Raw genomic sequence first — 58,005 nt, 5'->3', positions numbered from 1 at the left:
ACGAGAAATATGTATATTTTGAATATATTGTTACGTCCGCGGCGGCGACTTCGAGATATCGAAGCGCGTTCAACACAGTGGGGCACTCGCGGACCGCGTAAAATAACACTTTTAACGGAAATTATGAACTTTAATTAGAAACACAGAATACACAAACAACAAATAATAACAGGGGAAATCTCGCGATAATGCCGTAATGTAAAACGCGTCCGGATAGCTTGACAGCTATTCTTCGACTCAGCTGACCATCGTTATTATACAACAATATATACTATTGATAAATAATTCATATATTGTTGCGTTCGCGGAACGATATATATCGAACGCGCGCGACACAATCGATCGGCACACGCTAACGTTCGCGCAGTAAATAATAACGCGGTTTAAGGTATAAGAACTTTAATAAACCTCGAGTAACATACAGGAATTTAGAATAATCGTAAAACGGATCACAGATAGACGCGCGTCCGCACAGCTTCACAGTTGGGCTCAGACTCTTTGACAGTCGTTGTTTATAACAACATCTTGACAACGCGCGCGAAAATGATCTTCTTCCGTCGACGTACTTCCCGCCGAAAGAATTCAACAAGTGGCGAATACATCTAGGGGGATGGGACGCGGGGACGTAACAATATAATAAATAATGAATGTGGTAAATAATTAAAATTTTAATGACTTACATCATATCTTATCTGATCCATCCACTTCCAAAACCTCCTTTTTTCTTTTGCTTCCTTCGCTCTTTTCTTGTGGCACTTTAATCCTCGTTGCACTTACACTTATTCACAAAAAGTTCCTCGTTCTACTTGCAATTGTGTTTAGAGAAAAAATTTGATAATATATGGAACGTCTCACATCACTACTTCACTGCTCAAGAGCCACTGAGCGAATGATCGTAAGTCAGAAACATTACCGTAGTACTGTTTATATCGCCAAGGTTGACTATGTAAAGAAAGAATTTAATAATATATGAAACGTCACTACTTTACTGCTTAAGGTTACTGTGCGAATGATCGTAAATCAAAACCTTTACCGCGATACTGTTTATATCGCCAAGGTTGACTATGTAAAGAAAGAATTTGATAATATATGAAACGTCACTACTTTACTGCTCAAGATTACTGTGCGAATGATCGTAAATCAAAAACATTACCGCGATACTGTTTATATCGCCAAGATCGACTTATACTATGTTATTGTTATAATTCGTCGTTGAAATATTCTACGAGTGATTGCCGATTAAGAAAATTTAAAGCATTGGTCGAAATTTATTTAATTCTAATAAGTATCGTTAGGGAAATTATTATAATAAGCATCAATAATCGAAAGCTCATAATAAAATTAATTTCTTTATCCCCTTTTATGTATCCCTTTTTCAATTTTTATTCGCAGTAATTAATGATTGCGATTCGATAAAGATTTATCGTTGCGATACATTTTCATGACGTTTACCATAAATTAATTTATTTTTAATTATTAGTAATTATATCAAATTGTTTCGATATTAATCGTAATCGTGTTTAGAAAAAAAATTCGACATTATGCGAAGCGTTTCGCACCACTACTTTATCGCTCGCGTGTCACTGTGTGAATGATAATAAAGCCGCGAAACATATTAACAATAGCACAATATTGTTTATACTGACAAAGTCGAACACTGTATTATTGATAATTCGTCGCTGAAATATTTTATGTAATATAAAATATACACGCGCGCGGAATATTAAATTATAAAAGTATTTTAATTTCTTGATTAAGATTAATTGATTATTTAATAAACAATTCATCACGGAGCCTTTCGTTATGCTAATTATTTGCATCTATAATTCGATTGTTTTACTGCGTGTTCTCTCATAATCCAAATTATATTTAGAAAATAATAATATTTAAAATAATAATTATTGTTTGTAAAGATACAAAATACGCACTTTATTATAAGAGAGCATGATTGTGAGGGTGAACATGACTTTTACAAGAGACCAAAATCATACGCTACTTGCTACAACAATGTATTATTACTACTGATATACGTATATTATATATAGCTCTATAATATACGAATCATAAGATCAAAAGATTAAAGTAATGAATGAAATTGTGATATAGCAATCGCGTTTAATTAATAATTAATTCATGTTTATTTTAAAATTTATTTACTTTAAAATTGTAGGAAGTACGCGGGTCGATATTAAAGACAGAAACTTTTATTACAAAATGTTTAATTATACAATAGGTACGGTTCCTCGAAGATCTCGGCCACAACTGACTCTTTTCGGCTCGCTAATGCTGCCCCACCTTTGTAATCTCTATACGTGGCCCATTCGGCTCACGACACGCTCAGCTATTATCAAAAGAGAACGATTCGAATATTTCAGATCAAAACAATCGCGAACATTTCAGATCAAAACAAGTATAAAAACTAAGTATAATAATAATAAAGTCAGAGGAACGCAAACATGATTCGAAATAAAATTCCCTATTAAACGAAGAATTTTTTGTTATGCTAATTATTTGAACGTTTCGATATTTTAATGATCGAAAAGCATTCCATATTTTAATTATTAATTTGATAATGTACGAAATATTTCGCACCACTATTTCATTGCTCGAGTGTCACTGTGCGAATGAAACCAAGGCCGTAGCATGTAAACATTAGCGGGCTATTGTTTACACCATCAAGGCCGACGTTGTTATTATTCGTCATATCGAAATATTTTACGTACTTTAACATAGATATACGCGGAATATTTTAAGATATAGAAGTATTTTAGATTATGTAGATTTTATTAAATGATTATATTTATTAAAAGATTAAGGTATCAGCTTTTCCTTAATGTTAATTATTTATAATTTAGATCTACGATTCGATTATTTTACTACGCGTTATCAATCCGTATTATATTTAAATGATCGAGAAATCGAATGGTAAAACGTCGCAGACGAATTATATTTGACTCTAAATATCATTAAAGAAATAATTTCTTTTCATAAAAATAAATTTCATAACGCAACAATAATTTATTATATTAGATTTCTGTTACTACGATTCTTATTTGATTAAATGAATAAATTACGCAAATTATATGTGGTTCGAGAACATCGTGGTTTGTCGCGATATATTTGCATTATAGTTATGCATTATATTTATAAAAGTTAATCAATTATATTATTATAGAAAATAATTTTCCGATATTTTGATTGCGGTGACAATCAAATAACACACAAATTTATTACTTAAAGAATATTTGTCATTATATTGTAATAAGGTGGCGATAGAGCAATGACAGTGGCGGTAACAATGGTGATGACGATGGACGATATGTGATTAATATGTAATCAGGTAATTAGTTAGGTAATATTAATAATAGAAAAAGAAAGAGAAACTTATTTATATTACATATTTTTTAATAAATTTTACATAAGCATCTCTTGCATTACAGCATTCATGTTACCGACATTTCGTGCACGTAGCATTAATTTACAGACATCTTGTTGTGATATCAGAGTACCCATTCAATTTGTCTCGAATTTTAATTACTCACACATTTTACATTATATTCATACATTCATAATATAATTAAGAATAACAGAAAAAAAGCTTTTTTCAAATATATCACAATTTGCGCATGTATTTTATTACATATACATATACTTGTTTAATATACTACGTCTAATATAAATTAATCGTAATATTCTGAGATAATGGAATGTTATATGTTTAATTATTATAGCGATTTTTTAATATTTCGATCACGTTTTAGAAAGAAAATTCGATATACAATATACAAAATATTTTGCATCACTATCTCACTCTTCGAATATCGCCGAGCGAATGATATCAAGACATATACACAGCGTTATTCATAAATACAAGTCGTATACTGACAAGGCTGAACGTTTTATTATCCATTCATTGCCGAAATATTTTACGTACGTTAACATATACGTGGAATATTAAAGTCTATAGGAATATTTTAGATTATATAGATTAATTAAATGATATTTATTAAAGGATTGATGTGTCATAGAGTCTTTCATTATGTTAATTACTTTGATCTACAATTCGATTGTTCTGTTGTGCGTTCTGAATTCAAATTATATTTAAATAATTGAAAAATAGAACGATAGATAAAACACGAACGAATTATATTTACCTAATATTTTGGGGCGCAGAGTTATATTCCAAATAAAAATTGAATCGTGGAAACAATTAACATTAATGAAAAGCTCCATTAATCTTTTAATAAATAATCATATAATTAAAAAATCTAATATAATCTAAAATACTTCTATATACTTTAATATAATCACGTATGTATTAAAGTACGTAAAATATATTTCGATAACGAACAGACAATAACATCGACCTTGATGGCGTAAACAATAGGGCTAATGTTCATTTGCCATGGTCTTGAAAAATGTTTTGATAAAAAAAAATAATAATAACACAGTTTTCAGTCTTGGCGGAGTATGATGTCAGATTAATTTTTTCGACTCTATTATTATTCGTGCGACGACACTCAAAGAGTAAATAATGGCGCCAGACGCTCCGTTAAAAATTCCTTTTCTAGACACGATCGCGATCAATATCAAAACATTGTTTGTTGTATTAAAATACGTAAAATATATTTCCAGGAACGAACAATAACACGGTGTTCGGCCTTGACAACGTAAACAATAACGCGCTAGTGTTTATGTCACACGGTCTTGGTATCATTCATGCGGCGACACTCGAGCGATAAAGATGGTAGTGCGCGCGCGAAATAGGTCGTAAAATTACGTTGTTAAATTAATTATTAATTAAACGACTATTGTATCATGACTTTCAATTACTATATTAAACTTTCGAATCTATAATTCGTATTAATATACATGTATATGCATATATATATATATATATATATATATATATATATATATAAATAATGAAAACAACATTTGTAACGAATTAGTATTTAATTTGATCTCATATAAAAAGAGCGAATCGTACTTCTCTCAGTGCGTTTCTCATAATTATTCCGCGATCGGAAGTGCCGTGCAAAGTATCTCGCGATCGTTTCTATATATAACTAAATATTACTATATTACAGGGCGCAGAGTTAAATTCCAAATAAAACAATTGAATCGTGGAAACAATTAACATTAATGAAAGATTCCATTAATCTTTTAATAATCATATAATTAAAAAATCTAACATAATCTAAAATACTTCTATATACTTTAATATATTCACGTATATATGTATTAAAGTACGTAACATATTTCGATAATGAACAGACAATAACATCGACCTTGGGGGCGTAAACAATAGCGGTTTTCGGTCTTGGTGACGTATGTCAGATTAATTTTTTCGGCTCTATTATCATTCGCGCGACGACACTCAAGGAGTAAATAATGGTGCGAGACGCTCCGTTAAAAATTCCTTTTCTAGACACGATCGCGATCAATATCAAAACATTGTTCGTTGTATTAAAATACGTAGAATATATTTCGAGGAACGAATAATAACACGGTGTTCGGCCTTGACAACGTAAACAGTAACGCGCTAGTGTTTATGTCACACGGTCTTGGTATCATTCATGCGGCGACACTCGAGCAATAAGGATGGTAGTGCGAAAAATGTGTACGTCGTAAAATTACGTTGTTAAATTAATTATTAATTAAACGACTATTGTATCATGACTTTCAATTACTATATTAAATTTTCGAACCTATAATTCGGATTAATATACATGTATATGCATATATATATATATATATATATATATATATATATATATATATATATATCAATAATGAAAACAACATTTGTAACGAGTTAGTATTTAATTTGAGCTCATATAAAAAGAGCGAATCGTACTTTTCTATCCCTTATACGATATATTAAAGTGCGTTTCTCGTAATTATTCCGCGATCGGGAGTGCTGTGCAAAGTGTCTCGCAATCTTTTCTATATATGGTTAAATATAATTAATTGTTTGTTCGCGAGTGAATATCAGTGCTACGAGGAAACAGCAAAAGATGAAAAAGAAAGGAGAAGGACATCTGGAAAAGTATTGGCCAGCTAGAGAGCAGTGATAGAGCCTGAAGCAGCCAGAGAGATATGCGGTGAGTAATTTATAAAAATTATTTATTATTTATATATATTATTTTCAAAATAGATATATTGCTTATTATTTTTTATTGCTTATTATCTCGATAATATATATAATTCGCTCTAAAAATCACAAAATATAATGTATGTATAAAATATTCCAGGTTTTATTTTAACACATTTGAAGTATCTATAATAAAGTATCCATAATAGTTTTGTTATTAATTAATACTTTTATATAGAAATATGTTAATGTTTTATAAAATATTTTTAAAATAATATAATTATTTAAATATTTCATATTTACATAAAAATTAACATGCTCTCCTTATTAAAATTATATTTTTCAAAAATTTATAATAAAAAAAATATTTTTTTGCTAGTTTTATATTTAAAATATTAATATCAGAGATAAATCTCTCTTAAAAGATAAAAAAATGCGTGTAATAATTAGTTTTACAAAATGAATTATTTATAAAGAATAGATCTATAAGAGAAGTTTTACAGAGAATAGATCTATAAGAGAAGTTTTACAAAATGAATTATTTATAAAGAATAGATCTATAAGAGTATTAATTGATTATATTTGTATTTAATTTTTGACGTATTGATTTAAAAATAAAAGTGTGTAACAAGAATTAAAATTATATAAATTATTTTATTCTGATCTTTATAAGAATAATTATTTCTTTAACGATACTTAAAGATTAAGTGTGTTTTATTCGATGTTTTATTTCTCATTCAACTTTTAAACAATCTCAATCTCAATATAATTTAAATTGAGATTAATTAACTTCACGGTTAAAGATTTATAAATGTGTCAAAGTGGTCAAAGTTATTTACTGAACTAAATATTTCGCACAATTTATTCATTCTCAAAATAGAAATCAAAGGGACGAAAATAGATAATTATTAACTAATATCTCATTATAATATATTTTCAAGCAATAATTATTTTCATTATGATTCTCACATGTACATTTCTTATATTCAAATATAATCTCGCATCACGAATAATAATAGATCAAATGACTAATAATTAATTTCCGATACAATATTTTAAATAAATTTGAATTGTGTGATATGTATACTATATAATTTTATAATATATATTTTATAATTATTATATATATTTTATATATATTTTATAATTTATTTTTTAATTAAAAGGCGAATTAATCAGGATTTGAAGCTTGTTTTTTAGAAACATATCTGCATCTTTCTCTTTTTTAATCGAGAAAAAAGAGAGGTGCTATATAGATAATTTTTCAATTATAAAATAAATTTCACACAAATTATACGTTATATTATAAATGTATATAATCCACCCCTCTATGGGTACACCTTGACGCGGTGGGGTGGCTCAGTACTTGGATGGTGCCTTGAGGTTTATTTTAAGTTTTTTAATTTAGGATAAATCTCAAGGAGCCTGAAGGGGAAGCTAAGTACCCAGCACAGCATTGCCACGAGTCGCACAATGGCTCATATGTGGCACGCGTCGTCGACTTTCCGTCGTCGGTGCCGTCAACGTGTCGCGGACGGCGGCGTTTCGTTACCGCGTTTTCGCGTTTAGCTTTCTCGCGTCATCGCGTTTTCGCGCTTCCGCGTTGGACTTTTCGTATAAAAATCCCAATTTCATTATTGTCACGAGTCTCTACTTCTGATGCCAACTAACTAGGATTTCGAGTTTGCACACGTTGCTCTACAACGTACACTCGTGCTTCGTGCTTCGTCAAGTGATTCGGCTCGAATTAGTTAGAACTCGATCGATTGCTCGGAATGGTCGTCAATGGGTTCCTTCTCTTTGCTCGTCTACAGCCACACGCACTGCGTGTGTTAACCCTGTCGAGGAGTCGAGTGGATTCCCCTAGGCACGATTTTCGCTCGGTAAAAGGGGTTGCCTCCCCATTTTCTAAATTGCTGAATGTTAGCATTTAAAAAATGTGGGTATCCTCTTCTTTTGCCGTCTACCAGCCTGGTGTAGCCATATCCTGCATTGCGGGAAACTTCGTGTTCCGGGCGAAGCACCTGAAATCGTGCTTAGCGGGTCCAGGTTCGGTACGAGATAGGATAATTATGCGCGAAAAAGAGTTGGTGAACTTCATTTTCCTCTATTTCCGTCAATCGTTTTGTCTTCTTTCCGGTTTGGGCTTAGTCCTTGCTCATTGTATCGTTGCATTCCCGACCTGTTGGCTCGAAGCTGATTCTCATAAGTGAAATGGGATTTTCGCTCGTACCGAAACCGGGAGTGCCGTTCAAAGTATACACATATTAAGTATATACATCGCGCGACTAAATAGAAAATTTTTTATCGTACCGAAATAGTGCGGAAACCGTTTAGTATCGCGCGTAAAAGTGCGAAAATAGCGATATAAAAATATCGCTCGTGAGTGCGGGAGTGCCGTAAAGTATCGCGCGTCCAAGACTGAGAGGAGGAGGAGGCCTAGGAGAGGCATCGGGCTCCGACAGTGCAACCTTCTGGTAAGTAATTTATTGTAAATATATATATTATAATTTCAATTAAACAATTAATCGCTTAATTTGATTTTTTATTTATATGATTTAAATAAGAGAGAATTGAAGAAAAGGTTTTTAAATAAAAGCTTTAATCTTGTAAAGGTATAAGCTTTTATAAAATTATTAAAGAATTATTAATAATGGGGTCTTTTTCTAAAATTTATATAATTATTTTATTAATCTGCTTATTATTATATGGATCGAATATAAAATTCAATATATACAAATAATAATTTTTTGAAATATTAATTTTTTGAACGTTATTATAATTTCGATTTTCTATTTGTATGTTATAGATGCAACAACCCAGATGATCTGAGAGGAGGAGCAGGCCTAGGAAAGGCATCCTGCACCGGCGGAACAACCTGATGGTGAGTATTATTATTTATATTAATTTTATATAAATAAATAAATTAATTTGATTTATATGAATGATTTAAACATGAAAAAATTGGGAAAATTTTTATAATAATTTTTTCTATATAAAAGTTTCTACTTAAAAAAATTAATTACTTATAAAATTATTTCATATTTATATATCTATTTATAATTGCGTGCATCGGATATAAAATTCAATGAGTGCAATAATAATTTCGTAAAATATTAATTATTTTGAACATTTATATAATTTGCATTTTATATTTGTATGTTACAGACAACGTAGCTTCAATATCAATTCCGCTGTTGCGCATCAGTGCCGGTAAGTAACAACCTTTTATTTTGAAGCAAAGGATTTGTAAATGCATGAAAAAATCCGTTGCTTCTAACTCTCGGTTGGCGGGATAATACGCGTGTAAAAATTAAAGTAAAAGAAAAAATATTTTTAAAATAACAATAGATATAGAGGTACATGAAATATTTATTTCCATTATATATCTCGGCCTTTTTAAAAATAGATTTTTAATTTCTAAATATTTAATCTAAAAGATAAAGATATTTATAAGCAACCCGACGACCGAGAGTTAAAATGCATGCTAATTATATTTTATATATGCATAATAATTTATATTTTGCGATTTCTGACGACTTAATGGCATACGTTAAAATACGATCGTAATATCGTACGATCGTAATATCGTACGATCGTAAACAAATTATTAGTCGTCAAAATGAATATGGCCAGAAGAAGAGATAACTGGCTTGAAAAATACATATCAATATTGGCAATATTGGCCAAAAGATGTGTTGCGCGGCTAAGGTTTCCTAAATTTTATCGCGAATTTCCGGTTAGGGCTCCTTAAATTTCTCATTATCGCGGATTTCTAATTAGGGTTCCCCAAATTTCACCTTATCGTTAATTTCTGCTGGTGTAAGCCAGCAAGTAGGGCGGTTAGGGCTGTTAGGTCTTTATTAGGTCTGTTAAGGCTATTAAGTCTGTTAGGGCTGTTAGGACTGTTAGGTTTGTTAGGGCTATTAGGGGATATAAAAATTAAATTTATTTTCAAGAAAAAAAAACATAAAAATATGTTATTTTTAGGGGTCTGTATTAGGCTTGTTAGGGCTATTAAGTCTGTTAGGACTGTTAGGTTTGTTAGGGCTATTAGGGCATATAAAAATTAAATTTATTTTCAGGAAAAAAAACCATAAAAATATGTTATTTTTAGGAGTATTTTCATATATATAATTTATTTTATGTAAAATTAAATAAATTATATATAAAGAATTGAAATTAATTATAAAAAAAACTATAAATAAAAAAAAAAGTTAATGTATGGAAAATGTAAAAAATGTAACTTAAATACATAATGTACATTTAAATTGCATTTTATTATACGTATAACATGTATTAAATTTAATATTTTATTTTTTGTAAATTGTATTAATATTTTATTTTATCACTTAAAAATTGTATTTTCTTGAAAATTATACAATTTTAAATTCAAATGTGAATGTCATTAGTATCTAATATGATAATATTGATTCGATAAAATATTGAGAGAAAAAAGTAATTCAACCTAAATAATTTTTTTTTCTAACTTATTTGAATCCATATACATTGATTATCATTGATTAATCATTTCAAATAATAAAAATTTTGCAATTTTCTTATGTTGAGAATATTGATACTAATAGCATCAATTATTAAATTGTATCTAACATTGTAATTATATCTATAAATTGTAATTATATTATTTTTTATTTTTTATTTTCTTTGCAATTGTATATAAATTATAATCTAGTTGTAATAATGTAAAAGAAATCTATTGTACATTACACGAAATTAGATGAATACGTACAATAACAAAATTTGTTTAATTAACACATTTGATATATTTTATTTGAATATTTTTATTGCAAAATTATTCAAATATTTGGATAGCTTATTTTTTTATACTAAAAGATTATTAATAAATTCGAGAAACTTCGCGCAAATACCGTAAAAAAATTCTTTTACATAATATAAAGATTATTAAATAAAAGTGAATCAAGAATAACACGATGTTAGCCCAATAATTAGATATTAGCTTTTTACTCGTAAAATTTGTCGTGCTTTTAATTTATTACAGAAACGCAAGTATATTCGAAAATAAAATATTGCGAAATATTAAACATTATCGATCACGCGGAAATTAAAATCTGTAAAACAAAATAATTTTCTTTTATCGTTTTTAATTAAATGTATTTCGAGAATTTCGAATCGCGTTAAATATTTATTGATTTACGATTTTATAATAAATTATATTGCAAACAATTGCGTTCTTTTCACGTTTTTGGACGTGATCGCTATCTTGGAGAAGAAGCCTTATCGCTGTCCCTCATGTCAGGTGGACGCTAGCAAATGCGGTTTGTACTGGCGGTGAGTCGAAACGATCTTCATTGCGGAGAGTTATTTCTCGTCGGTTTTTGTGGGCTCTATCCGCAATGCTTAGTTCGGTGCCTCATTGAAAATTGGAAGTTTCCATTACAGAGTAGGAATTAAACCCAGGTTTTCTTGGCGGTTCCTGAAAACAATGTTTTTGGCAGTGATTTAACGACGATCACCGTACATTTGAAATCGAATTCATTAAATATAAAATACAAAATTCATTAAGTATACTTTGAGAAAAGATATATTTTCTTTTTTTTTATTAAAAATGTTCTTCCATTAATATCAATATTATTTTAATAATGAAAATATTTAATAATAGTTCAAAAATGGATATAATAGATAAAATTCACTTTTTCAAATATAAATTTAATTTAATAAGTTTTTGCGCAAACTTTTTTGTGCAAAATTTTTATTATTTGAAAAATTATGGTTACAAACAAGTATATTTTATTAATTAATTTTGAATTAATTTTATTTTTGGTTTCTTTTAAGAAACCACTTGCAGGCACTGGACGTTCCACTATCTCAGTATATTACATTTATTTTAGATAAGACGAGTGTATATGTATATATAATAAAATACATGTGCGCAAATTGTGATGTATTTGCAAAAACCCTTTTTTTGTATTATTCTTGATAATATATTAGGATGATGCATGATATAATATAAAATGTGTGAGTAATTAAAAAGTTCGAGACAAATCGAATGGGTACTCTGATATCAGTAAGATTCTGTAAATTATTGTCACGCGTTAAGTGTTAAATGCAACAGAAAAATTAATTTCTTGATAATCTTCCATTTGATGTTGCTAAATATTCAAATTGAATTTTTTTTAAATCTCGCTGTTATCGGATTTGATTTGTCTCGAGCACATTTGGTACCCTAAAGTTATTATTATTCATACATTTAACCGAGCAACGATAAAAGCGCATGTATTTCATTTTTCCTAAATATACTCGATTGTAACATGTATATAAAAATCATTATATCCAGTCACTTTTTAGTAAAAAAAGATGTTTCTTAAAATGGAACAACATGTTTTTTTTCACGCGAAGTTTAATCTCATATATTGAAAATAATAATAAGGGTAACAGTCGTTAATTCGCTGCCGAAATCACTGTTATTGGGAGCAATCAGGAAGATCGGGGATTCGTTCCTTCCTGTAGCGGGACTTCTGACGTTCAATGAATCACTTAACTTTCCTTTGTGGATCGATTCCGCGGGATCCGAAATAGAAGAAATAAGACAAATTGAGGTCGCTTTCCACTTTTAAGATCGTTCTTCTCTCTGTTAGATATTAACCAGCGTATCACTCGGCAGAGGGATTTTGATCTGGTTTAATCGTTGGGCCAGTTATCCTTTATTGAACGTGGCGATAACGCGATTATTTTAAGGAACATTAAAGTTTAGCCTATTTGCAATTGTCCGCGAAACAAGATATATATTTTTACATACTTTTGATCGCGAAATTTACATGAAATTGTATATTTGAAAAGAAATCGAATATTATAAATTCTGCATCCGCGTTTGATTCCTTACGTATATTATTTACAAATTATGTAAAATGCGCCTCTAATGTTGCAATATTTTTATTGTCACATGAAATGATAATAATTATATTGCGTGTGCGCACGTTGTATTCCGATTATAGAAATGATGTGTATTGTAATTAAATATTACTATTTTTATCAATTTTTTTTATTCATCATATACATTCGCGAAATTTAAACCGCGATTTTTTTTCTGATTTAATCGTTGGGTAACATCGATGCTTTACTTATCTTTTCGCGTCATCGAACATTTCTTTTAGAAAACCTTACAAAATGCATTAAAATTCCGGGTACTTTTTCTTATTGAAAGACATAATCCATAAATTTATTAATGATTCTTTTGGTTGCGATAGATTATCAGCGCTACGCCAATCTAAAAATTTCTAATAAATTGTACGCATTTCTGATATTTTCGTGTAATATAATAAAATATGCTATGTATATATTCTATATAACAATTTGTTATGTATTATTTTATGTATTATATATAATGTATTTATTATTATTGTTATAATTATGTATTATATACTATATATTTTCAACGAAAAATTTTATAATTGTATTATATTAATTTATATTATATTAATTGTATTATATTAATTGTATTATAATAATTTATAAATTGTATTATAATTATAATATATATTTTGTAATATATTTTTATATGACTGCAAGCTATGTAATTATACATTATAATATTTTATAATTATATAATATATATATATATATTTTTTTTTTATAAATTTTTTGTATTATATTTTCTATTTGGAAAATTTGAAAAACCTACACTATTAAAAGAAAATAAAATAAAAACATTTTACCTCCTCGATGGTATCTCCACCTTAACGAAGGCATTTGCCGGGTGAGGAGGTTTGAGTACTCTAATGATCCGGAGAGCTATGCCGGCGGTAACATACGCCGATATTCGTATAGACTTTTCTTATATTTAAGATAATTTTAAGTATGATCTTAAATATAAAAGTGAATTATGAATACCGATCGTAGTTACTGATAGGATCACCCATGCCGGACAGGTCGAAGGAGAAGACTAAGAGAGATACCAAGATTATATAAATATTTGTTATATTAATTATATTAATATTTTTAAATAAAATGAAAGAAAAAGGGACAATAATCGAGAAAATAGAAAAAGGCGACTACAGTAATTTGAATATCTATACCTGGAAGGAATAAGCATGACAAGTGATGGTAATTTTTATGCTGTAACACAAAGGAATACAATAATTCAAGAACTCGAAGAAGAGAATATATTGGATAGAAATGCATAGTGATTGGAAATGATTAGAAACTAAAAGACAGTATGCATACAACCTATTTATTAATACTATTTTGTAATTATATTAAATTTTATAATTTAGTACATTGTATTATATAAAGTATTAAGCATAAAAGTATTATGCTGGTATGAAAATTATAATAAAAATATATAAATAATGTTAGCTATATTAGAATGGAACATATGAATTCTTTATATTTTATATAAAAGAAGAGGCTTAAAATATTTTGCAACATCTATATTTTTCGAGACTTAATTATAAAAACTTCAGAAGAATCAGTGATTAATTTGACAAATTCTATACATGTATTAATAATTAAATTTTTAAATAATTAAAAAAATGATTGATAAATATCAAAGATCAGTTTACTACTAATTAAGAAGATTTATAGAATACGGTTAAAAATGTTTTTATCCCACAGCAGGCATTTTGTGTTTTGTAAATAAAAAGATATAAATATGACAATGAATATAGAAAAATATTTATTTCATCTTTGAATATTACAGTATCTTTCGCGATTGAATAGTTTATTTACTATCAATTTACATATATAAATATCTTGTTATACAGCTGGTGCTACCGGCATTTCGTGCACATAGCACGGAACAAAACCAGAAATTGTACACATTATATATTACCCTCTGAGAACATTTATGGACATTGGCTTTGTAGTTCATGTCGACGTTTTCAATGTCCATAGAGGGAGTATCGCTTTCAGGGATCACCTAAAAGCAGGCCATGACATCTCTCAGTCTTCTCTCTGTTCATATCTACGTTTTTAATGTTGACAGAGGGCGCATCGATGCATCGTCTACGAAAACAAATAATATGGCCGCTGTCAGGCTCTTTTCCATTTCTATTAATAAAGATTAGAGTATCTAGGATTTATTGTGTGTATAGTTTTATAACATCTTGGAAAGAAATAAAATTTGTGGAAACTGTCATGGACACCACGAGGCATTATAAAAATCATTTTGAGGATTATTCCACTTCTGTCAGTCATAATATAATTGAGAATAATTGTATGGTATGTATTACAAGTTATTATGAAATCCAAAATTTTAGATAATGTAATATTCTGTATAATGTATATAAATATCCAAAATTATTTTATAGTTTTATACAAAAAGAAATATCTTTCAGATTCATGATGAATTTAAATCATTATTGACATTAGAAATAAAAAAATTAATGAAAACATTAAAAGAAAATGAAAAAAAATGGTATAACAATGATGATTATTCTGTATACACTGGATCAGCAGGAATTGCATTTACATTATATCACTATGGAAAATATTATAATGATTCTGCATATATCAAGGTATTTATGAAAATTTAGATACTATTTTCCAATTAAAAATTAAATGTGATTTTATAATTAATACAATTAATTTTCTAGACAGCAACAGATATATTAAAAAAATGTGCTACAAATTTCAAAAGCAAGCATAAGATAACATTTTTGACTGGAGTTGTAGGTCCATTAGCATTGGCAGCTGTAATATTATATTCTCAAGGAAAGAAAGAAGAAATGGAACAATTAATTTCTAAGTATATAATTTTTTTAATATTTGAATTAAAAATACACTTTGAAATTATGAATTTTTATTTATTAGGACTACATAGAGATTTTATTTACATCTAATAAAGTTTGATTTAAGTAGACTTTAGTAAGAAAAAGAGGAAGAAAAATCATAATATAATCATATATAAACCAGTAGTAATGTATAAATATAGCAGAAGTAAAATGCTAATAAATGTAGGATTGAAAAATAATAAAATAAAATAATTTTTTTATTAAAGAAGTAAAATTTAAATTTAGAAGAATTCTTTTTATTAAATTTAGATTAATTCTATTTTTATAGAAAAATATCTCAATGTTTGAACAAAGTAATAAGTTAAGTTTTAATAAAAAATTTAATAAATTTTTCTTTAAAATTTATATATAAAAAATAGAAACAATTTAATTTAAAAATTTACAGATTAAAATCTTTATCTACTAATGTTTTGGACAAACATAATGATGTTCCTGATGAATTATTATATGGAAGAGCTGGATATTTAGCTGGTTTGCTTTATATAAATGCAAATATATCTCCAGCTCTTATAGAAGCAGATCTCATCAAAAAGGTATCATTATTTTTTTTAATATAACTTTATATATAATTTATATCGATTAAAATAATGTAAAATTTTTACATTAAAATTGTTTATTTCTAGGTTATTTCTTATATAATAAAAACTGGTGTATCATATTCTTCATCAAATCACTGTCAATCACCTTTAATGTATTCTTGGCATGATAAAGAATATATTGGTGGTGCTCACGGATTAGCTGGTATACTATATTTATTATTGCAGGTATTATATTACAAAAGTTATGTAATTTGGAATATGATATATTATTTCATTCTGTTTGCATTATTTGCTATTTTATCATCTTAGATTACTACTTTAAAATACATAAAATTAGCAGTATCATTATTATTATGTATATTTTTTCCTCTTAGGCACGACATTATTTAACACAAGTACAAATTGATAATTATTTGAAACCATCATTATACTATCTTCAAAGATTACAATTTTCTTCTGGAAATTTCCCTTCTTCAACAGGAAATCCTTCTGACAAATTAATACAATGGTGTCATGGAGCACCTGGAATATCTATATTATTTTGTTTGGCTTATAAGGTCATTAATTCTATACAAAGTTTAATAAATTAATAATTATTCAAATAACTTATATTATCATTATTATAATTAGGTATTTGAGGATAATACATTTTTAGAGACTGCAATACGGTGTGGAGAAGTGACATGGGAAAGAGGATTATTAAAAAAGGGATATAGCATCTGTCATGGTGTTGCTGGAAACGGTTATACTTTTATATATTTATTTCAACAAACAAAGGTTTGGTTCATTTCTTGAAGATAGATAAAATATGATATATAAATATTTAAGAGAAATCAATTCAATTCATTTATATCCAATTTATCAGATATCTAGATATATCGATACAACGAAAGTTTAACATTATTATAACGTATTAAAGTTATTCTATTTGAAGTTTTTGGATATTTTTATTCATATTATAAATCTATTTATGCCACAAAAAAATTAGAATATAGAAATCATTAAAATAATTCATAACTAGTTAAAAAATTAATATCAATTATTTTGATGATTTTAGGATGTTAAGTATTTATATCGGGCCTGCAAGTTTGCTGAATGGTGTTTTCATTATGGCTCACATCAAAATCGATGTCCTGATAGACCTTTTTCTTTGTTTGAAGGTAATTCAATAATATGAATTAAATTTACATTATGTCACTAATATTTTATATAATGCAATTGTACGTAATCAAAAGATATGGTCATAATTTGTGTAGCAAAATATAGTCAAAAATATCATTAAAATGGACCCTTATGACCCATTTTAAAAGCATCTTAGGTTATCAAATCTAGTTGTCCCTGAGATTCGATAATTTGATATTTTCTTTCGATTAGACGATTTTCATATAAATACATAATCCATCTTACTATGCTCTTTTAACTTGGTGCAAGTTTAAATTTTTAATTTTATTATTGCTATCCCTTGATCAAAGATTATTATTAAGATATTATCTTTTTATCAAAGGTTTTTTGTTTTTGTTAATATTCAAGAATTATGTTGATTAATTATAATTATGCATATTAAAAGGATGTACTTTGTTTACTATGTTTTGATATTGAAGATTTATTACATACAATAAATTGTGATATAATTATTTTATTAAAGTATTTGATTATTTTAATATATGTTTAAATTCTGTATTCTAATATGTTTTTAATTGTGTTTTAATTGAGTATTGCCTATTTTAATGTGACTTTGAAAAGTAAATTCGAAGAAAAAATTTCTTAAAGATGATAAGATTTTATATATGTGTCATATATTATCAATCGGAAATATTACTATGATAATATTTATGTATTATTCATATTTACAGGTCTTGCTGGTGTTATATATTTTCTGTTAGATGTACAACAACCACATTTGGCTAAATTTCCAACATATGATATCACAATTGAACAATAGATTTGTCCAAGAAAATAATTAATGAAAAAAACAGATTCATCCAAGAATATATGTCTTTCTAATTCTGGCTCTGATTTTCTATAAAATAGTATTGGGAAGACTTTCTTCATAATAGAGCTCAATGAAGTAAGAATACTACTCTTTTTTTATATCAGTGTCTTTCTTCTTACATGTTTAGATCTACATCTCAAATAGTTTTCAGATTATTACAACTTATATTTATATTACATTGTCTCATGATAAATATATAAATTATTATCAATTATACACAGGGAAAAGATCCTTTAGAGATTTGTTCGTTTTTATTTCATTTTAAAGAAAATCACAAAAAAAAAATGTTCACCAAAAATATGTAAAACGACACTAAAATTATTAAGCTTATTGGAAAATACTGTGAGAAAAATTTTAAAGCACGAAATTAAGAGAAAAGAATGAATTAAAATCTTTCTGGAATAAAATTAAAGGATTATAAGTAAATACATGACAACGCAGAATTATTATATTTTGTTTATTTTAGTTGGTTTATGTTTATGCATTTATGCAATTATATTTTGAATAATATTTTCATTAAGAAAGAAAGAACAAATAAGAGTGAATAAATAAGAGTAGAACAAAAAAGAGTTGAAGAAGAGTAACAAATAAATGAAATAAGAGTAATAAATAAATGAAAAAATGAAAGCTTTTTCTTGGTTTTTTTTTGTGATTTTTCTCAGAAGAAGCAGATCTCTAAAAAATTTTTTTCTTGGTTTATCGATCACCCACGCTTCCAAAGTTTTAATTTGGCACATCTTGTATTTATAACAAAAAATACTAAAACTTTTTAGAAACAAAAGTTGTTAAAATCTTGCTAAAATAATTAAAATAAATATTTTCATAAATTCTTTTATTTTTTTAACAAATAATATAAATTAATAATTATACATGATTTATAATATTGTTTCATTGGGTTTTTGTATTTTTTCAAATTGTGTTAAACTAACTCTATTGCACGAAATCGAGCAATATCGATATAATTAATAGGCAATAGGCAGACAACTATATTTTTATAAATTTCGATTCAATTGAGTTCTCATTTATCCCCCCCTTCATTCGGTTATCGTCGGTGCGTTGCACTGCATTCGTCGCGCGTCTTCGGCTATATTCATTGATCTCCAGAACGCGTTTGCGCGTCGACATGTGACCGTGTAATAATAGTGCAATACATGGTTGCGATTCTCTGGTTGCGCCGAGTCTCATGGTGATTTGTTGTTACCGGCGTTACAATTCATCCTTATTTCTCTTCGTAAATAATTGAAATTCGATTTAGCGCGATTACTGTTGACGGAATATCGTCGCGATTGTTGTCATCGTAATTGACAGTATCACTGCCGCTTTCGCCGTCACTGTCATTATTGTCATTGTTGTTATCATCGTTTAAACTAAATTAAAGAAGTGTGACGTTACATCCCTATCCACAGCAACAGTGGCTGAAGCAGCCGCTATTTTCTCTTTCTCTTTCCCTTGTTTCTTCTCTACCTTTTCATCTTTCCTCTTTTTCATTTCCTCCCTCTCTCTCCTTCTCTTTTTTTCTTGGCCATCATGATCCCGTACACCACGTGCTTGTCTTTCGGTGGTCGTCGCGACGCCCGTGGCTGGGTAGTTCTATATGATGAAGTCTCTTTCTACTCGGTGAGTCGTTAAGTATCATGCAAACATAAGCACTCAAACGTACATTTATACAAGCCTATATTGCTATCCATAAGGCATTTACAAACATAAACTGTGCTCAATAAGAATACACGTATTATAAACATGCTTTCATCGCATTTTCTACAGAATTCGATGAATGATTTTAATATCTTTTTAAATGAAAAATTTAAAATATCTTGCAATGCTTTTACTTTTTGAACAGCTTATATTTTTATGTTGTTTGTAAAAATTAATTTGTTAAGATTGCTTTGATTCCATTAAAAAAAAATAAAGCAAGTCTGAATTTAAAAAATTGATAGATGAGTGGTTTTTTTCATACATTATAAATACATATATATATATTGAGGCATAAATATATACATGCATATATATATGTACATATATATATGTGTATATATAGATATGCATACGTATAGAATGGTCTACAGTTGTGGTGATGTCAAAGATGGTGTTATTTATTTTTTCAGAATGGTTGCATACAATAAAAAGAAAATAATAAAAGAAAAAATTAAATAGCATAATGATGATTTTGTAACTTTTTATAACTTTATTTTTTTTTTCTTGAGTACAATTTTGCAGAAAAATACTATTGCACTTTTTTTTTAATGAATTCATTCACTCTGTGATTTGCACGAATCAATTTTTCTATAAAAATATATATGAATGTATAAATATATAAATTAAAAAATAAAAATTTTGTAAGATATTTTAAATTTTTTATTTTATATTTAATAAAACAGAATCGAATGTTTATCGATATAAATATAGATAATATCGATATAGATAATAAACCCCAACAGGATACACATATCCAAAAGACGTCCAGAAATCATTCAGAGATCATCCAGAGAACATAAAATCCTTTGACTGTCCTCTAGATGTCCTCTAAACATCTTTTGGACATGTGTGCTGCTAGGAAACATATAATGAGACATAATAATTTATGTTTTCACTTGCATATTTTGTTTATAAAAATAGGACAATAATATCTGGAGACAAAATTATTCAATTCAAAAGAACATATGATTGGTAGCATGTTTTTAATTAAAAATTTTAAAATCATTGGTATTGTTTTATCATGATTTATTTTTTTATACAGTTGCCAACATTATGATGAATTTGGTAATTTAAATTAATATGATTCTCAAATGATTTTAAATTCAAAAAATTTACATATAAAAATTTACATATAAATATTCGATTATCAATATTTTTCAGAAATATAAAATACGTAAGCATCCAATCATTGAGAAAATATCTAAATAAAGTAATAGAGCTATGATCTAACAATAAGAGAATATTAATATTAAGGAGTAAGGAAAAGGTGGTAAAATGACGTTAATTTTTTTTAATTTCTACGTAAAAATAAGAACCTATTTTTTCGGATTTATTAAAATCTTGCTTATCATATGTAAAAGTTGAAAAATTGATAAATTAGAATTTTATAAAATTCAGGTTTTTTAAAAACATTAATTTCGCCATCTTACCCCCTATATGCAATTTTAATAGTAAGTACATGACGAAAAACCAAGTTAATTACTATTGAATAAATTAATCTAATATAGTAGTTAAAATTTTGAGAAAATGATTTAGATGCGCCATACAATTTAAAAAAAAATTAGCAATTTTCTTTTTGACACAATTTTCAATAGAATCAATAGCGAGATTGCATGAATATAAACGAATATAATGTGATTTCCACAAAACTGTGTGTATTAAATCAAACCGAAAGTATACATGAAAAAAGTGCGATAAATATACCAGTACAGTTGCGAATAGACTGTATGTACTGTAGCACAAAAAACAGCATCGGTTGCTTATGAATTTCCCTCTTTATAGTCTTTTTGAAAATTTTCAGAGATGGGAATGCTATAAATTTTCAACATATTAAAAATGTGACAGTGTTCTTATTCGTCGAAATATTTGGATTCTATTTAATATTATGTTTACTAATTATACATGAGGTATTAAAAACATCTACATAATTAATATTTTTAGTATCAAGTTTGTATTTGCTGTAGAGTTTTTGTAAAGAGTGACTGAATTGAAAATATTAATATTTATTTTTTCCGTATAAAAATAAATGATGTACATAAACAAAAGAAGAAATATCTTTAATGTAATACTCTTTATACTTTATTTATACGATTGTTGCCTTTTCCGATTTTTCTAATATTCACATTAATTTAAATAAAATATTACTTGTACATAACGTAATGCAATGTCAATTACACACAGTGCCTAACAAATTTAATAAAAATCCTTTTTAGAAAAATTTGCAAAATTTAAAAAATTTGTTATATAATATATAATATATAATTCTCGTTGAACTTACGCACTACCATCCGCGTTTGGCTCTTACTGCCCGTTTAAATTTAAAGTTTATGTTTTAATATACAGAGCCTAATTTCTTATAGTTATTATAATATATAATATTAAATTTACCAATTATCTTATATACATGCATTCAAAAAATAAGAAAAAGGGGACATTGAGATATTTTAATATATTAAATTTAGTATTAGTTATTAGTAGTAGTTTACAATTTCGGTATTAGATATGAAATTTGTTTAATTGCTTCTGTCGATGCTCCCAATAGTAATAAGAAAAGGCTGTACGAAAACTTTACATGTCTCTTTTTCTTGACACCGAATGCCTACTTCTTTTCCACTTCCAATCTGTAATTGTTAAAAAATAAAATTATTTTTAGAAAAAATAAGAGAACTGAGTTACTCTCTCTGTCTCATTGTCGGTAGATAAAGCGATCGCCTGATAATCAATAGATTCGAGTTGGAGCCTGATTTACATGCCATCTCATAGATTAAGATTATATTTAAAATGGGATTTATATCTCTTTAAAACTAATTAGTACAAAGAATATAAATTTTTACAATACGTAGGAAAATATGGGACTATTGCATTCTCTAAAGAACAGAAATCCAATAAAAAATATTTTTAATTATATAAAAAAAAAAAACATTATTTGAAGCATTATCGGCAGATGTATAAATACATCAAGATAAGCGATAGGAGTTACTGCAAGAATAGCAACAGGAATAGGAACAGAAGCAAAAATGACAAGTCAAATGACAATGGCAAAAAGAACAGCATGAGAGGAAACGATTCAATCAAGAATAGTAATAATGGCAGAAGGAACGAGATGAGAAATAATAAGAAGAGCAGCAAGATATAGAACAGTGGTAACTGCAAGAATAGCGACAGCAATGATCGAAGGAGTAATAGCGATTGCAGAAACAACGGATACATCTTCTTCTTTTAATATTTAAGAAAATCTTAAGCAGGAAATCATTCTCCATTAATATAGCTATAATAAGGAAAATTAATGTAACATAATATGAGGAATATGCAGAAATATGTATATAAACGTATAAATAATTATTTTAAAGATACATTTCTCTCTCTCTCTCTCTCTCTCTCTCTCTTTACATTTTTTTATTATTTGCATTAGCTTCTTTTAACGCACACTAATGATTTGGCCATAATGGCAAAAAATCATTTTAATTTAAATATGTACACACAAGCAAAAAATACCATTAATATAATTATACATTTTATTAAAATTTAATCTAGCACACTGTAAGTAATAAATAATTATTATAAAAACTAATTCTAAGAAAAATTCTAATGAAAAATATAAAAAAATCAAGCAACATAATATTGTAGATAAAATTTCGTTTCAAGGAAGACATAAAACGATGATCTTATACTTTAGGTAGAAAAGTATTAAAATCATATCAAGATTACTTAAAAATTGTTGATGAATATTCATTTTTTACCGCATATGCATCAACATGGTTTTGAAACGCATCTTAGAAATTAAAGATTACACACTATATCTCTATATAACATAAAATCATTGCATTTATTTTAAAGATTCCTTGATAACTGTGCATGTGTATGTATGTATATACGTGTATGTACATGTATCTCTATGTGCATGTACTACGTACAAACAATTATATTTTTGATTATTGCCCAGATTCAATGACGTGGCCAAAATCTAATTATTTGAGGCGTTTATTTAACGTGAACTTTATATATATACATTATATTATATATCACTCATTCATAGATGCACAAAATAAAAAAATAAATTTTTGCCATAAATAACGAAGGTAATAAAGTCAGTAACGATCGAAGATTGACTTCTATGTATGGATGCGCGCGCACACATACATATACGCATGCACGCACACTTACATGCTTATATACATACATACATACTTGTCAAAGAACCTTTGACATATATTGTATACTTGTAATAATTTTATATTATATAAACTATACCATCTATACTACGCATATTATAAAAGCAATATTTTAACTTTTAATGTTCATATCTTTTTAATTAAATGACATAAAAAAAAAATGTATAATCATCATTTCGAAAACATCTCGATATTAGTCATAAAAATAATAAAAATATGATAAATGAATATATAGTAAAAAAATATAGTAAGAATATGCAATAAAAATATATTCCAATTCAAAAGTTTCAGAGTAAAGTCTTAATATGGTCTTAACATCTTTATATGTATATACTCAAGATTATTTTGGTAAAATTATAAAAAGATTACACTTTCCCGATTACTTTCATTTACATTTTATATTTCCTTCGAAATTAAATAATTGTCTAAAATACTTTTCAAAAGAATATTTTATTTTCGAAATATTTAAATACACTATTTAAAATAAAACATTTCGTTTATGTATCAATAAAAACGATTAAGATAATTAAAAAGAAAAAATTTTAAATGCAAAATACTTGGTGATATCATACATTATATTAAATACTATGAAACATTTCAGCGGATGTCACGAGAATAAGAATTTTAAGAGAAATTTTGACGTAATAATAGTTAATTTCAAACATAAAAGCGTTCTTTATATTGAATGTATGATTGTATGTTTAATTCACGATAATATATTGAATAATTAAATAATTAGTAATTCAATAAATCTCTCTCTAGTGATTGATACAAAAATAGCATTGTTTGCTAAACACGACATTTGATTTTAAAAACTTGAACTTTGATTATAATTGTTCTTATTACAGTTATCATTAGAAAATCTATTGTTATTTCTCTTTCTATCAAGTAAAGGATATTTTAACTTCTCCATTTTAACTTCTCTCTCTATCAAAGTGAGATATTGTCGCATATATTTATATAAACTTGCTTATCATAAGTAAACTGGAAATTCGGTACATTAGATACTAAATATATTTATTTCAAAAATATTAAATTAATTATATTCTTACATATGCTATTAATTATTTTTATTTGCAGGTTAATCATGATATCGATTGGATGTGTCAAATTCCTATCATCAGCTGTTCTGCTGATATATAACTTGTCATAAGAGCGCCGAATTGAAACATCAGATGTATTAGTGCTGAGTCTATTTTATTTCATATATAAGCGTCCTATTATACGAAAAAATATTGAAAACATAATTAAATGCTAAATATGTATATACTTAAAAAATATTTTATAGATTATATAAAAAATTACTAAAACCATACGAATAATACATTCCGTGACTATAGACTGATATTGAATTACATTTTTACTTTTATTTTCGATATACAATATATATGATACATAAAATAAAAATAAGTAGACAAGAATGCATTTTAAGCATTATCGTCACTTTTTAAATTTAACCAAGAGCGCATATTATATTAGCAGTCCAAGTGTATACAGTTTTTGGATACTTTGAAAATCGGGAAGATTGATTAATAAATAACGGTTATTTCCTAATATCTTTTTTATTTCATATAAATCACGAAATTATGATATTCATTTTATGGGAGTGCTGTCAAAGTTCCCGATTGTTCACGTTACAGTTTCCAGAAGTTTTATGTTTTTTATCAAAATGGCTTTTTGCTTCCGCTATGATTGCAATGTACAATCAATTGATTATTATGAATACCTTCGAGATTGCGGGTCACATAGTTTATATTGAATACAACGAATTTTTTAATAAGGTCAACGCATAAATCTCGCATCTCATGCCAAAAACTAATTAATTAAGATTCTTCCGATCGATTTATTAATAATATTATTAAAACAATATTCTATTTCCCCAAGTGTCTTTTATACCACTATGTTTTGTTCATACGGTCACTGACAATGAGCTTGGTGATAAGCGGAGTTATCACACGATTAACGTGCTCAGCCTGGCCATTGGCCTGCAGAGAACTGATAACTGTTTTAATATGTTCTATATGCTTTTTTGCTTAACAAAATTCTTCAAAGTCACTACAAATAAAAAACTGCCACAATCGAGCTAAGACTTTAAGTGTACTGTAACATTAAGAATATCTTTACCCGTCAAATAATTTTTTTATCTAAAATATCGATTCCATTCATTCATTCATTTTTTCATAAGTATATATTTTTATATCTTGTATAAATATTTCTATAAAAACTGTTAAATAATTATCTTTATTTAGAAAAAAATATTTATTTTATTATAATTTTTTTTTTATTATTATTTTAAAACTCTTCGCACATAAATTTAATATAATTTATACTTAAAATATGTAATAGAACAGCTCAAAGGGCAAATAATGTGCGTGCAATATATTCAATTTAAAAATTATAAACAATTCACGACAATTTTAATAAATTAAAGATCATAAAAATAATAGAGTAACTAACAAATTATGAATCGTTCGAAAGAAGGATGTAAAATATAGAAAAAATTTCCTATTCTAGATTGAATTCTTTTTGGTATAGAATTATAAATTTATATAAACGATTAAAACTAGAATTATAAATTTATATAAACGATTAAAACTGTCATAAACGATGAAAAATATCACAAGTAATATTTGTGAATCGCTCCAAAGTACGTCAACAAAAATGAAAACTCATCATCCACGATAGAGTTATAATTTACAACATGTCAATGATTAATTTGGCGATGACAGCTCATTCTCACGCTTCCATAAAATTGATTCGAGATAGCATAACGCGTGCCTTATGATCGCAAAATTACATTCAAGAGGCGAGACCGCTTATGGGTTGTAAAAATTTGTGGAGCAAGTCTGCGTCCCGTGTGTACGTATGTGTGCGTGTAAATGCGTGCGCGTTTGCCTCGTTCGCCTCGCATCGTGCTTTACGAGGGTAGGGAGAGATCTGTTATTGATCCTGCGCTTCCTCACGCGCCGGTGCTCTCCCTCCACGCGATGCGATGGTAACGCATCGAATAGCAGCTACCAGCTTTCCGCGGCAAGAGCTCGCGACATAGTGAGAGTCTCTCTCTCGTTGGCAGCCCTTGTCGCGTAATATATAGCGACCGCGAGCGGCTAAGAGGGAGAGAAAATCGCCGGGAAGCAGCGTGGCTGCGCGGCGAGCAATGCCGAAGCTGACAGCTCCGATGTAGCCGAACATAACCGAGGTCGCGAACGTCGACCGAACGCGTCTCTGTCTCTCTCTCTCTCTCTTTCTCTCTCTCTCTTCACACGCGCGTTCTCTCTTCGCTCGGCGCTCGTTCGGAGCCAGTACTTCAGTGTATGCACATCGGCCGGCCGGCGTGCATAGTCCCTGTTAACAGTGTCGTGTTGTGTCGGAGCGAAACGCTCTTGGCGTTTAGAATATCACTTTTCTATTTCGTGCTATTTTTATCGACGTGTATACGAAGCGGCTGCCCGTGTGTGTGTGCCAAATTTAACGACGTCGTGCTCGTGCCTTGAGCAGCGCCGGGCCCCAGGGCCCGGTCGCTCTCATTTCCGCCCAGATCGACCCCGGGAAGCACGCAGCGATGGAGCTCGCAGGCTCGTCTCGGAGAGGAACCGACCGCGATGTCCGTGCAAGCGTTAATCATCGACGAGTCGCTTTACTAATAGTCATCGCGAGTCATTGCACGACGAGAGGCACCGCTACCTCTATCGACGGAGGTATATCTTTGAAAAAGGGAGGCACGAGATAGAATGTTAGAAAGGGAGAAAGGAGGGAGAGAGAGAGAGAGCGAGAGCGAGGGAAAGAGAAAGCGAGAAGGAGAGAGGAGAGAGAGAGAGAAAGATATACAAAACGTCATCGTATCAAAGGGTCAAGTCGTGTCGAAATGGCATTGCAAGGCAGCAGATTAAAAGTCCTAGGTAGAGTAATTTGAGAGTGGGTACTTGAAAAAGCTCGAGAAATTATATGCATTTTAGGTTGTTATTGTGTGGAATTAGTATTTCATACATATTTCAGTTATCACTCTTGAATAATTTGGGCTATAATATTATTCTCATACAGAAAATTATAGAAATGAGAACTAATAGATAAAATAGAGAAAGAAAGAGAGAGAGAGATAAATAGAGATTTTTTTAAATTTCCTTTCTTTAAGTTATAATAATCTTTTCAGGCATGTAGAATTTAATAGTGCAGAGACAATGCTTGCAATGAGGCATAGTGTTTAATTATAGAAAGAACCAATAATATTAATATAATATTTGCACTATTTACTAAGAAAATAATAATTAAAAAGAAAGTAAATAAGAAAGAAAGATGAAAAAAAACAAATAACAATGGTAATAAAATAATGAAAGAAAAAACATATATTAAATCTATACACTTTGAAAAATTATTTTATAAAAGCATTTACCTTTAAATCATTTTTTTATAATTAATTAATGACGTATAAAATAGCTATTGGAAAGTCAATATTAGGTTCATTTATTGGTGATTTTATTAGACAGAAAGTTTCAATCAGAGAGATAAAACATAATTATAGTGAAAAATTTATAGATTTCAATTTGAAAAAAAGATATAGCGATTTTTACGTTCATGACACATAGTATTTTTAACATTGATAACGACAAAGCAGAGAAATTATGAAAATAGGAGGTTTCTTATTAATATGAAGCACCAAAGCGAGAAAGAAAGAGAAAGAGAGAGAGAGAACTGAATTTTAATAGAGTTGCTTGTTTTTAAAATTCAATCCCACTTATATACACACATTGACACATGTGTATACACACATATATACATACATACAGCTTTGAATTGAGGAACGTGATTATACAGTTAAATAGAAAAGAACGTTTTTTTTAGAACAAAATAATCTAATAAGAATAAAACTAGTCATTTTCTAATACAATACTTTTTTTGACATTAAATCTATTTACGAGAAACCGGTTTTCAAATGAATTAATTCTGTTTTTCTGTTCTTATGTTTTTTTAGTGAATTATTGTTATCGCATCAAACGAGTAATGAATTAAAAATTGTAACTAACAATAATTGAGTGATATACTACAGAGCAATAATTAAAATGTATGGATATTAAAGAATTTTTACAATAAAATGTTTTAAATGTTTAAAACGTACATTAGCATTAAAAAGCTTTTTATACGTTTTAAGTTATTATACAATGCTCTGTTGATTTTGCTTCAGATATTATTGATATGTTTTGTCCATGATAAGACCAAGAAGAGACCATAATGTCCAACACTTTGACAGATTGCTCCAAAGGTATTATATAATCTCCTAATTAAATTTGATTGATATTGCTAATATCCAGCATAAAACATTTTGTACCTACACAGTCTGTAAAGAGTGACAGAAAGAAGGAAGGAGAGAAGAATAAAAAAGAGAACGGAAGAGGGGGAAGAGAGAAAAGGCAATTGTTATAACAGAACAATCGTAAATTCATTTTTATTATGTTATTGCGTAATAATTTAGGGGAGGAAAATAAGAGAAAGAAAATAATCATTTTCAGGGAAGGAAAATCACGAGTATACTAATGAAAATTACTCTTTGCTATTGTTTTCGAGAGAAAGAGAAAGAAACTGTGATTTTTTAAAAGTTGTTATTCAATAGGATTGAAAATACTTACTGTAGAAGTCCAAACCAACAACAACCAAGAATTGTTTAGCAGAATAATTATTAAAATATTATCACAAATAATATCGTGTGGCATTACATAATAATTTCATTAACTTTCCATTTTAAACGTTATTCTATAATAATCAAATTATAATGTAATATAAATGTAAACAGATTACAAATTTATTTTCTGCTTAAAAAATAAATCGATAATATTTAATTACGATTTTTATTATTGCGATTGCATATTTATACTCATAGCATTATTATACTTAAATATCATAACATAATAATTATTTAACATAACATAATAATAATTTCTCTTCATCATATATAAATTGCAATATTTGAATTTATTTCTTTTAATACATGGATCGTTTCATTCTCATCGCTTCATCGAATCATATCCTCCCCCCCCCCCCCCCTTTGAATCCTATTATTTTTTAGAATATATGTATTTCTCGGATTTAAAAACAAATAAAAAAATGCTAAATTAAATTTTTTATATACTCTCTTTCTTTTTTCATCTTTTTTTATGATTTTTCTTTCTCTCCTATTCGATGATATCTCTCTTCATTTTCTCTTTTTCTTTCTTTTTTCCTTCTCTTTTTCGGAAATCATTTCAAACACATGCACATAATCTAGATTGAATCTATTAAGAAGAGTGACTAAATATGATGTATTTTCATAACTATACATTTTTTAAGTACTTTCAAAATTGAGTTTTTCATGAGAATATAGAAAGATATCAATATTGTTATAAATGATATATTTTTATTTTTGTTCTTGTTAACAATATAAATTAATCTATGCTCTTATTTAGACTATTTTAAATATATTTATCATAATTTTTGTGTGTGTGTGTGTGTGTTTCACATCATTTTTGTTAAATATTTTGTTTATAATTATCTGTTAATTACCTATTATATTCGTTACATCTTTAATACTCATGCAAATATATAATTTAGTTTTGATTATTATAATCTTTATATTTAATATTGCAGAGAATAATAAATTAGTTTTTTTTTTAATTTTTTTCATGCAAATGTGATTTTATTTTTTATTCAAATTAAATTTTGTTGATTTTGCACCAGATTCTACTATAATTTTTAAATAATTTTGCATATTCTCTTGCACAAAAAAACTTGTCTTATATGCGAGACATATTGTTGCATGCTATGTGTAAGAATTATTAGAATCTCTCTTATCTCTACATATATTGTTTTAAAAATTTATGGTATTAATCAATATTACACTAGCTAGTTACCACTTATATATGTTTATTTTCGAATCTTATGCAATATTCTAAAACGAATTTTCGACTTCTAGCGTGAAGTATATTGTACTTTGCTCTCTTTTCTCTTTTCAATTCTCGCTTCCTATGCATTTGCGATTATTCAATTTCTGGTTTACCTTTCAACGATCTCTCGATTAACGCTGTCATCCAGGTGATATACAATATTGATGTAGTGTCGTTGAGAGTGCGAATTATCGAAATAAAATAGGCGCGATAATAAGCATTCGCGAGCTCGACGAAAGTTAGGAACACGAAAATGCACATCGAAGATAACGATGTAACGATGTGAGAGGAAGACGAAAAGAGAAGAAAAAGTGGATTCCAAGACGAAGACGGAGACGAAGATTTAAATAGGAAAAGTGTGCATAGAGACGGATACGCGAAGCTGGCGACCCACGCACGTGACAGCGGCTCTCGTGGGTCTCGGACCCGCTGCAGGGCCAATGGTGGGTCACTTTCCAGCCGCGATACCGCTACGGGGATGCAGTGCGGCTTATGTGCTGTCGTCGCCGGCCTGTTTCGCCGGGCCATGTGCATCGCAGGTAGCCGTCGCGGTTCCGGGGAGTCCTGTTATCAGGAGCTGGCCATGGACGTGCAAGAGAGACGACACTCGCAGACGGAGCACGTGGAAACCGAGCTCATGAAAGCGAGCAAGATCGCGGAGAGAGTGAAAAATGTCATTCAGATGGAAGAGGTGAGAGATTAGTTATTTTCAAGCCGTTCGTTTGTTTCGTGCTCAAGAAAATTAAGGAGAGGAAGGATGAGAGATTAGCGAATCTCTTTATTTCTTATTTTACAGATTTTTCGAAACTTGGCTACACTATGTGTATATAATATGCATCGTAATTGTGCATCTAAATATATCTAAAAATATTATCTTTTTATTTATGCTTTAAAAATAAATCAACATTCAAAAGGTGTTTACAAGTGGAGTGCCATTTTAAACTTAGCCATACAATAGTGTTGACCACTTTAAAAAAGAGATATGTATATCAAGAAACTCAATATCAAAAATATATAGAAAAGTAATGATAAGCAGTGAAATCATGTCTAACATCATATTTTTGTCTATTATCGTTACCATTTTTCTTTACCATATTTTATATTTACAATTTTATTTTATATAAAATATATTAAGAACTCTAATGTAAATAATTATAAAAATCTAACATAACAATTTTTATAATATAACTGATAATATAACCGATCGACTTTCAATCAATTAATCTGGATAAGATGGATAGGCTTGATTCGAGAGTCTCGAATCTGAAATACAGATGTCAAAAATTCAAATCAAAATATATCGGTTTTAAATGCTATATTTTATAGCGAACTCGGTCACCCGCATTGCACCGCATTAATGCATACTAAAGATTGTTATATATGAATCCAGGTAGCAAGCGCACGTCATTTTGACGTCAAATGGCGTCATTTGGAGGTACCTCGTGTATGTGTGCGCACATGCATTGTAAATCGAACCGGTAATTTACACGTGCTACATATTGGACAACATTAATGCTAGCTGTACAAACAAATAAATTTTTCACAAACCAATAAATAAAAATCATAAATAAAAATTTTAACCAGATTTTGAGAGAAAAACCAAATGTTTAAAACTGTTGCGACTATAATATCGAAGATAGACTCATAACATCATAGATCATTGGATTTGTCTTTTCAAGACTTATCGAGTGATATCATTTTTATCAGGGACTTTTATTTGAAAAATTGTATCTCTTCCTATTTCATAGGACAATTTTCGTAGATAAGCAACTAAAAATTAAACTCAATTGAAGATTGTATCTCATTTAGACTAGACTGAAAATTGTACGGGCTATTTTATTAATTGTTCGAACTTATGTAATATTATATTATATTGTTTTGTTATTATTATCTTACATTATTCTAGCAACAATTTACTGCGCAGGTATGCACCAGATTATAATTAACGTCAGTGTTTAATCACTGATGTAACCTTATTAACACGTCATCGAATGATCAGTTAATTAACGTTAATAATTGATAAAAGGTTCGATGTTATAAGTACGTCGTAAAATAAAAAAATAACGAATATCATTAATTGATTAAAAAAAATGACGTCATTGTTACGTTTTATGCTGTAATGTGACGTCGAAAACCTAAAGAGACTAACTATTGACGTCAAATAGACGATGATTGCTACCTTGGATATTACCCTGTATACATGTACACATGCGCACGCACATGCACGCACACATATACATGTTTTCTAAAAATATCTACCATAAATGAGAATAATTATATTACTCTAACTACAACTGAAACGTTTTGTTTTTATTTTTCGGGGGAGAAAAAAAACAAGCTTTCTATTCTTAAATTTTTCTTGTATTTTATTTCGATCGTATAAATGTGCAGAATAGAAACATCATTTTGATTGTGCTCACAATTTCATTTTACACTTGCATAGTTAAATATAAAATAGCTGTAGTGCAGAAAAAGAATATAAAAGTTAAGAATACTAAAAGTATGTAAGTGCCAAGAATAAGAGTTCTAAATATAACGAGATTTGATGTATATCTTTCTCGTGATTATTTCTAAACAACAGTACAAACAGTCGGGAGGTAGATAGATGAGTTAAAGTTTATTTAAGATAGATGATAACCTTTTCATCTTTCAATCAGTGTATCGAATTTTTCTATTCTTGTTTAGGAAAATGGTTGTAAAGGTATTTAAAATAAGGTATTTGCTGGATAGATTGTTTTAGAAATCCGATACTAAGTAACTTTTTTAAAATTTAAATCTATCTAAAAAAATTTATTATTTTAAAAATATAATAATTTAAAGAGAAATAAATAGATAAAAATAGAAAAAGAGAGAGCAAGTTAAAATATGAGACAATATTATGTTAAAGCCTTGTCACATATATAATTTGGATATTATTTTAGAAGAAAATGAACTAAATATTTATAACAATACACATTTAACATTATTTTTATATAATTATACATACATATAATGGCTAAATAAAATAAAATTTCTTTTTTTTAGTAAGTTCGATTTTTAAATAAATTACACGTAATAATCAAGTTTTAATTCATGAGACAAATCTTTTGTAAATATTTGTCAAGGATTTATAATATCTATATATTGTTTTAACATGATACTATTATTATAGATATAAGAAACTATAAACAAAAAGTTTGTATTTATTAATAAATTATAATTAATAAGTTCGTTTCAGTTATAAAACATATTGAATATAATAATATCCGAAGAGAAAAGAGAACTTTGCTTCTATATCAAAAAATATAAAGAAAAAGTTGACATTTTCTCCTTTCTCTGTCTTCATCTGTCCTTTTTTCTTTTTCTCTTTTCTTCTTTTGCTTCTCTCCCTCTTATTCTGTTTCTCTCTTTTTCTTTCTTTATTTTATTGATATAAACATCTTTTATGATATAAACATCTTTTATGGGTATATATTAAATAAATAGATATATTTATAACAGAATCAATATATACATTCATATATAAATTAAATAAATAATTTAAACAGACAAAATATTGCATAATCTCGTTATTTAATAGATTTTCATATAAACGTTTTAATTATATAAGTATTATGTAATTTTTTTTTATTTTTCTTAAATGATATTGCAGAAATGCGAATATTTTTATATGAGAAAAGGAAACAATTTTTAAAAACTTATATACACCTTGCATTACTTTGCTTGAGATGTTTAAAATTAGACCCCTAATGTCAGATAGTAGCTGTCATCATTAACACTCTTAACTGAAACTTAGCCAAGTAAATGTTCAGTAGAAACATTGTTGGAAACATTTAAAGAGAAAGAACGAAAGAACTTGATTTATATATTTGACGTCAAATTGATGCGTGTTATGCAATCGATAGTGATGTAAGAAAAATAGCAATGTGCAAAAGTATATGACAATATATTAAAATTTGATTATTGTAATATCACATTTATATTAAAATCAATCAATATATTAACTCAAGTTCAAATCAAGTTAAAAATCAATATCAGCGATAATAGTAGTAGTAATAGTAATAGTAATAGTAGTAGTAGTAGTAATAATAAGAGAGGCGGGTGGTGCTAGAATAGCTCTCAATGTCATCTGGATCGAAAACGTTCCTCTGTGACTTCCCATTGGTGGCTTGAGGTCAAGATAGCAACCCTAGTCTACAATTCTTAACAAGATATAGTAGGCTGTTTACCCTCATGTTTCTCAGATCATTGGGTTTAGAAAATATCCAACCTAAGAGTTTGTATTTTTTGCAAGCGAGAGAGAGAACCATTTAAATATTATATGTATCTACTGAATATTAACAATATTGAGAGAAATTTTTTTTTATATGATATGTATTTTGAATAATTAAAGTATCCTTGTGAAAATGTGTTATTTATACCAGATGTGTTATTCATTTGAGAGTTCAAATCATATCTATATCATTCTATATCGTTAAAACTGATATAGAAAGAAGTGCTTTTTTAATATAGGGAACTACTCTATTATTTAAAAAATAGTTATATAAAGAAGTATTGATTCAATGTATATGTTATTTCTTAATCTGCTTTCTTACAAAAATCATGCTATCAGAAAATTACACCAATTAGATATAAAACTTGTATTTTATATAATTTAATTCATCGATAGCAATATTATTTTTTGGGTATTTTTGGTAACAAAAACAGTGCGTAAATTATGTTGAAAAACATATGATATGATACACGGTTGCGAAATATGAAGAAGAATGAAAAACTCGGAGGAAAAAGGTTGATAAATTGATGAAAGAATTGATAATTTTTTCTATAGTTTGGCAATCTGAAGAAACGGATTTCATTGATAATATGTATAATACAATATGGATCATTTTATCATAAATGTTCGACAGATGAAACCCGTAGTGTATTATCTTGTGAGGTGAGATAACTAGTGTAAATGATATTGTGCTGAGAAGTTGAGGGAAACCTACAATAATTCTAACATAATAGGCCACTTTATGAAGTTGTGAAAGCTATAAAACTCATTTATGAAGATTTATCATCGAAAGATTGGTTAAAAAGATACATATTTGGATAGAAAAACCTTAAACAATATAAAAATTTCAATTCAACGATCTAGTCGCGCCTAAATATTTATTGTGGCGTAAAAACTATTTTCAAAAAATTTCAACTTATTTAGCTGCATTTTTAATAAATGATTATACTATTTTCGAAATGATGACGATGATAATCATATGCTAGTAAAACAAAATATTTCGTACCTTTCACGACCAACAAAAATCGGCGAAACGAAATCTGAATGCCTCTAAAAAAGCTTGAATGGAACGTGGAGAAAAGAAAATAGCTCAAAATAAATATTATGAAGAGAAGGAAGATGAACTGTATGGCTTCAGTATAGCTGATTAGTGATTAAATATTGTAAGTACTTCATTCATCTTTGTAAATTATACTTCAAATTTTAAATGTGTTTTTCTAAATATTTTTCTTACTATTAATGTGTTTTTTTATTATTGATGCATGATACTTCGAAAACTAATATATTGATTTGCTTCAAAAATTTTTATTCTTTATAAAATAAATATCCCTTTATCATTTGATGAACGGAAAATGCGATATGACTTTTGATGTTTTTTTCTTTTTTTGGAAAAAATAATGTTATTGTTGGTACAATAATATTATATTAAATTTTAACAAAAAATTACATATTTTGCACTTAAAAAATATCATCATTATATGAATTTTAATTTTTTTCAAATTTTCATCGAATAATAGCTACGTTTATTTGGAATAAAACATCGTTTGTGATTTCTTATTTCAGATTATTTGGACTGAAGATATACTAACCAACAGCCAAGGCATATCATGTTTTATCTCGAATTGCGGCTTACAATAGACGCGATATGAAATAATAAAATTTTTTTTAATTAATTAAAAGTGCAGTAAAAATATATATGAAGTTTAGAATAGAGTTAATAGAGTTTATAATTTCGTTAAAAAAATTCCGAGAAATAATATATTTTAAGTAAAAAAAGGTATAATTTCCTTGAATTAATATAAGCAGAAAGAGAAAACTTAAAAAATACGTGTAATTTCTATAACTTTGAAGGAGAATCATAATAAATACACACATCCACATACACACATATACATACATCCATATATATATATATATATATATATATATATATATATATATATATAAAACTACTCTTGCGTGTAAGATAAATCGTGGCTGAACTGATGATACTCGAACCCAAGTAATAAATAGGAATATATGTAATGGAGAATGGCACGAGCCCAAGCACACTCGTAACAATTATCCATAAACATCACTGACGTATCTATATAGGTATTTGCATCTTTTTAATTTAAATAATCATTAGAAAATATTTATAAACTAGAGAAATATGCGAGTGGTAGGAGTCGAACTTGAGTGCTTTGCTTTATAGGCCAATTATGTATAATTTTATCACTGAGTTATTCACACTTTACACTTTATGCGAATTATAACACAATAATATAATATACGATGCGATGTTGGAATCTTTAACAGATGTAGTACCAGTCGTTACAGAAAAATTCGTGATGCATTACAATTTTCGATTGATCATGTTAATAATGATCATGTTGCGATTGGTCACATTATAATTGCGTTGCATTTGATCACATTGTTATTGCCCATTCGTTGCAATTGGCCACTTTGCGGTTGCGTTGTTATTACCCAAGTTATAATTGATCACATTGCGATTGGCCATGTTGCAATTGTTTACACGTCACAATTGATACATTACGATTTGACCAATGGTGACCTGTTGTGATTATCCATGTTGATCACATTACAATTGAACATTGCAATACCTCATGTTGTATAATGAAATCTATAAGTATACAGTCCATGAATTTACACGAGGTTCATCTTCCATATTGCCCTATTGCTTTCCGTGCGCGTAAAAAAAATTTAGAATTGTATAATAAATTTATAATTGTTTATCGTGTCTTTACAATTTCATGTGCGAAAAAAAGTAAATTTAAATGGAATAATTGGAAATTAAATCGAAATTGGCAATTATATTCGACGAGATGTACAATGTATTTGTTTTGTCTGGAAAGTTGTAAATTTATATCGAATCGTACACAATTATAGATACGTTTCACACCGATAGCAATTATATTATATGAGGGATCTTATTTGTAATCCATATAAAACTATATCAGAAATTCATATAAAACTATACAATTATAAATTTTACTTAGCAGCAAAAGCACTGAACGATGTAAAATAAAACTCGTTTCACATAATGTGTAAAAATTACCAAAAAATGATTCTATATTTCATGATCTTATAATTTGTTTAACGAGTAATTGAAGTGAAAATAATAATTAAATAAAAGTATTAATTTATATATTAATTGTTTTTGTAAAATAATTTATAGATAAGAATTATTTTTTATAAATAAATACGAATTTCTCTCTTGCTATTTTTCCATTTTCTTTATTACTTATTATTTATTTAAAATAATATTTTTAAAATGGTTATGCAAGATTGAAAATAATATTATCTAAAATATTATCAAATATTATTTAAAATAATAATTTTTTCAGTTTTTTTAAAATATTTTAATTAATATTTTTTTATTTTATTTGAAATAAGTAGTTTCCGTATATATATGTTCTATATATATCGTTTCCGTGAAAAAAAATACTATATTCAAATACTATTTTAATAGAACATATAATAATAAAAAAATTTTTACTGAAAAAAGTCACTGTTTCTTAATCGCAATTTTTATATCTCTACAAGTAACTGCATTTTTCTCGTATACATGATAGTTTTCATACATGCAAGTCTTGTTATTCCATTTAATATAATTGCCAATTTCGATTTAATTTCCAATTATTCCATTTAAATTTACTTTTTTTCTCAATTTTAGTTCTAAAAATATTTCTTGTTTCATATAATAAATAAATCAATAAAAAATATGTCATTTAATCTAATCTTTGTAATGTTTCATTTGAGTAAACAAAAATTTAATTATAAAGTGTCATTTCATTTTACTTATTTTGTAATCCATACACAGTAATAATATAATGAATAATAAATTATATAATGTAATATAACAGTGTATATTCTTATTAACAATTTGCACTTATAATAATTATAATGAAAGCTAATTCTTTGCTTATCATTATTATAGGGACGGACTGCTGAAATGGCGATAGACAACGAGGAGCAAAATGTAATGTTCATGCGTATCTTTGGTGAGCAATTCTTTATCTCTTTTAAATTTTTTATATAATAATTTTTAATTTAATGGATATTATTTATATTTGTTTTTATATCACATTTTATTTTATTTTATTTTATTTGTATACAAAGATTTAGTGCTATAGCATTTTTCAATTTTTAATAAATTACTAAAAACTTATAAAATTATAATCATTTAGTGGAAATAAAAAAATATAGAAGCATATATTGTTAAATTTTTTTATTGATAAATATATACTTTTAATGACACATTGATTTATAGTTATCTACTATTTTTATAATTATATATTTTTATTTTATACTTGTAATTATATACATGTATAATTTATATTTCTTAAAAATAGTAAGAAAGTTTGAAAGATCGGGATATATATATGTACGAAAGAAATTTTTATTCGAATCCTTATATTGTTTGAAAAAATAATTTTTTGTTTGCGAAGATATCGAAAATGTTTGTTATTTTATAGATAGCAGCTTATGCAGTGATTCTGGCACATCGGTCACATTATCAAAAATCCGTGATGGATCTACAAGGGAAGCTATATTCAGGCATTTATCTGATTCGGACCGAATCCTGCTGGAAAACTTGGACATCAATCAATGCAGACCTAGGCAAACTGGTCGATTTTTGACGGTACACAAGAGACGGCGTAAGAAGCTTACCACTAGATCCTTAAGTCAAGAACCTGGCATGCTAGACGATATTTTCCACGGACTAGTACAGGTAATTTACATTAAGATCAAATGAAAATGTTTTTTTAAAAACATATGTTTTTATCTATATGTATACATATATATATAATTTATTGTTTCTCTCTCTCTCTCTCTCTCTCTCTCTCTCTCTCTCTCTCTCTCTCTCTCAAGGTTACAAAAATATTATAATCATTAATATCAAACATGTTTTTTTTTAAATTTTTTTAGATAATTATTTTAATCAAATATGTATATTTTAAATTTTTTTTATTGTCATTTTCTTTATTTATATTTGTGTGCACATTCTCCAAATATTTTTTTATTTCGTTAATCTTGAAACTTTTAAGTTTATTTATTACTACAGAACCATTATATGTAAGAGTTTGGAAGTTTTGAACTTTGTCTCGGACTCATAAATATTTCATAAAGAAAATGACTTAAAAACATTTTGATGTCAGCTATAAAAATATGCAATAAAAATTAAGAAATTTCATTTAGAAAAAAAATTTAGATCCTGATTCATTTTTCAACGAACCCATAAACAAACATGTATTTTATGAAGATAATCATCATTATTTAATTCTTGATGCAAAGTAACGTGTTTTAGATGAAATTTGTGGCTTCTCAAATATCATGATATAGTTGTATATAGTATATTATAAAGTTTAATTTGTTTGACACTTTGATGATAATTCATTGCAATACCTCTTAATTCGATTCCCTAAATAAAAGAAATTTGACGAAGGATGTTGTTTTAGAAATTATGAAGGACATTGTTTTAGATGTACAGATCTTGTTTTTTGAATACATTTTATAATAATTTTATGATCTGTATGTCTTTTTTCGGGATATTGCTATGCATAAAGTGCTGTCGTGCTGTCAATTGGTAATTATCAAATATTTATCAGCAATACAAATTAACATATCCATAATCTTTTATGAAATATAGTCAGTACCTGACATTATTAATGCTAGGATAATAAAAAAATTGTTCAAATTGATGAAAATATATGAAAACCAAAAAAAAAAAAAGAAACAAAAACTAAAAATTAAATCTTTTATAAAAAATGCTTGATTTGATTCATCCTTTTATAAGCTTTGAAAATTATTCGGTTTACGAGAACTATCGAAATGCGATAGGTATTTTACGGCAGTCGTTTAAACTTATGTACAGTGTCTAATTAAGTCATTAGTTTTTAAAATAAAATATTTACTTTTAAGATAAAAATGTTAAGAGACAAGAAATATTCATTTATCTAATTAACAAGAAAAAGTAGAAAAAGAATTTTCTATTTAAGGAAATAAAATTGACCTCAATAATCAATTTGTCGTTTGGTTAAAAAAAAGAGATAGTGAGCTTGATTTAATTTTGGATCAAATGAAGCTCACTATTTCTTTTTTCTTTTAAATTTAAAATCAAACAATTTTGGTCTAAAAAATTATTTCCGTATTTTTCTGAAGTTTTGTATAATTCATCTGGGTAAAGTAAAATGAAATAACTTGTACACACATATGTGCACGCATGCATACACACACATACATATATGTAAATATATATACACATATATGAGTGACCCGCTAATATCTGTAAGATATAAAATGATCATAAAAATTTATGTATTATCCATTATTTCATTATAAATAGAAACAGTTTTCAATCTTTCCTATCCGATTTGAAGATTCAAAGGTTTTATTAATTCTTATGTTGATACTTATTTTTTTTAAATTCAAAACGGGTTTAACTGAAGAAGATCAATGGATCTATAAAAGAGGTACGATTGAATGACCGTCGAAATTTCCTGACATGAACTCTCTAGAATTCTCTTTTTTTATTGGGAATATTTGAAGAGTTAAATCTAAGAGAGAAAACCTGAAAACTTCGATGAATGAAAGATTTGAAATTGAAAGACAGGATATTTACAGTGATGTTTCAAATTTTACATCGGAAGTTTTTAAATATGCATTTCCATTCGCTTAGCGCACTGTCAAACAGTAAAAGGACATCAATCTGATAAAATAATTAACAATATTTAAATTCTTTCTGGACCTGTCCATCATATTCACATGTAGATAGAAAAGGAGTTTAAAATTATTAAATATTGTAGGAGTGACGGGTCCTGATCTCTTTTCTGTCATACATATATACATAATTTCCGGTACATCTTGAATAATACTATTATAATAAACCATACTATAATTTTCAAATCTTATAACTCAGAAAATAAATGGAAAAAGATCTTTATTATAGTATTAATTTCATAATTAATTTTATAGTTAATTTAGAAAGATTTTGAAATTAGCTACAAGAATATCCTATTCAAAAATATCCTATTCTACAAGAATATCCTATTCAAAATAGATGTCCATTTAAAATTTTAAAGTTCACAAAAAACATAAGAATGGCCTGTAACGAAATTAAATTGGTCGAACTTAAAGTATTGAATCCTTTATCGATGGATTGTAAAACGAGTTAGAGAACTATCATGTTGCAAGAGAATTTATTCATAACTTTTTTTTATCTTTTATCATTAATGGACGATCAATGTTGCAATGTTCGGAATAAAGGAGTCAGCAAGACATAATATTAGAGATAATTTTTAATTTTGAGTGCATAATTAGATGACCTGAGTGCTTTATATATCTGAGGCTCTCTTGTTGCCCGCAAAAAAGCACATTTATTCGCATTCTTATCATATGGTATTGAAAAGAAGTGAATTTCAGTGTATGCACAGAGACCTCGCACGAAATTTTTACCTTAAATCTATTAAAATTAACTGCAAACTCGCACATAAAGAACTGGTCGGTCACTAAATTCAGAGCTATTCAAAGTCATTAGCTCAAAATTTCGCTGCATTCTGTTAAATTCTTTTTTTTAGAGAAAAGATGAAAAAGAGAAAGAGAGAGAAATGTTAAAACATAAAAAAAAACGAAACATTCTTTTATTTCTTAATACAATTTTATTAAATATCTATTTTTCATATTTTTTTATTTATTAAGTATAGTATAATTTATTAAAATATAATTATATAAAATAAATACTTATTAAATATTATCTTCAGACAATGTCACATCCATTATACTCGGTTTATTACATCCGAATTTGTAATGTATGTTACAGTGCGTCTTACAAAGGGCTGGAAATTGGCGATTTAACGCTTTCACATTAGAAACAGTAACAGGTGGTAAGTATTATGAGAATCATTTATTGTGTGCAAATTTCTTCCTAACGATACATGAAACATTTAATTTTAGATTGTAAAATTATATTTTTTACTTTTTCTTATTTGACTTTGTTTAAAATAAACGATAAATATTTTACAATAATGATACACATTTGAAATATTTTTCTGTGCATTTGTTTCATTTCTGCGATATATTTTTATATGCATTCCTAGTGGAAAAATCTGTAGATTTAATCTTAGATAAGAATAAATTAAAATTAATCCGCATTTATAAATATGCATAATTATTATACAGAACGTTTTTTCGAAAAATCACTCAATAATAACAAAACTATATATTAGTATATTCTATATGAATAGAGTTAAGAAAAAAATATTATATAAATATAGTTCATAGAAATTTCATTCAAAAATAATCTAGAATTTCTTAAAAGTAAATGTAGAATATTACAGAAATAATAAAAGATATATTTCTATTGTTAATATATTATATGTATGTTAGAATAAGAATAGGTCGACCACATTTGAAAAAAATTGAACTGCTGTTTTAAAATATAACAAAAACAACAGAAACGCAATATGGTTATTGTTATCATGAAATGGCAGAAACACACCGACATTATATAAAATATATATATAGTAACCGGGTTATATAACTTTTTCATTTACCGCTACAACGTATCTATCTCGTGGCCAAATTTCTATTACGGGCAAATATAATGATAGAGAATTATTTTCGATCTACTTTAAATTTTCTTAATATGTCAAAAATAATCCAAAATTGTATGGAAACTTACTATGGAATTATTATAGCTTTTATCTACGAGAAATTACCCACTTTTATGGGAATATTATGTTCAATGTGATAAAAAATAAATTAAAACAAATTAGTCAAAGTAAAATACGATAATTAGTATACTATAAATGTACTATAAGATATGATAAAATAAAGTGTGAAAAAATGTACATGAATACAAATAAATTATTTTATTTGTATATTATTTTATTTGTATCTATATTCGTTATAATTTTTTATTTTAATTTGATTTCCAGGTCGTTCGTTGCCAGTATTATGTGTCCATCTCTTTCATTGGTATGGGCTTTTACAATACTTCAGCTTAGATGTTGTAACAGTGTGGAAATTATTCGGTAAGTATAGGGATTATAATTATCTTAAAATTCTAAAATTTTATAATTTACGTATTAATCAAATCTGAAGCATTAATATGAACGAAAAATATCCAGAAATGTATTACACAAAGTGTTCATAAAGTGATATAAGCTTATAAATGTACCATAATGTTATATATCATATGTTGCAATATATACTTATCGATTTTTTACTGTAATTTTAATGGTAAAGTTTGATACTTTGACATTCTTAAAATATTCAAATATCTAAATGAATATAAAATATAGTACAATATGCAATATTCGATATTCTTCAACAATTTAGTATTAATAGTATCAATATTGAATGTTCAATACAAATGGATATTAATCTCAAATATATGCAGAATATAAATATTAACATAAGGCTCTCTTGTGTTCAAATTTGTATTCAATTTTGACTCTCTTGTACTCAAAAAGATTATTTAATACACAATATACGATATATATTATTATATAATATATAATAAGTCTATATAAGTCTATTTAATATTATTTTTTCAATATTGGCAAGATATATTGTGTTCACTTCGTGTTGTAAACAAGATCATTTATTATTAAAATGAAGTTATGCTATGAATTGTATTGCACAATCAATAATATACAACGCACGCAATGTCATAAATACAATTTATCTAATTTTAGCTTTGCACGAAGCACTATATTTGTATAATGGATACAAACATGGCTTATTTTATAAATATATTACTAGTTAGATATTTTTAGTTATTATTATATTTTTCATTTATTATTGTTTTTTTATATTTTTATTTATAAAAAATAAAAATTTACGACAAAGTTTGCACTTTGTTATTTTCCTATATTGTCTTTTCAATTAAACCAAAGAAAGAGCAAAAAACATTTAAAGTTAAAAAATGTGTGACCAATGCCGATAAGATATATTTCAATTTTCTTCTATCAAATATTTTCATTTGAAAAAGAATTATTTTTCGAGATACACAAATAAGAATAAATAAATTATATTTTAAATATTTATTTTTTATTAAGTTTAACATTAGATTCATATCGGCATCCCTCTTTTTCTTATTTTTATTTAATAATAAGTGGAAAAATAAAATAAATGATTTAATATTTATCAATAGATTTCTCAAAATAGGTAAGTATATTCTTGATAAGCAACGAGGATAACGAAGTTAATCGAAACACGAATATTGAAACAAAAGTAACTACTGAAACAAACATATACTATCAACATACAAACACAAGAATATAACATATTTCAAATATAAGTTATTTGTTCTTAAAATAATTATGCAAAAATTGATTAAAAATCTAATAAACATAATCTGATGGTACAACCGAACAGGACTTATTGTTTCTAGTCATTTAAATAGAATAGTAAATCAGTATTTATGAAAGCTTCAAATAATAAACAGCGGTATATATAGTAAAAGGAGGTACAGCCTAAACATATCGTAACAGTCATCCTGTCCGATTTCTACCGTCAATTGGCATCAAGTCAAATTAACAAATCTGTTTGATTTCCGCCGCCAATCTACTGACTAATGATAATAATAGTGCACCAAATTTGTAACCTTCTTGAATGACAACAATTTGAACAGACATAAAATGTTCAAATAGATTTTGCTAACTGGATAATTTAAGACAATATCATTTAAAATAAATATGTTATGATCTTTTTCATGTTATGAAGATTTGATATAAAATTTATACCTAACAAAATCATATAAAATTATTTACTGCAGAGTGAACAATTTTGAACTGTTAAAATACATAATAATATTGAACATATATTGTTGTATATTTAAAAAAAATATATTATAATTTCTTTCATTCTTCAAAAATATATTAAACTCTTCTCTTTAAATTGTTAAAATACTCGATAGCAATTCATGAAATCAGCATAGCAAAAAAACTATTCGACACTGAAAATAATAATTTTCGATATTTTCGAAATTATCTTTAATATTTTCAATTATACATCTTTTTTAAGAGTAGATTATAATTAAGAGAAAAATTAAAAAGATAAAATATAAAAATAAAACAAAAATAAGTGAAGTTCTTTGAAAATATTGATTGTTCTGTTAAAATAATTTATGCAATTATTTAATTGAAGCTTTTATCGAGGAGGGTTATCACAGTACAAATCCTTACCACAACAGTATACATGCCACAGATGTCACTCAGGCAATGCATTGTTTTCTCCAAGAAGAAAAGGTAATTACTTATATTTGTAGATTCACAGACAAGTGTAAACGGATATTATTTAGACATTTGATAATTTTATTCTTCAACTAAATAGAATGTAACTGAGAGTTATAAATTTGCAGATTAAACCTCATCTAACCAGTTTAGAAATTATGGCTTCCTTGATAGCGGCTGTAACACATGACTTAGATCATCCTGGTGTCAATCAGCCATTTTTGGTTGCAACGAGTAATCATTTAGCTGCACTCTATCAGGTAGAAGTATTTCCAATAAATTATTGTATAAATAATTAAAAATTTAAAAATAACAATCAATAATTATATCTTGTTTAACTTAAGATATATTCTTTCTATTTGATATACTAAATATACCGAATATCATATCCATCCTATTCAACAAAATTAATTCTATTATTTATCTCAGATGTGAGAATTATATATTATATTTATATATTATATTTACAAAAAGATATTGCTAATATTATTTAGAATATATATATTTTCATTTTATTATGTATTTGTTTAAAAAATAAAAAAAAATAAGGAGAAAAAAACAAGATTATAATATTATATAATGTATTATATATAATCTGATATAATAAAACGCAAATACCGTCCTCGATAGAGATAAAAAGAGGGAAATGGAAAAAGAAGAATAAGGAAGAAGAAAAAGAAACAAAGAGAGAGATAAAATGATTATGTTTTGCCCATTCTTGGAGTTTTTACTAGTATATAAATAAAAGCTTGACTATTTTCAGAATACTTCTGTTCTCGAAAATCATCACTGGAGATCAGCCATAGGATGTCTCTTAGACAGCGGAGTCTCGGCAGAATTACCGGCCGACGTGAGACCGGAACTTCAACGGCATATCAGTTCATTGATTTTAGCAACAGATATTACGAGACAACAGGAGTTTCTTACACGTTTTAGGGTATGATCCATTAAATCAGTTTCTATTTTGATTAACTGAATTAATCATCTTGTTGCATGTTACAGGATTATTTAAGCAATAATTCACTCGAGATGAAACGCGCGGAAGATCGTCATTTTATCCTGCAAATTGCTCTAAAGTGTGCCGATATTTCCAACCCTTGTAGACCGTGGGATATATCGAGAAAATGGTCTTACAAAGTTTGCGAGGAATTCTTCAGACAGGGCGATTACGAGCGTCGTCTAAATCTCCCGGTAACACCATTGTGCGATCGACACACCACTAGTATCCCAAAGATTCAGGCTGGTTTCTTTAAGCACGTCGTCACTCCTCTTTATATGGAATGGCACCGTTTTCTTGGCGATGGCCTAAGTGTATCATTAATGGAATACTTGAAGACGAATCAAAAAAAATGGGAGGCATTGATCAATCAAGAGATAGTGGACCGTGAACAAACAGAAATCGAAATTTCTGAACTGGATGAACCTGAAGGCGTTATAAGTTCAGACGATGAAATAGCTGCCAATGATGATTCAGGCAGTATCGATTTATTAATACCAGCCGCTTACGCACAAACAACGCGAATGCCAACGCTGCCAGGACGAATTGGACTCGATCGCGTTGGTAGACGTCATTCTGTACCTCTAAGTATATCGAAACCATTGAGTATACCTTTACGTCAGACCTCTAGGAGAGAGAGTCTACCGACTGAACAAATCAAAGCAAAGAGTTCCTTACAGAAACTAGAAAATCAAAGTCTGTTGGAGCCAAGCTCGTTCTCCCTGTTATCCTCCAAAAGCAGTATAGCTGGGTCATCGAACGCTAGTGAAAGACCAGTTAGTGCGGAGGATCTCTTACCAGAGACGAGTATAGCCAGTATTACCAGCAGTACCGAGGCATCAAAATTAAATACAGTTTTGCAATCGGATGAACAACCCAATGCACAAATTAGGCAACTCACACGGCAACAGACCTTCCCTCCGTTGCAACCGTACACAAGAACAAGATATATGTCTGCAACCACGGAGATGTCACAATGTTACACTCAAATCTTAATAGAAGCCGACAGTTCTTCCAGTTGTTCAACTCCCACGAAGAGTAAATCGTGTTCAAGCGGCCAATGTTGTTCACCATCATCTTTGCATGATCCTGATACATGCTACCAAAAGAAATCCGATACCCTGAAAGTCTCCCAAAAATTACTAACGGTAGATACCAAAAGAAGAGGCTCTACTTTGTCGAATACGATTAAACAAAAGCATGCTCTAAGCTCAGAGCGCCGTCATTCTATGCAAACTGTACGCACTGATGATTCTTTTTCTAAACATCGACGCAAAAGATCTTCTTCTGCTCAAGATTCTGATTCCACGCAGGTGTTCTATGCTACGTTAACGGGCTCTCACAGTGATAAGAACAATGTTTCTGATATGTCTGTTGTGAAACCTAAACTGAATTCGGATTGCAATGTCAAACTTAACCGTCATAGTGCAAAATTAACGGTTCAAGAACTACGGACTACGTTATCATCTAAAAAATTAGATCAATGTACTTCATCGGCTAAAAGTGCATTTGATCAAGAGCCACGAAGATACTCAACCCCTATCACAGAGTATAGAACAATGATCGACCATGCAGGTAGACGATACACCACGATACCAGTGTCTTCTGAGTTTAGCACTCATAAAGTGTTCTTTATCGGTAGTCCTCCCGATTCACCGCCTCGTAATCATAGTGTGTCCTCATCGAGTGATAGTAGTAGTGAGCCAAAGAAAAATATTGATGATTCGAATAACGAAGCTGTTATTATTGGCAGCAAAAGGGAATTGGATTGCACGAAAGAAAAGAATTCGAAGATCGTGAAATTGAGTTCCGATGCGCAGATGAAGGAAAATGTTGATCCTCGTACAAATGACGATTTCACTAAAACACTAGCGTTGTCCCGTAGAGGAAGTCAGGTAATATAAAAATGATTTATTTTTAAAGATTTCTGACTTACTATATAGTTATATTGTTAAAAAAACGTAAATTTTTTATTGAAATAAATCACACAGTTTCTTTATATATTTTATATTTTTTACATGCTTTATATTTTTTAAATGTTTCATTTATATTTAATAGTATAGATTTGTAAAATATGTCGAATATTGCCTTCTTATTTATTATTCATTAATTAATACATGTACACGTTTATTCAACATATATTCGTTTCTTAATTGTTTATCGTTAAATTCAATCTATTCTACATTTTATGTAGAAATTGATTATAATTGATTAAAATTTGTACCATTTATTAATCGATAAGTCAAAAAAGGAATATTCAATATATAAATATATAGTTTCTTCATAGATATGTATATTTATGTTTAATATGTAAATTTACTTTATCGAATATACATAGCCAATTAGCCAAGAATCTGTTTGAACAGATCTTGTCAAGTATCTCCTACAAATTATCATTAGAAAGATTACAAAGGACCCCGCACACACCCTTATGAAAATTGAATTTCGGTTGAATCGTCTGAAACTTTCAGAAAAGTTAGTTCTTACCATACTGATTAAAAGTCATAATGGGCACGAAGTCCAGAAATGGCCAGGTTTTGAGATACGTAAAAGTTAAAAGTCGGAAAAATGGCTTTTTGAGACTAGATTGCTGGATAGGTTACGCAACACCAATAAAGTGTGTGTGTGTAAGCGTGGTAGGTTATTAAGCTTCCGGGTCAACAATATCAACAATAAGCGTATTAAATGCTCTAAACATGGATCTTAACGAAGTTATTGTTGACCCGGAAGCTTAATAACCTACCACGCTTACACACACACACACGCGCGCGCACGCACGCACACACACACACACACACACACACACACACACACACACACACTTTATTGGTGTTGCGTAACCTATCCAGCAATCTAGTCTCAAAAAGCCATTTTTCCGACTTTTAATCATACGTACCTCAAAACCTGGCCTTTTCTGGACTTCGTGCCCATTATGACTTTTGATCAGCATGGTAAGAACTAACTTTTCTAAAAGTTTCAGACGATTCGATCGAAATTCAATTTCCATAAGGGTGTGTGCGGGGTCCTTTGTTACAAGAGTTATTATTATCGATTAACCCCTTCACTGTCAGTGACCCCTATAGGGGCCAAAAAAATTCGTGCCACTTTTGCTTCATGACCTCTATAGGGGCATCTTGAAAAAAACATGTTATTACTATTACGATTTGGTTGTCCTTGGGTATTTTAAGGTTTCTGAGGTCGCTGAATTCGAATCTGAAATCAGAATTTCGAACTTCAAAATGGCGGATCAAAATTCAAAATAATTTTGGGTTTGAATAAAAATGGGTTTCTTATCGTTTTTGGGATCGCCGAATTCGAATCTAATATCAGATTTTCCAAATTAAAAATTGCAAATTTAACGGAGTCAATAACCGCCACGTCCTCGATTCGTGACTCTGGGTTCGGCAGAGAGCGGGATTTAAAAATAATTGAAGAGAGAAATATACAACCTTTATGTATGTCAACTATTTGTTCGAACTCTGGTCCGCCATATTGGATTTGCCATTTTCAATTTGGAAAATTTGATATTAGGTTTGGATTTTGCAACCCCAAAAATGATACACATTTTTATTGAAATCCAAAATTATTTTAAATTTTGATCCGCCATATTGGATTCACCATTTTGAATTTTGTAATTCTGGCTTCAGATTCGGATTCGGCGACCTCAATAATATTTATACTGACGTATTCATGCAATTTTAAAAACTTTTTTCTTCAACACACTTTTGGCACGGAAAGTTTCTTTTCGCTTGACAGTGAAGGGGTTAAATAGTTAAGACCTGCTCAGTTTCTACTGTCAATCTGCCATCATATCTTTACATTAACTACTCCTCTCAATCAAACTATCTGATTTACGATCTTAAAATATTGTGCTGATATAGTATATCTAGGATTAATAGCTATAATTTTTTTTCTATTCTCTCCTTCAATATTTTCGTCTTTTATATTATCAATATCCATTTTATATTATTAATATTTCTTGTAATAAAATTTTCTCAGGGATGGGCAAGAAGACGCGGATCAGCTCCGGTCGGTCTTCTATCGAAATTCGAGGATTCTACTCCAACTTCTGTACCTACCAAAATTGATCATAACTGTAGACGTGGATCTGTACCGACAGACATGACTAGACATCAAGGTATATATATATTTTGCTTGTTATATTTGGTGCATCTAAAGACAAATATAATCATTTATTCAGTTTATAACTACTTTAATTGAAGAGAGAAATCAAACTTAAATTTGTAATATAAATTTGTAATATTTCTATACTTATATAGAATATGGTACATAAATATATTCTTCTTTATATGTTAGTCGGAGGTTGTAATCGGCTCGCTTTAGGACCTCGAGAAAACAATTTTTTGGCCCTAAGAAGAGCTAGTCTTCCGCAAGAGATTGCACTGGGGAATCTTTTTGGAAATGTCTTGACTTTAACTAGTAAGTATATCTTTTAATAATATCATAAAACAAAAATATAATTTTACATTGAATTATTTTAGGCGATCGTGAAAGCTTTTCAATCAACAACAATAATAATAACAACAATAACACTAATAACAGCAACAACAATGGCATTAGTAAATTATTTGACAGCAGCGTTTCTGGAATGTTTTCCCCGAGACGAGGGTCAGTACCAGCAGACATATCCGAGTTACGCCACGATATGTTCAGTAGAAATAGCGTAAATAACAAATCACGAAGCCGCAAGAAGATTTTGAAAAGACGAAGTAGTGGGGGTCCGGAAATGTTCACCGGGGAATCCACTGACGGAAACGATAATGGCACATGGCTCAAGTGGAAAAGGGAAACAGGAAAGCGCGATCCTGTCCCCGAAGCGCTTGTCAAACGAAGAGGATCTCTACCCATAGAAATGGTGGCTGTTTCACATGCTGGTCGGTACAACCATAGATAAAGGAGGATATCGTAATATGAACGGGTACAAATATGTTTTCCAAAAATACACGTCATTTTTTATTGTATTATTTTTTTCTTTTCTGTTTCATAAAAAATGACTATATTCGAGAAACATAATTTTAATATAAATAAATACTCATTAAGGGGTAAAAGTGATCAATGAATAATCTTTTTGAACAATTTTGACTGTTTTGGACATATTTGATATTCCAGCAAATAAAAAGATTATGTTTCTATAAATTCTTAATATGTCGGAATGAAAGCAATTTCAATAATTTTGATCTTGATATATATTGTCAAGGTCCTGATTTTGAATAATTTTACACGTACGTGCATATGTTTATAAAATGCATATGTTTATGAATAGCAGTACCTGCTTATAAACTGTGTTTTATTAACAATTTACGTTTAAATTTTATTTTTACAATTTTTACTTATTTATAATTTTTAAATAAAAATAAACAAAAATTGTTTGGAAATTATTTAGAATCATGATTTTGATACATATCAAGATCAAAATCTCATGGGAACCTGGCTTCATTAATAAATATTTATTTATAATATATGCAAAGCCCATTAAAACTGGGACAATTCCGATTCTTTCCTTGTGAGAGAAATAAAGATTTAACTGAAAAATTGCAAAAACGTAACTTTTCAAAATTTCTAATTGTACGTTGTATTATCTAAATGTATTTATACATGCCGCATTTTTTCATCTATTTTTATCATTAGAATGACAATAAAATCGTAATGTATATATCTATATTAAACAAATCCTGTATGTATAAGGATTGTGATAATAGCAGAATATTATTTTTAAAATCGATCTGACAAAATTTTTGCTTGTTTGCTATAGGATCAACATCGGCACCACATAGATCTAGCCTGTGGCGGCTTTAGCATTCTGTAGAAACATGAGGACCGTCCATGATACTAGTAAACATTGACAACAATTTTTCCTTGAATTATCAGGGATAATATCAGCGACGATTGATGACTGAATTTCAAGATTATCGATATTGAAGATTTTTTCATCGATTGTGAACATAAACGAATAAATATTGTAATTATATTTTCGATGGTTTTAATTGTTAGATACATTACGATGACGATGAACTAATTTGCATTTGAATCTCAAACCTCTGGTTAAGAGGCTCTATATAATTGCAACAGCATATTCTTGCCTATACTATACAAATCGAAATTAATCAGTTTTACTTTTTATTATTAATCGAGGAAATGTTGCAAACTTATATATATTAATATATAGTAAAATCTCGTTAATTTTGGCCCTTTGACGAAATAGAGACCAAAAATTCTTGAAAAATAAATATCACTTCCACCATATAATCTATTCAATCGATGTGCATTTGCAATTGCGAACTTTTATCTGCATGTGTAATTCGTCTATAAACGGACGTAATATTAATATTCGCGAAAATATTCGCGGAGGAGTACCAAAATTAAAGGGGTCAGATTTAAGGAGACTCTACTTTGCAGAACATCAAGATATTAAATCATGTAGTCAATATAAATCAATGAAGAAATATATGAAGTATATCTTAATATATAAGACATACTTCAAGAATAAATTCATTGAAAAACAAGAAAAGAATCTCAGATAAACATATAGTCTGATTTATTTCGTTTCCAAATTATAATTATTTGTTATATTCAAAATAATTTATATTTTATTTATGTTTATAAATGCTCAAAATGAATGTCTTGTGTGTATTTGATTTAGAGCCTGCAAACATTTCATCTATGATTTTATTTATTCGTAAATCTTAAATATTTGTTGGAAATTTTCACTATATATTATTTCAAAAATAAAAAAAAATGATAGAAAAGTATTCGGTACTTCAATAAATTATTCCAGATAGTTAAATTTGCTAAGCGCATATTACAAATTTGTTTATATTATGTTGACAAAATTCTAACAATAGTCAAGTATATTCTGCTGTTTTAGCTGATATCGGTAGAAATGAAACAGAATACGAGCAAATCCTATTATCATGATATATAATGTACTGTGCATTATGTAAAAAAAAGCTGAATGAAACTTGCTAGCATAAAAATAATTTGAGCATTGCACATTCATTGTGGACACACAATATTTCAACAAAAAATAAACCAAAATTAATTGTATGACATAATATTATGGCGTGCTGATAGAATATAGTTAGAAATCACACTTTAGAATATTAATTTATTAAAAGCCGAATGTGGATCAATGAAAATTTTTCTGCCTATTTAAGAAATAAGAATTAAGTTTTTATATAAATAAAATCCTGATTTTTAGAATTAAATAAATTAATTGTTTAAATATTTAATTATTTTTATTTGGCCTTATTTAATTTAGACCAATGTTTATACTATATAAGATAAAATTACGATATAATCATATGTTTTATTACAAGTTATATTTATGAATGGAAAATTATAAATAATTAATGATTTTTTGATAAAACTTATGTAAAAATATTTGTAATATTCAATTTTGTTATATCTATATGTTATATGAATTTAATAGTATTAGATGTTTTAATTTCTTGTTAATTTTTTACGTTATATCACGGCAAACTTTCTTCAATTTCTGATGCATTTCTGTTATCTGTGTTTGATAGGTCGTACTGTATTTTCTCCGCAGTTTTATTCACATCATTATGTTAGCATGTCGATTTGTACTTGATTTTTCCTGCCTCTTTGTCGATACGACAGACTTTGCTGTTATAATATAATAATAGGCATAACGCTTGATTTTTCTTACATTTATTATACTTTATCAGCAAGCCATGTTGTCAGAAATTCAATTTAATAAGGACACAACACATTAAGAAATCATAATTGACTGTTGGCACTGCTAGCATTTTACTATCTGGGATGCTTTTCCAATGAATATTTATCTTTACACAATCACACAGGTCCGAAAAATTTCCGGTTGACATATGTTGTCTAAACCACAATCTTAAGAAAAATTAATATTGATAAAATTTTAGCTATTGCTCACATATTGTTTTTAAAAAAATTATTAAAAAATAAAAGTTGACTATTAAAGTATTTTTTAATGAATAAAAAATAAAAACTGATAAACTTATAAAATATATGTATAATTTCATGGTTTCACATAGGTTTGCAATTTTTTTCATTATCAGTTTATGTTCAAGTCTCCTTTTGCATGGATTTCCATTTATTTAAAATTTTTTAATAAACAATGACTTTTGCAGAGATCTTATTCAAAGACATAACTTTGACAATATATATATATATATGTCAGTTGGAAGATTTTTAAGTCTGATTATGTAAAGGTAAATACTTTCCATCATTCAAAGTTGTATATAAAATATAAAGCATTGTAAACATTTCAATGAAGTCATTTAATATAATTCACAAAATAAATGTATAAAATATTTCATGAATTTATTAGAACATAAAATTAACTATAATTTAGAAACAAAGTAAAATAGATCATATATTTATATAAATCGTTTATTCTTTTTTATGTTAAAAACTCTCATGAAATGTATCTCATATATTGAGATATTATATAAGCATTATATACTGTGTAAGAATTATATGCTAATGTCTTCCTTGCAATTCATGTGTCCGTGTGGGAGAAGTAAAAAAACCCACCAAGGTAAACTTTACATTTCTCTATTTGTGCCACATACATGAAAGTTATTCAGAATGCGATATTCAGAAAACAAAATATATTTAACCATGATTCATATTAAATTTAGTAATCAAGCTCACTAAAAGATAAAAAGAGAGAGGGAAAAATATGGTCATATGCATAGAATTTATAATATGACGATTTTTTAATAATAAAATGCTTATGAATGGAGAAGGAAAAAAGACTGGTAGAGGACATTCGCCGCTATATACTTATATGCTGAAAGAGACGTAGATTGAAAAAAAAACGAAATAACATTTGCTCACAGCTAGGCAAAAATTACGATTTTCGAGAGATTTACAGCAGAATAACATCAGGCCATTAATTAATGACTCGCGATACATGTTTTAATGTTAAATTTATAAATTAACCTTTGACATTGATCTTTTCATAATTTAATATAATCATATATATTTTACATTGAACGTATATATACGAAAGTTAATCAAAGAATTTTATTGTGTATTTTTAAATCGAGAATAATAATTTAAAATAACAAAAGCAGAGACTATTTAGTTGAATCTAAAATAAATATATTCGAAAAAGTGGTTTTCTTTAATATCTTATCAATTATAAAAATCAATTACAAAAATAAACAAGCATTCCACGAGAGAACAGTAATATATAATGTAAAATAAAAATTAGTTAAATAATAATAATAATAATAATTGCATGAGAAGATTTTCTACGTAGAAATTGTTGAGTTAAACGGGTCCAACATTGATTTGATACGTCATAAAGCACGTTGCTTTAAGCTATTTGTGTTCAATCATGTCCAATATTCTCGATATTTATTAACTAAAATATCGATTAACAACCGGGTTTATAATATTTCAATTTAAAAAACAATTTCCAATGCAAGATAACATTGCAGTGCTATGCCAATAGTATTAATAGTTTTTTCATTTATATGGCATATCACTACTATCTCGTATTCAAGTTTGTAATATGTATTAAATAAAATCCGTGAAGAAAGCATGAATAATAAATAACGAAGATAAAAAATATAATTATTCTATATTTATCATATCTTAATATCTGACTTAATCTCTATATAAAAGGTATTCAGAATATTAAAAAAATTTTATAAATTTTTTTATCAATTTTGCGCAATTAATCGAAAAATAATTGTTGTGAATGCACTATTGTAAAGAATTTCTACTTGTCTTTAACAATAGTATTGGCATGATATTTGCTCGATGTTGGACTGTTTTTAAATTTCTACGTAGGCTCCTTGATGGAAATATTTTATTTTAGAAATTATAATTATCCGAAAAGTAACTATAACAGTAACGACATTATTTCCCAAATCTGATTATATATAATTTCTACATAAAAAAAGAATATAATTTAAATTTATGAAAAATAAGATTTGGTTAAACTTCGATTTTATATTGAATTAATTACAATCAATTATATTCTATTACAATCTTACAATCAAATATTATAAAAGCAATTAGAAATATTTTGCTTACTATTAAAAATGATTAACAATAAATAAGACTTATATTATATTATAGTTTATGATATGGTTAATTACTGATACTAATCATTTCTGCTAATTATTTTAAATTAATTAAAATTAATTTTAAAAAAGCTAATAAAAACTATATATATATATATATATATATATATTTTATTAAATTTTATTTTTAATGCAGTACAGAACTACATTTTAGCATAATACATTAATTTTGCTTTAAAGATTTTCATTGCTTCTTACATTTAAAAACTAGTATAATAGTTATA

The 58,005-nt window shown here is 27.7% G+C and overlaps 2 protein-coding genes across 10 annotated transcripts; both read left to right on the top strand.

The window, feature by feature from the left end:
* Positions 1-15,069: 15,069 nt before the first annotated feature.
* On the top strand, positions 15,070-25,590 carry LOC145962029 (glutathione S-transferase LANCL1). 2 transcript variants are annotated; one of them, XR_014435788.1, is made up of 10 exons: positions 15,070-15,295; positions 15,412-15,591; positions 15,670-15,821; positions 16,253-16,400; positions 16,491-16,631; positions 16,781-16,963; positions 17,037-17,183; positions 17,464-17,566; positions 18,260-18,474; positions 25,347-25,590. XR_014435788.1 is itself a non-coding variant. In XM_083082776.1 (9 exons), the coding sequence occupies exons 1-9, from the start codon at positions 15,071-15,073 to the stop codon at positions 18,346-18,348; spliced, it is 1,368 nt and encodes a 455-aa protein (XP_082938902.1). In that variant the 5' UTR covers position 15,070; the 3' UTR covers positions 18,349-18,610. The 2 variants fall into 2 exon arrangements, 1 of the variants encoding a protein (XP_082938902.1); XM_083082776.1 differs by lacking the exon at positions 25,347-25,590 and having other exon boundaries at positions 18,260-18,610.
* LOC145962027 (uncharacterized) lies at positions 19,383-57,787 on the top strand. 8 transcript variants are annotated; one of them, XM_083082765.1, is made up of 15 exons: positions 27,413-28,165; positions 29,446-29,523; positions 31,326-31,868; positions 39,370-39,433; positions 39,908-40,164; positions 43,252-43,315; positions 44,369-44,464; positions 46,584-46,684; positions 46,798-46,929; positions 47,433-47,606; positions 47,672-49,561; positions 51,666-51,804; positions 51,984-52,106; positions 52,169-52,561; positions 53,440-57,786. In XM_083082765.1, the coding sequence occupies exons 3-15, from the start codon at positions 31,656-31,658 to the stop codon at positions 53,481-53,483; spliced, it is 3,690 nt and encodes a 1,229-aa protein (XP_082938891.1). In that variant the 5' UTR covers positions 27,413-28,165; positions 29,446-29,523; positions 31,326-31,655; the 3' UTR covers positions 53,484-57,786. The 8 variants fall into 8 exon arrangements, with proteins under 8 accessions (XP_082938896.1, XP_082938895.1, XP_082938891.1 ...); XM_083082769.1 differs by lacking the exon at positions 29,446-29,523 and having other exon boundaries at positions 27,412-28,165; positions 52,169-52,605; positions 53,440-57,787; XM_083082767.1 differs by lacking the exon at positions 29,446-29,523 and having other exon boundaries at positions 27,413-27,964.
* Positions 57,788-58,005: the final 218 nt, after the last annotated feature.

Source organism: Camponotus vicinus, unplaced genomic scaffold, assembly GCF_025532165.1.
Source record: "Camponotus vicinus isolate PSW18456_S1 unplaced genomic scaffold, iyCamVici1.0 SCAF_11, whole genome shotgun sequence".
In the NCBI taxonomy this organism is placed as follows: Eukaryota; Metazoa; Arthropoda; class Insecta; order Hymenoptera; family Formicidae; genus Camponotus; species Camponotus vicinus.
The sequence above is the reverse complement of the archived record's forward strand: the minus strand, read 5'-3'. Positions and strand labels throughout refer to the sequence as shown.

What these genes read in the sequence shown, in the direction of transcription:
- LOC145962029 (XM_083082776.1), top strand. Translation starts at nt 15,071, where the DNA reads ATGCATCGTCTACGAAAACAAATAATATGGCCGCTGTCAGGCTCTTTT. An exon ending in ATGATTCTGCATATATCAAG is followed by an intron (nt 15,592 to 15,669) that starts GTATTTATGAAA and finishes TTAATTTTCTAG; the next exon opens with ACAGCAACAGATATATTAAA. An exon ending in AAGCAGATCTCATCAAAAAG is followed by an intron (nt 16,401 to 16,490) that starts GTATCATTATTT and finishes GTTTATTTCTAG; the next exon opens with GTTATTTCTTATATAATAAA.
- LOC145962027 (XM_083082767.1), top strand. Translation starts at nt 31,656, where the DNA reads ATGCAGTGCGGCTTATGTGCTGTCGTCGCCGGCCTGTTTCGCCGGGCC. An exon ending in ATTAGAAACAGTAACAGGTG is followed by an intron (nt 43,316 to 44,368) that starts GTAAGTATTATG and finishes TTTGATTTCCAG; the next exon opens with GTCGTTCGTTGCCAGTATTA. An exon ending in ATTTAGCTGCACTCTATCAG is followed by an intron (nt 46,930 to 47,432) that starts GTAGAAGTATTT and finishes GACTATTTTCAG; the next exon opens with AATACTTCTGTTCTCGAAAA.